At 42.7% G+C, this 72,089-nt stretch overlaps 1 long non-coding RNA gene across 1 annotated transcript; it reads right to left on the bottom strand.

The window, feature by feature from the left end:
• Window positions 1-39,019: 39,019 nt before the first annotated feature.
• LOC134925211 (uncharacterized) lies at window positions 39,020-40,542 on the bottom strand. The gene is made up of 3 exons (XR_010177523.1): window positions 40,492-40,542; window positions 40,161-40,182; window positions 39,020-39,143 (listed from the first exon to the last, which is right to left on the bottom strand). It is a non-coding gene; the product is annotated as an uncharacterized LOC134925211 (long non-coding RNA).
• Window positions 40,543-72,089: the final 31,547 nt, after the last annotated feature.

Genomic DNA, 72,089 nt, shown 5'->3' with positions numbered 1-72,089 from the left:
TATGATATTCTTTTCCATTTAATGATGTTTGTACGCTTTAGGCCTACGTACAGTAGTAACTATTTCTTTCTCTCTGCATTTCCTGTCCCTAGTGATGATTTGTCCTGCCAGCTTATTAGCAGCATTTTAAGTGTTTTTTTAGGAAAATCACAGAGCCAACATTTTATTTGGAAGTGATAACCTCCACAGTGATTTCAGCATCAAACCCCTGAAGTGCCACTTAAGTACTTGCTGCTTATAGGTCTACACTAAAGACTTAAAACATGTAATAAAGTAAAATGTTTCTCTAACACACAGTGAGATGTGTTTGATCACTATATCTAGTGCTAAAAATAAATATAGTACACTAATATCTCCATAGAGGGTACAGATGTATATCTGTTCTTGGATGTCAGAAATCTGTGAAAGTGTTGCTGGTAATGTAACTATTTCAGTATATTGTGATATTTTTCTGTTATTTTATACTGTATGCCTAAAGCTGACTGACAATATGACTTCAAAGCCTTTTCTAATCAACTTAAAATTGATAGTTGAAACACTATTGTAATAATAATCATCATCATCATCATCATCATCATCATCATAATAATAATAATAATAATAATAATATTTTATCTTTAGATAACAGTGGTGGGTTCAGGGACAGTCAAGAGAAGCAAGTACATTGTAGACAGAAAGCCTTGACTCATACGTTATGCTTTCACTTGACATTAATATGTCCTCATTTATTCCAGTAAAAGAAAAGTAGAAATACTAGCATTGCAGTAGTATTAGTAATTGATCTCCATTTGTACTAGCCTCCCTTATATCAAAGCGATTATAAAGAGACATTTTTCAGAGCATAAAGGAACACATTCCATAGTTTTTTTAGATCTTTTATCCTAGTATAACATGCCAAAGCATTACATTGTGCCATAAAAAAACAGTCTTTGTTCAGGAGAAAAGAAAATAATCAAGACGTGTTTCTGTAGTGTTCAGAGCAAATGTGAAAAGGTTTGAAACTATAGGCACAACAAATTATTTGCATTATTTCTACAGAATTAGCAGTTTTCATAATGTCTAAAGGGGTATTTATCAAAGCTTGTAGAGAGATAATACTGTGAGAAATAAAGTACAAACTAATCAGCTCATAATGGTCATTTTTCAAAAACCTATAAAAGGCAGAATCTCATTGGCTAGTACTTTATCTCTTACAATTTTATCTCTCTCCGAACTTTGATAAATAGAAATAGGGAGGTCCTTTCTATTCATGCTAATTTTATATAAACAAAATACTTAATGATTCTAGAACATACCAGGTGCATGCATGTGTTACATGGTGTATGGTTTTCATTTAACTTTGCTTGACTTTAAATGTTGTTCCCCTGCTCACTGAAGCATAGCACTGATTGACATTCTCAGACGATTAACTGCAATTAGCACTGAGACTCAATCAGTGCTATGATGCTGCAAAGGACATTCAGATTGCTGGCACAGTCTACAGTTGAGATCATGAACAGAGCAGTCACTTGTTAGGGTGACCCAATAGCTACACTCACAAAAATGGACAAATGTTAACTGTTTTAAGTGCAAACTTACAGGCATACTTTAAATTCAGGCACCATCATTGAAATCTAAACATATACATATTTGTATTATACCTCTATTTTCATTTGTGTTTTGTTCAAGAAGTGTGTTGTTATTTATTTATTTATTTATTAACAGTTTCTTATATAGCACAGCAAATTCCGTTGCGCTTTACAATTGGAAATTGTGTGTCCTTTATGTATTTTATTCCCTTTATATTTGTTGCAAAAATTTCAGTTTTTTTTTTATAGAAGTAGAAGAATGAAAGTCAATATAAGGTATAGAGGAAGGCAAATGGATAAAATGAGTTATATGTACAGATATTTACTATAAAATGTCAATAGTTAATGGCTAGTAAACATACATTTTTCAAACAGCTCCACCGTTTATGCTACAGTGGTATGAGCCTCATCAAATACATTTTGAAGTTCACATAATAGTTACAATAATATAATATGTACAGTTTGATACCAAGCTCATTGGCAAAAATTATTATGAGATTTAAAGCTGATTCATTTCAACTTTTAACAGAACAGTTTGCCAGTTATTCTATAAATATTATAATAAAATAATAAAAAAAAATATCAAAATGTTACTGGAATGAAGCGTAATTACAGTAATTCTTGGAAGCATGCCAAAAACTGCTATTAGTTTCTTGTAATAACTATCTATGGTTAAAGATTATAAAACAAGACAAGAATTAGATCGATCGATCGATCTATCTATCTATCTATCTATCTATCTATCTATCTATCTATCTAAATCCTCCTTTTCTGCCTTTCAATTGGTTGTGCAACATATACTGTAAATGAGGCTTAGTATAGACACTATTATTGCTTTAAATCTGTGCTAAAGAAAGCATTACTAATATTGTATATGCATTAATTTAGTTACACAATATACTAGTGCACTTTTACAGTAAATGGAAAAAACATTTAAATTTAAAATGTAATCTACGATCCAATAAAATGAGCAAGTTTTTTATTTTAAAAGGGTTGGATGGTAATGACCTGTGCATAATATATATATATGGAGTTCAAAAATATTAACTTCCGTACTGCTCGTGTGCAATAAAAATACATTGTCTTATGTCCATCTTATACTTACAACTAAATGTAGTTGAGGTTAGAAAGGTGGAATGGGGTTAAAAGAGGCATGCAATTTCAGAGAAAGCTCTGTAAAGACAGGTTAATGTAATTCAGAACTGGATTAACACTGGGACATCTAAGACAGGGGTACCGAAAGTCTACAATTAAAATCAGTGGCAGATTTCCCACTAGGCACTTGAGGCATGTGCCTAGGGGCGAAACTTTCTTGTGGGGGTGGCACAGCATGCTCACTTGCTTGAGAGCCCTGCTAGGCTGAAGTTGTTTTCTGTTATTATGACTTAATGTTTTACTATTTTGTAAATGGTGAGGAGGAAGGGGCAGTGGTCAGTAAATTATGGTGGTGGGGGGGGGGGGTGAGGATGGTGCTGCCTTTGCAACCGGGGAAGTGACATGATGGGGGGCGATAATGTTGTACGTAGCCCCTAAATTCACCCCTGTGCATAATCATTCATAAGAGAGGAAGTTAAAATACATGTGGAGGATGGTGATGCCAGGGTCGTCTTAACAGCAGTGTGGGCCCCTGGGCACAACAGTGCACTGGGGCCCCTACCCAACTTCCAGCTGTAGGGGTGGGGGGTGCTATCAGTGGTAGCTTTGATGTCCCGGGGGCGGTAGGGGGTGTTCTATCTTCCACTCAGCATGTAGGACCTGGAGCAGTAATTTCTGCTAATTACTCCTTTACTGAACAGATGGGCAGGAGGGAGACCACTAAACTGTAGAAGGGGGAATTGGGCTGAAAGAAGGGGCCCCGGTACATTACTTCCAGGGTGGTAGGGAATATTTAATACGCAGGGGAGGGGTGGATAGTGGAGTGGGTTTAATATTCACCATTTTCCAGTGAGAGGGCAGCTTACTTGACTGCAGATATCTACAGTTCCTGGAAATAGATTTTATAGCTTTGAATGGGATAAAAACACTAGAGAGTCTCACCTTTCAGGAGGTACTGGGGACTTGGGAATCAGAGTTCAGAAGCCAGAGTAATCCACCAACAAATATATAAAACTGTATACCAGGTGTGAAGAGCTGGAGCAGGGACCAGCTGCTGGAAGGCTGATATCTCTGGTTCTGGGCATAGTAGAGACAAGCTGCCAGTGTTCACCAAAAGGGGAGAGTCCCAGCTTTTGGAGTGTACCCTCAGTAAAAATATAATTTAGACAGAACCCGAGATATCTGGCTGGGAAGAGCAATTAACAGTCTTGGATGGGGACCACTGCTTTGAAGTCGGATATCGCTGGTTCCCCTTGCCCGATTTTCAAAAATCTGGTACCCCTGGAAAGAGGGGACCCTCAGCTATCAGCCTAGGGCCCTTATACTCCTGGGGCCCTTGGGCAAGTGCCCATTGAGCCCATACGGAAAGACGGCCCTGGGTGATGCATGTAAAGAAAGGGAGAGCACATGAGGGAATAAAGCTCTGCTTGCAAGAGTTTACAATTTATAAAGGAGGTGACATAGAATAGTGAGTCAGTGCGCTGAGGCAAAATGAGGTAGTTAGGAAGGTAATAAATTATACTTCATTGCTAATAAAATCAGATATGGTTTATGGCCTTCACCTCCTCCCGGTGCATCCTGGTAAGTATACAATTGTTAAACCAGAAATTTTGACAGTCCACACTTTGTGTTGAATATGCATAGTTGTGGTCACTCAAAGTGTATTTCCCCCAAAGTACAGTAAAATGTGTGGACTTATTACTGTACTTGTGACACCCCACCAGTGCTTGTAAAAACATTTCTTCAATTTCATTTATATGGCTGAGATGGACTGCTGTGAGCCAATAGCAGGTCACATGACTTTAAAGCTGCTGACTTAGACGGATAGGGCAGTTACAGTGAGCCTCCTGAGGGAGCATTTGGAAAGGGTCACTTTGAGTCCTGAGAGGGATGTGGAGGAAGATGGAGCTGCGCTGGCTTTCTCATCTATCAATGAGGGCAGACAGTGAGAGCTGGCACTGCTTGTTGGTAGGATGACAGTGACCAAGGCAGAGATCCAACAGCTTCCACACAGGCAGTTGTGCCAGAGTGAGTGGGATGCTGGAAAAAGGGAGGTAGATTTTTCTCGTGGGACACTCCCAAACTACTACAAGGAACAAGTAACAGTGTCCAGACAGGGGTGTAAATGCACACCATTCAGCCATAGAGTGCAGAACACACCCCTGCAGCTCTGTTCTAAATTAAGCTTCTGATTTTTTATGAGACGGTACAAGCTGCAGCCTGTTTCTCAACCCCATTCTACAGAAGTCAGCTGATGGTTTCATGTCAAATCTGCTAGTTTATTGCCATGCAGTGTGCAGGATAATAATAACTCATACCATCCTCCATCTTTACATACTGCATTAAATATGTACCTCCTACTGATAGCTGGGTACCCCTGCAGACAGAGCTAAGCTGTGATGGATATAGTGCACAGATGACCACATCTGCTAGCCTTTGGCCAAAGCTATATAAGCCTCTGGTTGCATCTGGATTTTAGTAAACTGACCACTGTGAGCTTCAGCAAGACCCAAATCTCTAGCCAAGGAGTACATAGCAATTTTTTATATTCTGCGCAGTGACAGAGACACAGTTGTTCTGGCTAGGAATTATAAAGCTCATATTTGCTTCCTCACCTTTATCGGATTCAGTTTATATAACAAAATATATATGCATATGTATATATATATATATATATATATATATATATATACCGCTCTATTTGGTCTGGCACTCCTCGTACCCGCAGGGAATCTGCTCCGGTGCCCTCCTTGAGCAGAATGGCTCTATGTATGGTGAGTAGAAGGCGGCACTCAGGAGACTTTCGTAAACGTAGAAAACGTGCTTTAATATATCAACGTTTTGGGAGACGCACTCCCTTCCTCAAGACACAGCAAGACAAGTGACAAACAGTGCAAAAACATACTTAAATACCTCACCTCCGTCACGGCCAGCGGCGTCCCGGTCCATGGAGCCCGCACTTCCGGATTCGGCTAAGCCCGCCATCTTCCGGATGACGTCATTCCGTTGCAGGGCGCCGCGGGGAGGGCCCACACGAGCAAGAGACCAGCGTTGTCATGGGATGTGTTGCTCTAGCAACAAAACAAAATGAGAAAAACATAAACAACAGTGCAGATATGACCACTTGCGTGGATATGTAATCAAATACTTAAAAACCCATGGTGCCTGATGACACACACTGCATTCGCAATGTGTGATATAGAGAATACTATGCCATATGAACAATTGTGTATGTAAAAAAATATACCATAAAAAATAATAAAAATAAAAAGTGAAGTGTTAAAAACATCCGGACACATGCTGCTAACTTTACTGTAAATAACATTATTGGGTAAACTTATAAAAATATATATATACCCTGCAGGTCCCCAAACCTTTGTCCTCAATATACGGCCTACAGAGGGGGGGGGGGAAGAGAGGGGAGAATCTCCCACAAATCCATGGGCCACAATGCGTGGACCTGCATGGAGCATTATAATGCCGGGAGAATGGATACTCTCTTTCAAGTACTTAACCCTAAGCCTACATCCTAGCTCAGAGAAAGCAACTCAAGCTTAAATATTCATTTAAGCCACGGGGGTGTATCGTATCTAGCTTATGGATCCATCTCGCCTCCAATTGCAACAATTTTTTTGCTCGGTTGCCGCCTCGTAATGAATCAGGAACCTGATCCACTATTTTGTAGCGAACGGAGGCAAGACTGTGGCTCATCTGGGCAAAATGACGTGCCACAGGTTGTTCGCTGCTCCCTTACACTAGTGCTGCCCTGATCGCCGACCTATGTTGGGCCATCCGTTCTTTAAATAGACACTGGGTCTTGCCCACATAATACAGACTGCAGGGACAAATCAGCACATAAATTACATACATGGAGCTACACGTCAATGGTTTTAGGATTCTCATCTTTTTCCCAGTATGTGGGTGTGAGATGGAATCCCCCGTCAGCATGTAGCTGCACGTAGTGCAGCCCAGGCATTTAAAGCAGCCTGCCTTACGTGTCAAGAAATGTGTTGTGGGCCGTGCCTTTGTAAAACCGAGACATCGTTCTTGACTACCAGGTCCTTGATGTTGGAGCTGCGAGTGTTACAGGGCATTATTCTGCTATTCTTTAAGCTTGATAGATTGGGATCTGAAGTGATCATGGGCCACAATTGCTTAACTTTTCTGTTGGTCCTTCTACTTGAGGTATTGAACTGGTTTACCCAGGCGATTTTAGGGACAGAGGGCACTGGATCTTTAACCTGTAGTAGTTCCTGTCTACTTAGGGATAGAGCCCTGGCGCGTGCTTTCTTCAAAAGACCTGGCGGGTAGCCCCTCTGTAGAAATCTGTTAGTCATGATTTCTAACTATGCCTCCAGTTCCTCAGGGGCGCTGGTGATTCTGCACACCCTGAGGAACTGGGAATATGGTAAGCCCTGAATTAAAGCTGGGGGGTGGAAACTGTCATATCTGAGGAGTGTGTTGCGGTCCGTGGGCTTGGAGTATGATGTAGTCTGCAACACACCTCCTCGCACCAGGATCTTCGTGTCCAAAAAACATATTTCAGACCTATGGGTGGTCAGGGTGAACTTAATCGGGCTAGATGTGTTGTTGTGGGCCTCTACTATTTCGACCAGGGATCCCTCGTCCCCAGTTCAAAACAGCAGGAGATCATCTATATACCTCGTATATAGGAAAATGGACCTGGCAATCTCAACATCCTCAAAGAAAGTTTGTCTCTCCACCTCCCACATGTATGTATTGGCTAGCGATGGGGCCACTGCTGACCCCATCGCACAGCCGGTCTTCTGTAGGAAGAAACTGCCATTAAACAAAAAGTAATTATGGCTGAGGGTGTACTCCAGTAGATCAACAAACAAATCCACATCCGGGCCCGTGTACCTGGGATTATTGGTAATAAGGTGTCTCACGGCTACTAACCTGGCCTGGTGTGGGATGCATGTGTAGAGGCTGGCCACGTCAAGCGTGGCCAGTACCGTGCCCGGTGAAATGGGCTCTAGCTGTGCAAACTGTCTTAACAACGTACTTGTGTCTTTCAAGTGTGTGGGGGTGGCTTGGATGCAAGGTTGCAAAAAAAAGTCTAAATATCTAGCAATCGGCTCACATAGTGAGCCTCTGGCTGAGATAATGGGGCGCCCCATTATCTCAGCCAGAGGCTCACTATGTGAGCCGATTGCTAGATATTTAGACTTTTTTTTGCAACCTTGCATCCAAGCCACCCCCACACACTTGAAAGACACAAGTACGTTGTTAAGACAGTTTGCACAGCTAGAGCCCATTTAACCGGGCACGGTACTGGCCACGCTTGACGTGGCCAGCCTCTACACATGCATCCCACACCAGGCCGGGTTAGTAGCCGTGAGACACCTTATTACCAATAATCCCAGGTACACGGGCCCGGATGTGGATTTGTTTGTTGATCTACTGGAGTACACCCTCAGCCAAAATTACTTTTTGTTTAATGGCAGTTTCTTCCTTCAGAAGACCGGCTGTGCGATGGGGTCAGCAGTGGCCCCATCGCTAGCCAATACATACATGTGGGAGGTGGAGAGACAAACTTTCTTTGAGGATGTTGAGATTGCCAGGTCCATTTTCCTATATACGAGGTATATAGATGATCTCCTGCTGTTTTGAACTGGGGACGAGGGATCCCTGGTCGAAATAGTAGAGGCCCACAACAACACATCTAGCCCGATTAAGTTCACCCTGACCACCCATAGGTCTGAAATATGTTTTTTGGACACGAAGATCCTGGTGCGAGGAGGTGTGTTGCAGACTACATTATACTCCAAGCCCACGGACCGCAACACACTCCTCAGATATGACAGTTTCCACCCCCCAGCTTTAATTCAGGGCTTACCATATTCCCAGTTCCTCAGGGTGTGCAGAATCACCAGCGCCCCTGAGGAACTGGAGGCACAGTTAGAAATCATGACTAACAGATTTCTACAGAGGGGCTACCCGCCAGGTCTTTTGAAGAAAGCGCGCACCTGGGCTCTATCCCTAAGTAGACAGGAACTACTACAGGTTAAAGATCCAGTGCCCTCTGTCCCTAAAATCGCCTGGGTAAACCAGTTCAATACCTCAAGTAGAAGGACCAACAGAAAAGTTAAGCAATTGTGGCCCATGATCACTTCAGATCCCAATCTATCAAGCTTAAAGAATAGCAGAATAATGCCCTGTTACACTCGCAGCTCCAACATCAAAGACCTGGTAGTCAAGAACGATGTCACGGGTTTTACAAAGGCACGGCCCACAACACATTTCTTGACATGTAAGGCAGGCTGCTTTAAATTCCTGGGCTGCACTATGTGCAGCTACATGCTGATGGGGGATTCCATCTCACACCCACATACTGGGAAAAAGATGAGAATCCTAAAACCATTGACGTGTAGCTCCATGTATGTAATTTATGTGCTGATTTGTCCCTGCAGTCTGTATTATGTGGGCAAGACCCAGTGTCTATTTAAAGAACGGATGGCCCAACATAGGTCGGCGATCAGGGCAGCACTAGTGTCAGGGAGCAGCAAACAACCTGTGGCACGCCATTTTGCCCAGATGCGCCACAGTCTTGCCTCAGTTCGCTACAAAATAGTGGATCAGGTTCCTGATTCATTACGAGGCGGCAACCGAGCAAAAAAATTAAGCTAGATACGATCCACCCCCGTGGCTTAAATGAATATTTAAGCTTGAGTTGCTTTCTCTGAGCTAAGATGTAGGCTTAGGGTTAAGTACTTGAAAGAGAGTATCCATTCTCCCGGCATTATAATGCTCCATGCAGGTCCACGCATTGTGGCCCATGGATTTGTGGGAGATTCTCCCCTCTCTCCCCCCCCCCCTCTGTAGGCCGTATATCGAGGACATAGGTTTGGGGACCTGCAGGGTATATATATTTTTTTATAAGTTTACCCAACAATGTTATTTACAGTAAAGTTAGCAGCATGTGTCCGGATGTTTTTAACACTTCACTTTTTATTTTTATTATTTTTTATGGTATATTTTTTTACATACACAATTGTTCATATGGCATAGTGTTCTCTATATCACACATTGCGAATGCAGTGTGTGTCATAAGGCACCATGGGTTTTTAAGTATTTGATTACATATCCACGCAAGTGGTCATATCTGCACTGTTGTTTATGTTTTTCTCATTTTGTTTTGTTGCTAGAGCAACACATCCCCATGACAACGCTGGTCTCTTGCTCGTGTGGGCCCTCCCCGCGGCCGCGTCGCCCGGCAACGGAATGACGTCCTCCGGAATGGGCGGGCTTAGCCGAATCCGGAAGTGTGGGCTCCGTGGACCGGGATGCCGCTGGCCGTGATGGAGGTGACCGAGCCAGGGGATGGTAGGTATTTAAGTACGTTTTTGCACTGTTTGTCACTAGAGATGAGCGGGTTCGGTTCCTCGGAATCCGAACCCGCCCGAACTTCAGGTTTTTTTACACGGGGCCGAGCAACTCGGATCTTCCCGCCTTGCTCGGTTAACCCGAGCGCGCCCGAACGTCATCATCCCGCTGTCGGATTCTCGCGAGGCTCGTATTCTATCGCGAGACTCGGATTCTATATAAGGAGCCGCGCGTCGCCGCCATTTTCACACGTGCATTGAGATTGATAGGGAGAGGACGTGACTGGCGTCCTCTCCGTTTAGACTAGAGTACTAGAGAGAGACACAAATTTTGGGGAGCATATTATTAGGAGGAGTACTACTTGCTGCTGATAGTGTGACCAGTGACCACCAGTTTAATTAATCCGTTCTCTGCCTGAAAAAAAACGATACACAGTGTGACACAGTCACATACCATATCTGTGCTCAGCCCAGTGTGCTGCATCATATGTAATACTGTATATCATTATCTGACTGTGCTGAGTGCTCACTGCTCACACAGCTTAATTGTGGGGGAGACTGGGGAGCAGTTATAGCAGGAGTACATATTTTAAGTACAGTGCACACTTTTGCTGCCAGAGTGCCACTGCCAGTGTGACTGACCAGTGACCACTGACCACCAGTATTGTGATTGTCTGCTGACCACCAGTATATTGTGATTGTCTGCCTGAAAAAGTTAAACACTCGTCGTGTGGTGTTTTTATAAACGCATTCTGCAGACAGTGTCCAGCAGGTCCGTCATTACATAATATATACCTGTCCGGCTGCAGTACTAGTGTGATATATATATATTTTAATTTTATCTCATTATCATCCAGTCTATATTAGCAGCAGACACAGTACGGTAGTCCACGGCTGTAGCTACCTCTGTGTCGGCAGTCGCTCGTCCATCCATAATTGTATACCACCTACCCGTGGTTTTTTTTTTTCTATCTTCTTGATACTAGTAGCTTACTTTAGGAGTCTGCAGTGCTGAGTCTGACAGACAGTGTCCAGCAGGTCCGTCATTACATAATATATACCTGTCCGGCTGCAGTACTAGTGTGATATATATATATATTTTAATTTTATCTCATTATCATCCAGTCTATATTAGCAGCAGACACAGTACGGTAGTCCACAGCTGTAGCTACCTCTGTGTCGGCAGTCGCTCGTCATCCATAAGTATACTAGTATCCATCCATCTCCATTGTTTACCTGAGGTGCCTTTTAGTTGTGCCTATTAAAATATGGAGAACAAAAATGTTGAGGTTCCAAAAATAGGGAAAGATCAAGATCGACTTCCACCTCGTGCTGAAGCTGCTGCCACTAGTCATGGCTGAGACAATTCCATCTTGCACCTCTTTTTTCTTTAATTTTTCTTTGCGTCATGTGCTGTTTGGGGAGTATTTTTTTGAAGGGCCATCCTGCGTGACACTGCAGTGCCACTCCTAGATGGGCCAGGTGTTTGTGTCGGCCACTAGGGTCGCTTATCTTACTCACACAGCTACCTCATTGCGCCTCTTTTTTTCTTTGCGTCATGTGCTGTTTGGAGAGTGTTTTTTGGAAGGGCCATCCTGCGTGACACTGCAGTGCCACTCCTAGATGGGCCAGGTGTTTGTGTCGGCCACTAGGGTCGCTTATCTTACTCACACAGCTACCTCATTGCGCCTCTTTTTTTCTTTGCGTCATGTGCTGTTTGGGGAGTGTTTTTTGGAAGGGCCATCCTGCGTGACACTGCAGTGCCACTCCTAGATGGGCCAGGTGTTTGTGTCGGCCACTAGGGTCGCTTAGCTTACTCACACAGCTACCTCATTGGGCCTCTTTTTTTCTTTGCGTCATGTGCTGTTTGGGGAGTGTTTTTTGGAAGGGCCATCCTGCATGACACTGCAGTGCCAGTCCTAGATGGGCCAGGTGTTTGTGTCGGCCACTAGGGTCGCTTAGCTTAGTCATCCAGCGACCTCGGTGCAAATTTTAGGACTAAAAATAATATTGTGAGGTGTTCAGAATAGACTGAAAATGAGTGGAAATTATGGTTTTTGAGGTTAATAATACTTTGGGATCAAAATGACCCCCAAATTCTATGATTTAAGCTGTTTTTTAGTGTTTTTTGAAAAAAACACCCGAATCCAAAACACACCCAAATCCGACAAAAAAAAATTCGGTGAGGTTTTGCCAAAACGCGGTCGAACCCAAAACACGGCCGCGGAACCGAACCCAAAACCAAAACACAAAACCCGAAAAATTTCAAGTGCACATCTCTATTTGTCACTTGTCTTGCTGTGTCTTGAGGAAGGGAGTGTGTCTCCCGAAACGTTGATATATTAAAGCACGTTTTCTACGTTTACGAAAGTCTCCTGAGTGCCGACTTCTACTCACCATATATATATATATATATATATATATATATATATATAGATGAACCATTAACTATTGCTCTAGGCATAAGAGAACACAGTAGCGAACATTTGCAGTTGTTATAAGGATTGGTAAAGCATGCAAAATGTTGTCATCTAACTGACTCTCAATCGTCATCCTTTAGCATATAGGACCTGTGCACCTGAACTGAGAAAAGTTATTAGCGTACTTGAATTTTGTAGTAATAAGGAGATTAAGCTAGTTGTTTAATGTTGTGATTGTTCTAGTAATAGTAATGCAATTAATGTTATGCTCTGAATGTTTTGTGTTCTACACAATGGCATTTTGTCTCCAGTAACCAATTCTGTGAAGTGTTACAGTGTTGTCATTAGTATTTTGAAAGTTGCATAACTAACTATACTTTACAAACAGCTCAAACTCCAGTATTCCTGTAAAATAAACTAATTTTTTCATTGTCATAAATGTATTATATACATGTTGATGAATGTTGCACAACTTAATGTAACCTTGGAACCTGATACTGCGAATGTAAGTTTTGGAGATTAAGGAAAAAGAATCTTCTTGAAAGACACAACACCAATTTACCAGTTTCCTTGGGGTGACGCACCATTTAACTTATTTCAAATATTTACCTGGGTTTCACATTTGGCATCGCACAAACAGGATACAAACATGTCATGATGTCTGACAAACAAGCTTCAGGAGTTTGGTCAAATACTTGTTTAACCATGGCCAGCAGCAACCCAATCACATTATATAGTGGAGATGCTCAAAGATCTGATGGGAACACTGACTGAATTTAAGAATAAAATTGAGTCTCTGTTCCGCCTGTACCCACTATCAGATATACAGCAGGTGGAGATTCTGATCAGGCAGATGAAAAGCATGGCCCTAAGAGAGGTGACTTCATGGCCAGTGGATCTTATTTAATTTTTCACTGTCATGCTGTACAGGCTAGCTCTGTTCCTGCAATGCTGCAAATTTTCTGCAAAGGCAATCATGACCCGGCTGCTCACTCTTACTTCATGTCTCAATGTGCCCATCACCCTTCTGTTGGAAATGGTGTGTAGGCACATACCAGATGATGGTGTTGTTTTATCGATAGATACTGTAGTAGGTACAGCTGTACTCTCTATTGCTGCTGAGTATATACAGCAAACGGGTTGTGGTATAGGGAACTGGTTTATTGTAGATATTAACCAGTTCTCTCATAGGAGGAAAGCACCATGCCATTCTACACAGTCTCACATAGTCCCAGGATAACTCCACACTTGCTCAGTAGAGATCTCAGTGGCCATCTTGGCATAGGATATGACGCCTCCCTTGAGAAAAGGAAGACTAGAGTATGTGGAGTTGCACACTTATCTTCAGACACCTCTTTCCCTACTGCCTGCAGTGTTTGTAGTACACTGAGCGTCCATGGGATTTTCCAGTGTGCCATATTGGATGGCCACTAGCAGCCAAGTACAGCTCATTGAGCAGTTCCAACATACTGTAGAGTGCAGCAATGTCTATGTGATAACTCTATGGATCAGTGTAATGATCTTATCCAGTGGCTCTTTGAAAGTGGGTCCCTTCCCCTCAGTCTGGCTCTTACATAGGGGGTAATTCCAAGTTGATAGCAGCAGGAATTTTATTAGCAGTTAGGCAAAACCATGTGCACTGCAGGGGAGGCAGATGTAACATGTGCAGAGAGAGTTAGATTTGGGTGGGTTATTTTGTTTCTGTGCAGGGTAAATACTGGCTGCTTTATTTTTACACTGCACATTAGATTGCAGATTGAACACACCACACCCAAATCTAACTCTCTCTGCACATGTTAAATCTGCCTCCCCTGCAGTGCACATGGTTTTGCCCAACTGCTAACAAAATTCCTGCTGCAATCAACTTGGAATTACCCCCATAGTTAGAAGCTTGGCTTAAAGTGGTCCTGGAGAGGTGGTGTAACTCATCTCCTCTGCTGCCCCCTGATCCCTCCAAACACACACATTACATACAGCTAGTCTGAGATGGTGCCCTGCCACCTGCCAGAATATCAACTAGGATTGATTCATACCCCCTGAGTCTCTCCAATACAACCTCCCATGTCTATTCAGCCTTGTCATCCTGCCTCTCCTGCCTCACCCAACCCCCACCTTCCCATATCTCCCCAGCGTGATCCCCCCCATATCTCTCCAACCTTTTCCCTCCTTTGTCTCTCTAGTGCCCTTATCATGCCCTCTGACTTACACTTGCTTTTATACCCTAGTCACTGCTACCCCTCCCCTTTATGACTATTTATTTTTTCAAGTTAGCAATCCCATGCCCAATTATCAGTTACCTGACCAAATACACCCACACCACATCACATCATTATTTTTATTCTTTTTCACTAACTTGATGTAATTGATGTCCCCTCCTCTGTGTAGTCTCTCTCTGCACATGTTATATCTGCCCCCCTGCAGTGCACATGGTTTTGCCCATTAGAGGAAAATATTGTTTTGCAATTAACCTTGATTTAGGCCTATCAGTAAGTAAACAATTGATGTGATGTGGACAGTCCATTCCCACAGTGCCCTACTTTCTTTGTCCTGAATTCTGTGAGTCAACTTGTCCGCCCTTTCCTTTATTTTTGTTGCATGCCTGGGGCATGCACTATCCATGTTGTGAATATGGGGGGACCAATTCTCTTTCTGGCATAGGGAACCAAAATATCTAGTTACGGCACTGGTAAGCAGGCTGCCGCAGTCTTACAGAAGAGCGGTTGTGGATGTGTCCATCTCGGAATCAGGCCTTATATACTGAGCTTTGGGTATCTTAAGCTACATGCAACTCAGGATTAACATATAATTGTCATTATTTTACAAACTTAAGTCTACAAATGCATTCAATACTATATGAGTCCTAAATGTTTATGATAATGAAAGCAGACTGGGGTAAGTTTCATACAGGGAACTCGGGTCAATTGACAGACAGCCACACTACTCCTACAGGAATCTGATTTTTCCTATGACTGTACGCATTTTGTGGGAAATACAGTTTACTACAGCATTTGCTTCCTGCATATACTGTAGCAAGGAAAATAGTGTAAAACCTTTTATTTTGTGTCTAACAAATATCCCACTTTCTTGTCATGCCAAGGTACTGTACAATGATGTCTGTCAATTACCCCAGTTGGTGCTCATATCAGCCCTTTAAATTACCCATGAAAACAGCTATCTGAAAATTACCCCAGACACAATTTAATTTTTTCTCTTGTATCTACTATGGGATAACAGTCTGAAAATTTTTCAGAATAATGACTGGGCATGTGAGGATTTCATGCAAAAATTATCAAATATTCTACAGCAAATGTTTTATTTTTGTCTGAAAATTACCCAAGTTAATCCTATTTGTTTAGCTGTAAAGAGATGACAAATACACGAACTGTAAAAGAAATTTTATTATGTTCAATATATGGTATAGGTAGGATTAGAATTAGGCAAGCAACCCATGTGAAAATCTGACAGCTTTTCCATTTGTTCCTTTCATTTTTTTTTCTGCACAGTTTCTGCATCACTGACAGCTTGTTGAGTAGTTCTGTCTCCAGATTTCCCAAGGTACAGTCAAGACGTTTGACACTGCTTCAGTCCAGCTATACTGACAGCAATCGATCTGTTTTGCTGCTCAGTTCATTCCAGCCTCCATTGGTCCCTTTCATTAAACAGTCTGTTTCTAGCCAAAGGACCTCAATTGGCTGAATGTTATGTGCTGCTGCATTCTCAATACACCTATAACAATGCTGTGCATGAAAACCCTAGCCGTGTTGATGTTCCTAAAATAACTGTGGTGACAAATCAGATGCCCACTACTGCAGTATGTTGTTCAAAGTAACTTACTGTAAATCTTTTGTCTTGCCCAGTATACCTCTAATTTGCACATGAAATCAGTTCTTGAAACCTAATTTAAGTATCTTTGGGGATAGTTAATGAACATAAATATGTAAAAAAATAAAAAAAAGGAATAAATATCTTTTTTCCAGTGGCAGTTGCAGTGCAGTCCAAAATTCAAATAGGTGAGCAACACCAACTGCAACCCTAAACAATTCCAAACATCAATGGCCAGGACTTACTGACAGTTGGTATGGTTCCTCTATTAGATTTTTGGAATGAGCTGCAATTGCCACTGAAAAATAGATATTTATATTTTTTTCTTCTTTTAAAGATAGTTATGTTTATTAAATATCCCTGTCTGCTATAAGTAGTAAATTAAATAGGAAGGTCAGGTATGTCTAATAATCTGTCCCTCTCCTGGCTCTATGATATAAGATTGCCCCAGAAAGCTAATGTATTGTAAATATGTATTAATCACCCTAGTATGCTAACCCCCTACCATCAGGGACAGATTAACAATGGGGGACTGCAGCTCCAGGCCGACCCATCAAAATAGGCCCACAGGATCTGCCGTGACCGTGCTGTTGTACACAGGAATCTTTTTTTTGTTACAGCCTGCCAGCAGCCACCTGACTAAGCATCCGCACACTGAACCCCCACCCCCAATCAAACACAGAGAGCACTGTGCTGCATCATACACACATACACATGGCCGTGTGAGTGCAGCCGGAGGCTTCACTTGCCCTCCCTGTACTCTGTATTGTCTCAGGCCAGCTGCTGCTCGATGTCATGGAGGTGCCACCCAGCCCAGTACAATCTCCTTGTCATGTGGCCATAGGAGCACCCATTGCATACATATGCCCAAATGCAAATGTTTATCACAGTTTATACCACAGCTATACATCTGGGGAGTGATGTGGGTCTTGAATCTGGGGTCTAATATTTAATGAGTGATGTGGGTCTCAAATCTGTGGTCTAATTTGAAACCAGGGGGAGGTTAGATGGGGGTTTGATAATTGAGTAAGGGAGGCAGATTTCGGTCACTAGAATGGTCTCTGTATTTCATATCGGTCACTAGAATGGTCTCTGCATTGCATATTGGTCACTAGAATAGTCTCTGCATTGCACATTGATCACTAGAATGGTCTCTGCATTGCATATTGGTTACTTGAATGGTCTCTATGTTGCATATTGACCACTACAATGGTCTCTGCATTGCAAGTTGGCCACTAGAGCAGTCTCCACATTGCATATCGATCACTAGAATGGTCTCTGTACTGCATGTTGGTCACTAGAATGGTCTCTGCATTGCATATAGGCAGGGGCGTAGTAAGGGTGGAGCGAGCGGAGCTTGAGCTCCAGGTGCCGCTGGGGGCAGAAGATGCCAGCTCTCTCTAACAGGGCAGAGAGCCGGGATCTCGGGGGTAGAAGGAGATGACTGGAAAAGAGGGAAGGGGTTGCCACCACACTGCCTGCATATTCCATGTCACTGATTGCAGTGCAGAGAGCCCAGAGCAGTGTAGTGTGGTGTGTTGTAAGGGAAGAGGGGAGGTTTGGAGACTTGTTATAAGAACCTTCCTGGTATCTGCATTCAGTGATATGAAACATGCAGGCAGTGTGGTGGCCACCCCTTCCCTTTCCTCAGTCCTTTTCTTCTACCCACGGTGGTCAATCACATAGAAGCTCCGCCCCTCCAGGCTAGAATGAGGAGCTGCTCTGCTGCTGCCCACTTGGTGAGAATTAATGTGTATATACTGTGTGTATATGTGTGTGTATGTGTTTATGTCTGTGTATACTGTGTGTTTCTGTGTGTATATGTATGTATGTATGTGTGTGTAAATGTGAGTGTGAGTATATGTCTGTGTGCATGTGTGTGTGTTTGTGTATACATGTATATTTCTGTGTATATATGTGTGTATATGTGTGTGCTTATGTATATCTGTGTATATGTGTGTAAATATCTTTGTCTACTGTATGTGTGAGTATATGTGTATGTCTATGTGTATATGTCTGTGTGTGTATGTGTGTGTGTTTATGTATGTCTGTGTGTATATGTCTGTGTATGTGTGTGTGTTTATGTATATGTGTATATGTCTGTGTATATGTGTGTGTTTATGTATATCTGTGTGTATATCTATGTCTATTTGTGTTTTTATGTGTGTATGTATATGTGCATATATCTGTGTATATGTATGTGTTTATGTATGTACTAGGGGGGTCATTCCGAGTTAATCACTAGCTGCCGTTGTTTGCTGTTGTTTTTCACTGTAGTGATCAGTGAAAAAAATGGCTAATCTGCGCATGCTTATGCTCCGCAATGCGCATGCGTGTCGTACAGGTACAAAGTTCATTGTGGTTTTGCACTGGTTATAGCGATGATTCTAATCGCACAGCCGGCCGCAAGGAGATTGACAGAAAGAGGGCGTTTCTGAGTGTCAACTAACCGTTTTCAGGGAGTGCTTAGAAAAATGCAGGCATGGCAGAAATAACGCAGGTGTGGCTGGGCGTTCGCTGGGCTGGTGTGTGATGTCAAAAGCCGTCCCTCCGTTGTTAGAATCAACGCACACGAAGAGTAAGTACAGGGCTACTCTTGTTTCGCACAAAATGATTCTGTAGGTGCTCTGCTGCGCAAGCTTTCGCACTACTGCAAAGCTAAAATACACTCCCCAGTGGGCGGCGACAATGCGTTTGCACGGCTGGTAAAAACTGCTAGCGAGTGATCAACTTGGAATGACCCCCTAGGTGATTCATGGCACTCTTCACACCCTTGGGGTGTGCAATATTTTTATTATATGGGCTATTACCTACAATCATAATTTTGTGAGCGGTTAAAGGGCGTGTTATGGTTAAGGGGCCGTAGCCCCTTGCGACAGTGTGAACATCGCATGCAGAGCACGATGAATCACCTAGTAGGTGCTGTGGTTGGTGGCGTGGCGGATGTGGTGGAGACGCGGATGGGGTAGGGGGTCCAGGGGTGTCTGGGGTGCTGCAGGTGGGGGAGGGAGTCCTGAGGTGCTTCAGGGGAAGGGGCGTGTGCAGGGGGGTGGCAATGGAGGAGGGGGTATGTAAATGCTGCTGTTGGGGGAGGGGCGCAGATGAAGGATGGGGTCTGGAGATGCTGTCTGTGAGGGAGGTTCAGGTGGTTTAGGTTCAGGGGTGGAGGTTGCATGTGCTGTGTTTTGTGGGTGTTGTTGGATTATGGAGGGTGGTGAAGGTACTGTGGTTGGTGGAGTGGTGGTTGCGAGGGGTAACTGGAATGGGGTTGGGGTCCCCAAGATGCTGTTGGTGGTGGATGACCGGGCGGTAGAAAGACCGTGGAGCGGGCCACTGACTGTATATGCTGCAGCCCAGTGGTGAGGGATGGGGGAGTGGTCTGGAGGTGTTGTGCTTTGGGGAGTTGTGGATGCTTGGGCCAGGGGGATGGGGGAGGGTTTTGTCAAAGTCAAAAAATATTGCAGTACACACATCACGTACAAACTACACACAGATGGCCTACGTGCGCGTACTTGCTCTGCTGTGCGTGCACATATTCGCAATTTGTGTATGGTCGCTCCCGTGGTCCTGCGTATTAGCGCGTGGTATGAGTATTTACGGTAGAGTTTGTGAACGCATGGAAGGCTATCAAAACACATTACATATTTAACCCAAATAGTGCACAATGTCCCTCATTCTGAGTTGTTCGCTCATTGCCGACTTTCTCTATTTTGCGATTAGTCGCTTACTGCGCATGCGCAATGTTCGCAGAACGCATGTGCTTAGTTATTTTACTCAACAGTTAGGCATTTTACTCACGGCATTACGAGGAATTTTCTTCGTTCTGGTGATCGGAGTGTGATTGACAGGAAGTGGGTGTTTCTGGGCGGAAACTGACCGTTTTATGGGTGTGTGTGAAAAAACGCTGCCGTTTCTGGGAAAAACGCGGGAGTGGCTGGAGAAACGGGGGAGTGTATGGGCGAACGCTGGGTGTGTTTGTGATGTCAAACCAGGAACGAAACTGACTGAATTGATCGCAGTGGCAGAGTAAGTGTCGAGCTACTCAGAAACTGCTAAGAAATTTCTATTCGCAATTTTGAGAATCTTTCGTTCGCAATTCTGCTAAGCTAAGATTCACTCCCAGTAGGCGGCGGCTTAGCGTGTGCAATGCTGCTAAAAGCAGCTTGCGAGCGAACAACTCGGAATGAGGGACAATGTACACATAGTCTCCCTGCACCACATCAGAAAGTAACAGCAGTTTAAATGGTATCAGAACAAAGGGATTCACCTTTACAGGATAGGAGGGGACAGAACAAGGTTATAAGGTGGTGTTTGGTATCCAGCTGAAGGGTATTTTAAGGGTAACATTCGGGTGTTGGTTTCAGAAAGATCGCATGTTCCTGCGGATAGTTATGTGCAGGAGCAGAATATAGATATAAACTGTATTTACTGTACATTATGTATGCGTCGGGAATCCAGAGGAGACCACCCACAAGAGCAGTTGGAAAAAGACATCGCCTACCTATTCAAACCGACCTATGACCTCACTTGTACTGTAAATGACCATCCCTGTGTCCAATGGACAAAGAGATTACAGTATCCATTGTGTTATGTTTTGGATGAATTGTATAAGAGAGCCTGCAGCAGGCCTGGTCAGACACAAGACTCACAACGTTATCTATCAGATGACGAAGGACCAGACTGGGTAGCGCGGCGAATCCACTCACGTATGTAACATTGACTGTAGCCATTTACTATGTTATATTGTATTGTATTGTTTGTATTGTAACCCCCTTTCAGCAATAATACGCTGTGGTGTCGGAACCCAGCGGTAAATTACAAACCGGTGTTGTGTCTTCCTTTCCCTGCTAAGGTTTAAAGGTGAATTGCTATCGCATTGCATTGCTGTATAAGGTTTAAAGTGTATTAGTAACGCATCACATTGCTGTATAAGGTTTAAAGCGTGTTCATAGGGTGTGTACGCGCTGTGTGTACTTTGTACCGTCAGCGCGGCGTTTGTACACTAAGTCCGTACACAGCACGGGACTTTGTACGCTAATAGCGTACAAAGTACGTAGAGACTGTATTAAGTACAGCGGCTGCATCGGCTCCATGGTAAAGTGTATTTAAGGTGTGTTTAAGGTATAGCTTTCATTCCTAAGGATAAATCAGCATTATCAGTGTGTAAAGGTACCATGGGTGGGGGAGGGGGGAGTGGGGGAGGCAGATGGGGAAGGTTGTCTGGAGGTGCAGGAGGTGGTGGAGGGGTGGTGTATTTGTGGAAGGTGGGTGCCAGGCATGGGGCTACCTTGGTTGGGGGATGGTCTTGTGAGGTGCGGCAAGTGTTGCATAGGTGGATGGGTTGTTGTGGCAGGTGGGGTTCATGGTCCGGTGGAGTTGTGGGTATGCGAGGCTTGTGTTAGTTGGTGTGATGTGAGGGTTAGGGGGTCATGAGGATTTGGGGTTGGGTGGGGGGTTTGCACAGATGGTTAAGTGGTTTTGTGTGTGCATGGTGCGGGGCAGGGAGCGTGCATATTGGGGGAGTGGTGGGAGGAGTTTTCCTGAGTGTGAAGGAGAAGAGGGTGCGGTGGTGGGGTGGTTAGTGGAGGCTCAGGTGTGCTGGTGTTGTAGATGTGGTACGTGCGATTCACATGTTTGTGACTGTGCGGGTACTGGTGTGCGCTTACTCCCAGGCTGCTGCTGTGAGCTAATGAGTCAGCTGCAGAGGGAGGGTGCTCCGGCCCTGCAGCAATGTGCCATGAGCATTGTCCCATCCCGTCCCTGTTCCGCCCACATGGTCCCTCCCTTGTGAAGGGCGGCATGCCTCCACACCGTTTGCCCGCATCAGGTGATGTTATAGCGGGTCAGGCGTTCGTGTCCCCAGCACTGCGGTCTGGCTGTCATCTGCCAGCCAGAGTGCTTTCCCAGGAGAGGAGCATGGTGTGACCTAAGGTTGCAGTCAGAGGGAGCTCCGTCAGAGCATCAATGGGGCTAGGTGGGTGTGGGGTCCGGCACTGTCCTGATGCACATGTTCTGCTCTGGCAGCAGGCCAGCATGACCCCCCTGTCTGTAATCTGCAGGTGGTGATATAGGGGTGTATGAGGGAGGGTTCGCTGGCATGGGGTGTGGGTGTAAGTTGCCCAGCATGGTGTGTACCAGTGAGAGGTGTGGCAGACGGCCATCTGCTGCTTCTCGGCACCCTCCGTATCGTGTGTGTTCCCCTCCCTGCTGATGCTGTCAGGGCCTGTGTCTGATGCTGGCCATGGCCACCTCCCTACTGTAGGTAGTGTCACAGGGCATCTTGTACCTGACTCTGCTGTTGGCACAGGGCATTGTGTGTCTCCCTGCAGATGCAGTTGACTGGGCTATTATATAGGAGATGTGTCTAAATGTGTGTAAATCTATATATGTATGTATGTATGTATGTATGTATGGTGGTGGGTGGGGGCTCCGTGACATGACCCTGCTCCGGGTATGTCTCCATGTTACGCCTCTGCATATGGCTCACTAAAATGGTCTCTGTGCTGCATATTGGTCACTAGAATGATCTCTGCATTGCATCTTGGTCACTAGAATGGTCTCTGCATTGCATATTGGTCACTAGAATGGTCTCTGCGTTGCATACTGTATTGGTAACTATTTTATAAGGTGAAAAACCACCCTATCTCCCGGAGCAATTTTGCTGAATGTTTACCAAGGTCAGATAATAATCAGCTGCATGTAATTGAGAGCTTTTGCAGAGCCCCAAAAGAAACAATTGCACAACAAGAGAATTATATGCGCTTGATGTTCTGACAATATTTAATAATGATTTACTTTACCACTATATGTATAGAATGTGTTTGGATTCATCAAATAAATGAGAACTTGCTATTAATAAAACGTTTTTACTATATTCTTGTTAAAACAACCTTATAACAGCAATTGTAATAACAACTGTACTAGTATAGTTTAAATAAAAAAATATACATATATAATATATAAATCAGAACAGAGCTGGATATCAATAGTCAATTCTGAACCAGAGCCAAGATTTTTATAAAGATTCTGTACATTAATTTGTAAATAGCAACAGCGTTGTTCCTTTCAATGAAAGTAGCCATGTATTGATAGTTCAAATAGTAGAATTGCTACAGTGAGCACACACAGTGGAATTCTGGAATCCTGCAGTGTAATTAATAACAGTGATGATTCACCTGCCACCGGCATCCTGGTGCAGGACACAACTCTGTAGGTAATTTACCCGATCCAGCGGGAATATAGGAAATACCAGAGATGATGATATGATTTGACCAGTGTATGCTCACCCTGTAAGTAGTTCCACAGAGCCGCTGGTAAGATTAAATGTCAGAGTCCAATTCTGACATGCGGGATGGATATCACACCTTTCTCCCGTTGGAGACACCCGCAATGATGATACTGACTGCAAGTAGCCGCCGCTTCCAGTATACTGACACCCACGTGTGTAGAATAGTGTGGAGCAGAATTTCTACCAACCGCTGCTGCTTGTATAACCCGTCTCAGTGTGCAGGTAATAGCCGCTCCTGTGGTCAGTTTGGAGTAGCCGTGACTGGCTCGGCACTGAAGCACTGTAGCAGTCCGTGGCTCGGAGATACCAGCTCAAACGGGGATGACGTCAATGCATATTGTCCCGTATAGACTCAGGACTTCCTCAAGACTCCTCTGTTCTGATTTATATATATATATATATATATATATATGTGCCAGTAGAGGAATGGGCGCACTTGGGTTGTTTTTCCACCCAATATTCAATGGGGAAAAACAGCAGTCTCCCTAAGATATTTACTCCTAATTCGTGAGCATAAAACCACATTTAACATGTTCCATGTAAAATTTATTACAACATAAAAGCAATGATACAAAATGGTATAGTATCTCTTCTTGCAGATAACACCATATAGTACAGAGGACCAGTTGAAATAACTTTGATAGATTCCTCCTTCTCCTTTGACAATTCGGAGATTTGATGTTTATGAACAAATAACCCGACGCGTTTCGTCTTACTCTAAGACTTCATCAGGGGTATGTCTCTAGTGCTTGATAAATACTGTTAGTGCATCAATGAAATGGCAATTACGTATTCTGGATACTTGAAAAAACCACGCACCGGTGGGGTACACAGGTGAAAGTTAGATTAAGCCTTATGGTTAAGTGCTTGAATAACAAGTTCAAACGCATAGGCCTGAACGCAAGTTCAAATAGGTATGTGACCTTATGATTCAGGGATTTGGATAACAAGTTCAAATACACAGGTCTACCACAATTTCATATGCGTGTGTCACCTTACCAGTAGCTACAATAGCTTCAAGTCACAACCAATTAATATATATATATTAATTTAAATTATACTAGTACAGTTGTTATTACAATTGCTATTATAAGGTTGTATTAACAAGAATATAGTAAAAACGTTTTATTAAAAGCAAGTTTCTCGTTTATTTGATGAATCCAAACATATTCTATACATATAGTGGTAAAGTAAATCATTATTAAATATTGTCAAAACATCAAGCGCATATCATTTTCTGGTTGTGTATTGGTAAATAGAATGGTCTCTGCGTTGCATATCAGCCACTAGACCAGTCTCTGCATTGCATATCGATCACTAGAATGGTCTCTGTACTGCATATTGGTCACTAGAATGGTCTCTGCATTGCATATAGGTCAATAGAATGGTCTCTGTACTGCACATTGGCCCTCATTCCGAGTTGATCGGTCGCAAGGCGAATTTAGCAGAGTTACACACGCTAAGCCGCCGCCTACTGGGAGTGAATCTTAGCTTCTTAAAATTGCGACCGATGTATTCGCAATATTGCGATTACTAACTACTTAGCAGTTTCAGAGTAGCTCCAGACTTACTCTGCCTGTGCGATCAGTTCAGTGCTTGTCGTTCCTGGTTGACGTCACAAACACACCCAGCGTTCGCCCAGGCACTCCCACCGTTTCTCCAGCCACTCCTGCGTTTTTTCCGGAAACGGTAGCGTTTTCAGCCACACGCCCCTGAAACGCCGTGTTTCCGCCCAGTAACACCCATTTCCTGTCAATCACATTACGATCGCCGAAGCGAAGAAAAAGCCGTGAGTAAAAATACTATCTCCATTGTAAAATTACTTGGCGCAGTCGCAGTGCGAATATTGCGCATGCGTACTAAGCAGAATTTCACTGCGATGCGATGAAAAATACCGAGCGATCAACTCGGAATGAGGGCCTTTGATCATTAGAATGGTCTCTGATTTGCAAACTGGTCACTAGAATGGTCTCTGCATTGCATGTCGGTCACTTGAATGGTCTCTGAATTGCATATTGGCTACTTGATCAGTCTCTGAATTGCATATCGATCACTAGAATGGTCTCTGCAATGCATATCGGTCACTAGAATGGTGGGAGTAACACCATTTTTTTGTGTGTATTTATACAGGTCCCTGTGGCCGTAGCATTACCAACTCAACTAGTCAGCCCTGGGCCCAATAAAGGGATCTCCCCTCCAGGCACCAAGGGCCACGGCTGAAGCTCAGGGCTATGCCTGCCATCCCTGGGCTGTGGGTGGTGAGTTCATAGCTTGTAAGTATACAAAATAGAATTAATATTGTCTTTTACCTGTGAAACTACAGGTCCCTGCAAGCCTTCCCTGCATGCTGGTACTTGGAGAACCACAAGTACCAGCATGTGGGGCATTAAAGGGCTCACTAGTACTGAATGGTTATTTACAGGATGGGGGACCCCACACAATTTTTCTTGTAATTTTTTACTATATAACACATTTTTACACAGAGAAGCATGCACGGATCTCACTGATCCATGCATGATTCTCCAAACACGCCAGCCAAAAGCAGTTCTAATTAAAAGTTCTATTTTATACGAATTATATCTTTTTGTTGCGGCCGTGTTTGGCGGAAAAGATTGAGAATACGAATTCTTGGTAAATTCCCGTGTTGTATGAGGTGCTTGTGAAAATTCAACCATGTTTGATCTATGGTCTATTGATTCGCATTTCTGTTGTTGGCTGTGAAAGTGAATACAAATTGACTAAACTCTGCAGTGATCGCTATTTAGTAAATTACCAAGTTGTATTTTTGGATGAAAACGCAAACTCGAATAACAGGAGCTTAGTTAATTTCCTCCATAGAGAGAGAGAGAGAGAGAGAGAGAGAGAGAGAGAGAGAGATTTGTGTATGTTCTTTGCTAAATACATTTTATTTAACAATAATATAACAGTAGGTGGGGCATTCTTCATATAAGTGTAAAGGGGAGAGAAACTGAGGAGATTGACGTTAAGTGGTAGCTATGCCCTCCATGGTGTTAGCCATACACCACCCCATGTGCAGCCCACACCTCCGCCATGCTAGTCTCATCCTCTGTGGCAGCATGCAATAGGTCCTTCATAAATTTCAGCTCTAAGCCTAAGTGACGTTAATCTAGAACTGCCTACCATGACAGGCTAAGGTACTATCCAAGCACTCATATAAAAAAATGTTACATTTAGTATCAAGACAAGTCATCTCTTGATAAAATACTGGTTACTGAATTTAGGCTAATTTAACAATGTGTCTGCCAGAGGAATGTTTGCAACTTTGCAAGTACATGAAAACAACGTAGACATACAACTTAAATACTTAATATTGAGTTTGCACAGATATAATTAAAAGTGCTTGACAGCTATTACGTGATATCAAAATATTAATGCACAGTAAAGTAAATATAATTGCACTTAACTAGGAAAAACTCTAGGCTCCAGGTGGTACTTCCAGTAAGAAATGCATATGATTAAGTCTGGCTGGTTGATAGTCTGATATGATTGAAAATTTTTTAAATAAAAACAGAACACAACAAACAAAGGGAACTACAAGACACCAGAACTGTCTCAGGGAAAAATAACCCACGTCAGAAGTCACTATGCTGTGGCCTAAATGAGGAAGTGGATTTTTAAATTCATTTAAATTCAGGTATTTTTAATTTGGTGGCCAGTCCAGATTTGCCCAATATTAGCCCATTGGGGAATCAGGCTAATCACAGTGCACAGAACATAGAGGAGTAAACAAATGTTACCTGTGTAAGACTTATATTCAAAATCTCCTCTGTCATTCATTCTTCCTTAATTGTTGATAAAATGTTTGTTTCTGAAACTTGTAATTTGAAAATGTGACTTTTTAGTGGCTAAAGAACACATATACTAAGCTTTGGAGAGTTATAAAGCGGAGAGCGATAAATTACCAGCCAATCAGCTCATAACTGTCATTTTTCAAACACAGCTTGTAACATGACAGTTAGGAGCTGGTTGGCTGGTACTTTATCTCCCCCATTTATATTTTCATCTTGCTAAATACACAGTAGCCCTTGCTTAATCTGGCAATTAGTGTTTCTAATTTCCCATCCTACTTAGGTAGCCATATTGGGTAATGGTACTGTTACAAAGTAAAAATAATTTTTACCTACTAGTTAGCAGCCCGTCAAAATGATGGAACAACATAACAGTAATGTCAGTGCCAGCAGCTGTGCATGCCGAATGGAACAACACTTGAATTGCTCCATCGGATGCCATCTAGTGGTCACCTGAGCACAAAACACTTGAATCCCCCCACAGAGGTGAGGAGCAGCATTAGCCTTTTATTAAATAGGATATAGGCAATCACATAGCCAGACATCATGTTTCTTGTTATCTTGTGAAGTGTTTATTTTTTTTTCTTGATGAGCAATCAGAATGGTACATGTTGAACAAAGCTTATAGTTAAATCAGATGATGGAGATATATATTTGTAGTCATGCTCATCGCCTGTAATAAAACAGTCTCAATGTACAATGCCCAGTGTAAAATAAAATAAAAATCAAGCAGAGTGCTCCCTCAAAATCTTCCTTTAAGCTAGTCTATTTTGACTTCCACTATAATAGGAAGACCATAAAATTAGTGAAAAACAACTGGTGGTTTGCAAGACTGAAATCAGGACCCGCAGAGATAGATGTAATGTGCATGTATTAATATTAGAGATGAGCTGGTTCAGTTCCCTGAGAACTGAACCCCCCGAACTTCAGTCTCCGAGTCCGGCTCAAGTTTTCCCACCAGACTCGGAAACCAGAATGAGGCAAAACGTCATCATCCCGCTGTCGGATTCTTGCAGGTTTTGGATTCTATATAAACAGCTGCGCATCGCTGCCATTTTCAGTCCAGTCCTGGAGAGTGTAGCGAGAGGACGTGTCTCCTCAGTGTCTGTGCGGGAAAGTGGCATTGCGACATGCTCTTTTGTATCATTCCAGTGGTGCTGTCTTGTGCTGCATCAGTCCAGTCACAGTGGTGGTGTCCTGTGCTGCCATAAGTCCAGTGCTGCTGTATAAGTCCAGTTTAGTGGTGGTGTCTTGTGCTGCATCAGTCCAGTAGTGATGTCTTGTGTTGCATCAGTCCAGTCACTCCAGTGGTTGTCTCCTGTGCTGCCATAAGTCCAATGGTGCTACTTTATAAGTCCAGTCCATTGGTGTTGCCTTTTGCTGCATCAGTCCAGTGGTTGTGTCCTGTGCTGCCATAAGTCCAGTGGTGCTGCTGTATAAGTCCAGTCCAGTGGTGCTGCCGTATAAGTCCAGTCCAGCGGTGCTGCCGTATAAGTCCAGATGTGCTGTCATATTAGTCCAGTCCAGTGGTGCTGCTGTATAAGTCCAGCAGTACTGCCATATAAGTCCAGTCCAGCGGTACTGCCATATAAGTACAGCGGTACTGCTGTATAAGTCCAGCGGTACTGCCGTACAAGTCCAGTCCAGTGGTACTGCCGTATAAGTCCAGGGGTACTGCCGTATAAGTCGAGCGGTACTGCCGTATAAGTCCAGTGGTGCTGTCCTGTGCTGTAAATTATTTACTCCAAATAAAGGGGTTATTAATATTTAATCCAAATAATTTTTACAGGGTTTGCCCTGTGTGCTGTAGGGGTATGCTCTCCTGTGCTGCATATTAATATAATAACTAAAAATAAAAGGGTTATTATCAGTGGTGCAAGTAGAAAAATTTTCTTAGTGGTACTGAGTGCCAAAAAATAGGCCTGGCCATGTGTGTGATAGCCCCTTTTTTTGGGAATCTGAAGGTAAGGCTAAAAATATATAGTAATGCCTCCAGTATAATAGAAATATATAGTAATGCCCTCAATTTAATAACAATATATAGTAATGCCTCTATTATATCAGGAATATACATCCACCGTCGCACTCCCAGTAACCCTGACAAAGTGGAAGGAGCCGTCATGTTTCAAAGCACCATGGTCTTGTTGCTTTGTGGCACATTATAATTGTGGTAATAGCAAAGTGTGTGGCAGGTGGTACTGCGTACCCACTGCCAAATTCTTAAGGGTTCTTAAGCATATCCACATACTTGCACTGCTGTTTATTATCCAATTAATTTTTACAGGCTTTGCCATTTGTGTGTGGTTTAGGGGTACGCTCTCCTGTGCTGCATATTATTATAATAACTCCAAATAAAATGGTTATTATCCAAATAATTTTTACAGGCTTTGCCGTGTGTGTATGGTTTAGGGGTACGCTCTCCTGAGCTGCATATTATTATAATAACGCTAAATAAAAGGGTTATTATCCAAATAATTTTTACATGGTTTGCCCTGTGTGGTGTAGGGGTACGCTCTCCTGTGACACATATTGTTATATAACTCCAGAAAAATAATGGAGAACAAAAATTTGGAGGATAAAATAGAGAAAGATCAAGAACCTCTTCCTCCTAGTGTTGACGCTGCTGCAACTAGTCATGACATAGACAATAAACCACTAAACAAATCCCCTCTTGCGCTATAAATAATATGGTATGGCTCGAAAGTTCAAAATAAAAACGAATAGATAATTTCATATAATCTATATTTTTTATTTAGTGAAAAATAGACATATGTATATATATATATACTCTCAAATAAACTATTAGACCGGTCAATAAAATCACTAACAATATCTTTGCATATCTAAAGGAGGTGGATCTAGGTAAACTCTGTGCACAGAGAATAAAAATTTTTATCAAAAAATGTATAAAACTCAGTCCATAAATTAAAATAAAAAACAAATAAAAAACAAATTGCCAGCTGTGATTTGCACCCTTGCTGTGTAATGAATTTCCTCTATAAGCTGCCACTCGTTATAAGGAAATGTTATTGTGCAGAAATGATCGCTCCACACTGGAGCCTTACGTGTAGCTCACACCGGTTGTTGTACCACGGGAGAATCTAATGCCAGACGAGGCGGTCTCGGGCTGCGGGAATTCTTTGAGGAAGCCCCTGTGAGAGGAGCGAAACGCGTCAGAAGCAGAGCATTGGACCCTTGTACCAGCCTTCATTGCACCCCCAAATTACCACATCAGCTAGCGGTAACATCTGTGGACAAACCGGAGATCGGGAGATTACGACCGCGACTGTGGTGTCTGCATACGGCACATAGAGGTGTGGGCTCACAGAGCTTGGAAGTCGGGTAAAACACTCAACACAGCAGGCGCCAGTGCAGCACCATTCCCGCAGCCCGAGACCGCCTCGTCTGGCATTGGATTCTCCCGTGGTACAACAACCGGTGTGAGCTACACGTAAGGCTCCAGTGTGGAGCGATCATTTCTGCACAATAACATTTCCTTATAACGAGTGGCAGCTTATAGAGGAAATTCATTACACAGCAAGGGTGCAAATCACAGCTGGCAATTTGTTTTTTATTTGTTTTTTATTTTAATTTATGGACTGAGTTTTATACATTTTTTGATAAAAAAATTTATTCTCTGTGCACAGAGTTTACCTAGATCCACCTCCTTTAGATATGCAAAGATATTGTTAGTGATTTTATTGACCGGTCTAATAGTTTATTTGAGAGTATATATATATATATACATATGTCTATTTTTCACTAAATAAAAAATATAGATTATATGAAATTATCTATTCGTTTTTATTTTGAACTTTCGAGCCATACCATATTATTTATAGCGCAAGAGGGGATTTGTTTAGTGGTTTAGTGTTACCGGAGATTTCTAAGTGCCGGGTTTTTTTTGACTTGATTTACCCCAAGTCGAGCTCTCTCCTGCAGCTTAGGTATTTATTAATCATAGTATTATTTGTATACAAATTTTAATATTATTAATTTGATCACCAGGTTGTGGTGATGATCTATTAGCGCCTGGTTATATTTTCTTATGACATAGACAATGAAATACCATCAACGTCATCTGCCAAGGCCGATGCCAAATGTCATAGTAGAGGGCATGTAAAATCCAAAAAGCCAAAGTTCAGTAAAATGACCCCAAAAAATAAATTGAAATCGTCTGAGGAGAAACATAAACTTGCCAATATGCCATTTACGACACAGAGTGGAAAGGAACGGCTAAGGCCCTGGCCTATGTTCATGACTAGTGGCTCAGCTTCACATGACAATGGAAGTCCTCATCCTCCCGCTTGAAAAAATTATAAGAGTTTAGCTGGCAAAAGCACAGCAAAGAACTGTGCATTCTAAGATGGTAACAAAAATCCCCAAGTGTGTCGGCGGTTGCGATGCCTGAACTTTCCAACACTAGATGGGAAGAGGTGGCTCTTTCCACCAGTTGCACTCCCACTGCAAGTGCTGGAAGGAGCACCCACAGTCTAGTTTCTGATATTCAAATTGAAGGTGTCACTGTTGAAGTACACCAGGATGAGGATATGGGAGTTGCTGGTGTTGAGGAAGAAGTTGACGAGGATTCTGATGGTGATGTGGTTTGTTTAAATCAGGCACTGGGGGAGACAGTTGTTGTCCGTGGAATAAATAAGCCCATTGTCATGGCTGGGCAAAATACCAAAAAAGCCACCTCTTCGGTGTGGATTTATTTCTCCACAAATCTGGACAACAGGTGTCAAGCCATCTGTTGCCTTTGTCAATCCAGTAAAAGTTGTTAAATTTGGTACCGCACATGACTATTTTAGTAATCTTTGTAATGGGCTCTTATAAAATATGTCCATTGTAAACCACAGTACATATACACGAGAGATGCCTGAAATAGGTATCCAAGGAATTAGTGTTGTTGGTGGTGCACCCAGAGTCAATGTTACATATCGATATGTCAAAAGATGAAAGAAAGACTCTGTGTTGGGGCACTCTTTTTAAATAAAACTTAACTTTTAATTAATTTGTGATAAAAGTATAGTACACAAACAAACACACACATGATACACTAAGGAAGGTTTCAGGGTTTACCCTTCCACATCTAATTGCGTAAATTTAAAAAAAACTGGAAGTAGAAAATCCTCCAAGAATTTTATGTTTTAGGTGACAGTAGCACCTGAGATGAAAATATCAGAAATAGAAATTTCAGATAACAGAAAATTCAAGCATATAATACAGTGGCATATTTGAAATAATTATTACTATAGAGATAGTCCAATATTATATACCAGCTGTAATGATTTCTCCTGGTATAGGCTAATTTGCTATTTGTAAATCTATATTCAAAATGTGTGCTCTATAAGCTAATTTGTTATATATAGATCTGTTGTCAGATAATCTATGGTCAAGATAGATAGATGGATGAAATAGGTAAGGGTCAAATGTTGCTCCAACACTTCTGCTTTTCACATTGAATACGGAGTGTTTATTTACTGCACCCGATATTCCCTAGAGGTCTCCCATCTAGGTACTAATTGGGCTTCTCACTGCTTTGCTTATAAGATCAGGCAAGATTGGGCGTAGCCAGTGAAGTATGGCAGTAATATCTCAGGGGTTGTAAATGAGAGAGTGTTTGATTATTGGTGCATACCAAGGAAAGAAGTACTTATGCTGTCCAATATTTATGCACAGATTCTCTGTTACCATAGCATTGCAGAGAGATACAGTAGTTAACTGGCATTTGGATGAGAGAGTACTGAAAAGATTTGATACAAAGAAATGTATAGGTTCAGGGTCGGTCTTCTGCTGTCCACTGTCATATAATAATATAGTGGACAGTGGATGAGAGAGGCGGGTTGCCTAAGCCTATTGAAAATAGATAAGTTGGAAAATAAGAAAATAATGGGTAAGACTGGCACTTTTACAATATTCCAAGTATTAGTAAAACAATTAGTACCCAGAGCCGTAAATTAAATTCAAATATAACGTATCCACTAAAAAAGTAGATATGAAGTGGAACAGTAAATAGAGACAAAGTTAAATTGAGAAAAAGTAAATAATTAATCAATAGCCCAACTGATAAACAAATTTATAGCCTTGCTATTTGGACGAGTGAGTATACATGATATAACTTAAGAGCAAGAATTAGATGCTAATAATATTCAGCAAATATCAGTAGTTCAGAGAATTCTGATAATGTACATGAATAATGCATGGTTGCTTCCAAAAAAAGGGTATTTATGAGAAAAACAACAATATGAGCAGAAGTACATATACTTTGGATAAGAAATTAGACCTTTGAATTTATAGATAGATCATAGCAATAGGAAATTAGGAAGATAGTAAATAATTCTGCAGCCCAAATGGGCATATATACGATACCAGGTGATGAGTGGGCTAAACTGTGCACGGTTCAGCACCACTATTCACAGACGGCTGTTTCACCTGGAGGTGGTTTGTTCACTGTGTAAAGATAGTGGAAAAAGCTGCCTTACTTAAGGTGGAGATAGGGTAGTGGTCTTTTACCAATAGCCACTCATGGAAGAGAAATAGAACATGAGGTGCGGAGGCCGCGTCTAGTGCGTCACTTCCGGTTCCGGTAAGACGTGGAACCAGAAGTTGTGTCAAATCGTGTCACCTCCGCTGCCTGAGTAGGGCTGATCATGGCTTTGCATTTGCTATAGTAAATTGCCTTGTTAGAGGTGGAGGTGGGAGAGTGGTCTCCTAAGTAATCGCTCATAAGGGAGAACTGAGACATGGAGTATGGAAGCCGCGTCGGACGAGTCACTTCCGGCTCTGGAAAGTACGTGGAACAGGAAGTCGCCTTTGTCAATCCATAATAAGTAGGGGTAAGGACGTTAACCACCTTCGAACATCCTCCCTTATATGTCACCAGCAGCGCATTCATCATAAGTCATTGTCAGGTTCAGAAACTTTAGATAATAGCGTAAGCAATCTACTAACACCTAAATGGAGTGGTTTTGTTTGTTTGAATATTATTTCTCTGTGAGGATGTAAACACTGAAGGGGGGGGATCTGAGGATGAGGATGACATCTTGCCACTTTAGAGCCAGTTTGTGCAAGGAGAGATTAATTTCTTCTTTTTTGGTGGGGGCCCAAGCAAACTAATCATTTCAGTTGTGTCGCTGAAATGGTTGGTTTGTTTAAGTGTGCATGTCCTGTTTATAAAACACAAGGGTGGGTTGGAGGTTCCAAAGACAATTCCATCTTGCACCTCTGTTTCTTCTTTGCATTATGTGCTCTTTGGGGCCTAGTTTTTAAAGTGCCATCCTGTCTGCCACTGCAGTGCCACTCCTAGATGTGCCAGGTGTTTGTGCTGCCCACTTGGGTCGCTTAGCTTAGTCATCCAGCTACCTCATTGCACCTCTTTTTCTTCTTTACATTATGTGCTCTTTGGGGCCTAGTTTTTGAAAGTACCATCCTGTTTGACACTGCAGTGCCACTTCTAGATGGGCCAGGTGTTGATGCCACCCACTTGAGTCGTTTATCTTAGTCATCCTGCGACCTCGGTGCAACCTTTTGGCCTAAAAACAATATTGTGAGGTGTTCAGAATAGACTGGAATTGAGTGGAAATTAATGTTACTGTGGTTAATAATACCGTAGGATCAAAATTACCCCCAAGTTTTTATGTTTTTTTTTCAAAAATCATCCGGATTTAAAACCAAAAACAAAACCCGAAAAGGTGGTTTTGGCAAAACCAATCCAGATCCAAAACACGAGCGGGGATCCAGATCCAAAACCAAAACACAAAACACGAAAAGTGCCCACCGCACATCTCTAATTAATATGATAGAACAAACAAAAGTGAGAAGTTTGAAAGATGGGGTGAATTAGTTAAATACTGCACAACAAAAACTTTTTTTACATCACTAGAATGTAGAACATTTAGACAGAATATGGCAATTATAGATATATCTGCAGATATATCTATCTACAGGTGGATCAGGCAGTGTGTCGAGCACTGTCAATCTCTGCTGGCTTGTGCAGCAAGTGTACGGGGCGTTGGCTGAACACCCGTACACACAGCACAAAGCACCAATATATCTGTAGATACAGTATGTTGGTCATTGTCTGTGCTACACAGTTGACAGGATATGTCTGTGAATGAAGTCATTCACATACATATTGCTGGTACACACTAGCCGATGGACCAGCAATATATCAGTCATTCAATTGAACAGCTGATATATATCGGCCAGTGTGTACACAGCATTAGTTCTTTCTCTTCTATACTCTGTATAAATAGTGTAAGCTCACCTTGTTATAAAGGGGTTAAGGGTGGACTTATGACCTTTAATTTAGACATTGGCTGTGGGATATGTAGGCCACTGTGGAAACGTATAATTAGTGTCTTCTATATAAGCAATACTGGGAACTAGTAACATACTTTTGAAAGAGTGCCGTGGGCCATGGCAAGGACAATACCAGTACGGATGGTGCAATGGTTAGCATTACTGCCTCACAGCACAGATGTTATGGGTTCGATTCCCACCATGGCTCTACCTGTGCGGAGTTTGTATATTCTCCCCGTACTTGCGTGGGATTCCTCCGGGTACTCCGGTTTCCTCCCACAATCCAAAAATATACTGGTAGGTTAATTGGATCCCAACAAAAATTAACCCTAGTATGAATGTGTGCATGTGTACATGTGGTAGGGAATATAGAATGTAAGCTCCACTGGGGCAGGGACTGATGTGAATGGGCAAATATTCTCTGTGAAGCGCTGCAGAATATGTGTGCGCTATATAAATATCTGGTAATAAATAAAATAAATAAATAAGACCAAATAGAGGATCACAGCTGGGAAAAAATCATGTATGACGGAGTGGCTCAGGACATATTTATGCAGAACATAATTTCTAGAAACTATACTTTGTAATGAGCACTGGGCTCAACACAAGATTTGGAGATGACTCTTCATCTGCTGTGTTGTTAAGGTGATCCACAAACATTCAGGAAATCAAATCAGTGCAATCACAGACAATTAAAGCAAGTAATAATTAATGAAAGTGGTTCGGCTCAACATGGGCCATCTGGTTATCTCCTTGCTACTGTACTTATAGTTCAGGTAGTTCTGTCTCTCAAGCCAATGAAAGTTGAAGCCATGCTGTGAGTTATGAGCCTGTGTTTCTGTTCTGTTTGATTCTCAGGGGCGAGCTTGCCTGCAAACGGACTGTAGCCCTCATTCCGAGTTGATCGCTAAGTTTTTCGGTCGCACAACATATTCGCAAAGTTGCGTTAATGTAGTAAATATGCGAACCTCCGCCCCCAACGTATTTTTGCACATTCGTACGCAGTATTACACAAAGTGGGCGTACGTCAAATGACATCGCAGTAATGCGAAACCATCGCAGCATTGCGAATCCATCGCAATAACACATACTTAATCGTAAAAATACTAAGTTTTAGTAGATTTACACATTTTACCGTAAAAGTGCACACTTTTAAGGAAAAACGCACAAAAATGTTTTTTTTGGCTATTAAGTGAAATTACACCATTCCTTTTAAAGTCAACAAGCCCTTTTCAATTACGAATCCAATTAGTGTAATGATTGATAATGTTCCTAAACAATTAAGTCTGCAAAAAAAAACAGATTAACACTTTGTTGCCATAATTGCCCATCAACATGTAAAAGTGTAGAATTTTTTTTTTTCCCTTTGTTTTTAAAGGTGTTGTTTGTGAATGAAGGTGTTTACATGTTTCTTAACACAATAATCTACTGTTTTTTTTGTTAATAATCTAACGTTAGATGTGTGTAATGTTTTTTGCAAACAATTTCTGCCTGCCAATCAGCTGATCCTTTTTTGCATTAATAAACACAACACCCGGTTAACTTTAATCAACTTTTTTTATTTTATTTTTTAAAATAAATCAGTTTTTTTTTTCATAAAATAAACAAAATCATGCAAATTTTTGCAAATGATCAACACAATGCATTAATCCTTGCAGGTGTTGGTGCATGGTGTAAAGAATGCCTCCAAAACTTGTAGGATCTCCAACTGCAACATCTGAAATTAAGATGCAACACAAACATTAATAACTTAATTACATTACTTATTATCCAAGCAAGGCGCAAAGCACACTTAAATGCAGGCATGTCCAAACTGCTGGACTCCAGCTGTTGTGAAACTACATATACCAGCATGCCTTGACACAGTTTTGTGGTCAGGGAATGCCAAAGCTGTGTCAGGGCATGCTGGGATGTGTAGTTTCTCAACAGTTGGAGGGCCGCAGTTTGGACAGGCCTGCTTTAATGGCAAAGTTACTACATCCTGGCTGTTTTATGGTACAATCATTAGCTGAACAACACACAAGCCTGCTCAGCCTTTTTTTAAGATTTTAAAGTGTTCCAGACCATGGGTTACATTTACTACTATGTGAGTTATATTTAAGATGGAACGTTGCCCATAGCAAACAAGCAAAAATATGAATATTATATTGTAGAAGTGGTTCCCAATTTTTAAAGTATAATCTTATTGGTTGCTATGGCCGACATCCCATGTTAAAGATAACTACCATCTTCGTCAATGTTACACCATGTTGGCATTCATTCCCATTTAGTTATTTTTTTGTTTATTTTTTTTAGGGTGTTGGTCCTGCATCATCACACTGCATATCAACATCTTCAGAAGGACAACATATCCTAGCATGCCCACACTCCATGAAAGCTGCCCTTACTAAATAAGGTCAAACAGGTTTGACTTTATCCAATAATCATTTTGTGAGTGTAACTTTCACACCACAAATCATTGGGTCGTTAGGCTGCCTAACAAAGTGAAGCATGTGATTTGTAAGTGTAAATATTAAGAATACACAGGCACAAGTGTAAAAGAACAACAACATACTAAACTCCACTCAGGTCTAACTGTTTCCCAGAAAACCTAACACATATAAACCCTGTTGTCCTGCCAACCCTGTTGACCTAATGAGTGTCGACCTAGAGTGGACACACAAAACATGGCACACATAAACACTGGACATATAATGACACTCAAATAAATGTAAATGCAACATGTACACCATGAAGAAAAACACAAATAATTTTCCTTGGTACAAGAATTCCAACAGTACAACACTGCATGTTTTGTCATTATAAGTGTAAGTAGGTAATCATTTTTAACAAAATGTTAAAACACTTACTTTCCTCGGCAACATGAAGACTCCCTGAACTGTCTTCAGGGGCTTCCTCTGCCCATTCACTGGGTGGGGATGGCGGCTGGATGGGGGAAGGCGGCTGGATGGGGGAAGGAGGAGGGATTGGGGAAGGAGGCTGGATGGGGGAAGGAGGCTGTATGGGGGAAGGAGGCTTGATGGGGGAAGGAGGCTGGATGGGGGAAGGAGGTTGGATTGGGGATGTAATTTCAGAGGGTGGGTCTGATTGAGAGGGCGAGGGGGGCGGTGAAAATGTTAGGCCAATAGAGGGTGAGGGGGGCTGAGAAGGTGAGTTGGAAGTAGAAGGAGAAGGGGTATGGGAAGGAGGAGAAGGGGTCACAGAAAGAGAAGGAGAGGTTGGCTGAGAAGGGGAGTGGAAAGTGGAGTGGGCCTGGGAAGCTGAGGGGGCCTGGGAAGCTGAGGGGGCCTGGGAAGCTGAGGGTGACTGGGAAGCTGAGGTGGATTGTGAAGCTGAGGGTGATTTGGAAGCTGAGGGGGATTGGGAAGCTGAGGGGGAGTGAGAAGGGGAGGGGGAGTGAGAAGGGGAGGGGGACTGGGAAGTGGAGGGGGAGTGAGAAGGGGAAGGGTGCTGAGCTGGTGCATCATGTGGTGCTTGCCGTTGTGGTCGTCCTAGAATGATTGTTAAAATATAATTAAATTTGCATGTTAAATTACATACTAATCAATTGTAATTTTCACTGTTCGGTTCCATGTAAAAGAAAGTTTTTTTTAGAATTTTAAATAAAAAATTATTCAAACCTCTTCATGTTGCCCACTGCAAACAAAATTATGAAAAAATTAATTTTGTCGGTCATTCCTGTATCTATTCCATTGAGACATATTGATTTGTCTAGCCAACATCACCAGATCACTATTCAAGCTACCTTATTATATAGACAGCACTGATCAAGTTTTTTGGTACAGTTTCCTGCCTGGTTACTAATTATGTAAAACATGCACTTGTTTAGGGACACTTTGCTACAGTCAGTAATGTTTGCCCTAACCACACACACTGTCCTATTTTTTCAAAATGTTCACTCAGTGTTGCAATTAGCCTACCACTTAGTGAAAATTTGCACTATTTATGCTAATAATCTTATGTAATGTTACTTACTGCGTGCATGCATAGTGCGGATTTGCTGGCGGATCTCCGCCAACAGCTCTGGAGTCCTCCTTCGGAGATCACTCCATCTCCGCTCTAACTGGATGATGGTCCGCCTGCTGCGGACGCGAGACCGCAGCAGGCGACGGACCTCCGCGTAGGCCTCGCGCTTAACACGATTGGGGATGAATCGCCCAACGCGGCCTACGCGGCGGTCCATCACCGCAACCAGGACGCGGAGCTCCCGCCTGGTGAAAGGTGCCGCACGCATCATGGCAATGGCGTTTTCCTTATTTGGGCATATATTTATAGTGTCTGTTAGCATGTGATTGGTCCACAATCTATGCTGTCATATGTCATTTATAATAACTTTATTGATCTTTGCAATGCTGTGAAGAGCAGAGTGTTATTTCGCACGAGCGGAACTACGCATTCGCATAAGCAAATTTTAAGCAAAACACAACCAAAAAATTAAAAAAAAAAAAACACAGACACAGACACACACACAGTTTTAGATCAATTTATAAACATATCTGAGTACTCACCTCAGTTTGTGTGGTCTTTCAGCTGGACATTCACAAAGTGGGCAACATTCAGTTTCATTTGTTTGTGTTTTTGTTTAAATAATCATGATGTTAGAATAGTAAAAAAATAAGGACACTATTTAGCAACATCACAGTATTGTTTTACACAAAATTAAATTGTCAGCTTAACGTGTTATTGTTTTTTGAAGATTAAAAAAAAAACAGATTCAAACACACAAAAAGCATTACACAATGACCTTACAATAGCAAACACAATTTCTACATTTAAATAAAAAATGATGCATACTGTGCTTTTATTTTGGTAACAATAGAGTAAAAAAAAACACTATACCTGAAAAATTCAGCAACAATGCTTGCCCTGACTTGGCTCCCCCTCCTTGTAGCACTCCCCCCACCGAAGTGTCGGACAACCCCTGGCTCCTCATCAGGCAATTCCTCTGTCTGAGGAAGCTCTACGCTACTCCTTACCGCGATATTGTGGAGTATAGCGCACAGGACCACTAGTTTACTTGCCATCTCCGGCGAATACATGATGTCGCCACCAGTGCGGTGGAGCACACGAAACCGCCCTTTAAGGACCCCAATTGTGCGCTCCACCAGCTGCCTAGTGGCAGTAAGCGCGGAGTTAAATGCCGTCTGTGGTCCTGGCCTGGGATTACGGTAAGGAGTCATGAGCCAGGGGGTGCAAGGATATCCACGGTCTCCTGTTTGAGGAAAAAAAAAATTAGAAATAGTCAATTTGGAAAAATATACAAAATTTTGATCAAAATATGTGCAACAACTCACCCAATAACCACATGTCTGCTCGTTGACTTGATCTTAATCTGTGCCATATCCCTGATTGTCTAATGACATACGCATCATGGGAACTTCCAGTAAACTTTGCGTTCAGGGAAAGGATCTGGAGGGATGGCCCACAAACAACCATTACATTCAGAGAATGAAACAGTTTCCTGTTTCTATAAATTTCTTCATTATGTTTTGGTGGCTGAATAGCTACATGTGTGCCATCCACAACCCCAATAACATGTGGGAAGCGACTACCACCTTCCGCAAATTGCCGCTTCACCACATCTAGGGCACCAACATCCAAAGGCATAGCAATAAATTGCTTCACACGCTTGAGGAAAGCCTGGCAGACACGCCGCTGGACCTTACTGAACTGGCCCTGCGACATGCCAACCAGGTCTCCAACCACATGCTGGTAAGACCCTGTTGCCAAAAAATGTAACACAGCAAGGAATTGTGTCAATGGTGGTATTGCTGTAGGATACCGAATTTCAGACTCCAGATCACTCTCTATTATGGAGAGAGTGTCTAGGATTAGATGTGGTGGCAGCCTGTATCTACGTACAACCACATCATCTGGCATCCCAAAAAGTAGGACACGGGGTCGGAAAATTGGTGGCCTAGCACGCCTCCGTTGCCTTGGTTGATGAGGAGCCGGTTGTGGTTGTGGGGCTGGCGGTTGGGGTGGGAGTGCTGGCGTGGGTTGGGGAGGTAGGGCTTCTGCTGCGATAAATATAGACATCACACACTTTTATAAAAACAAAAAAAAAATGTTGAATAAGACAAAAACAAAGTCCAAAAAATATGCAAACAAAAAATTTAAAAAAAAGGGGGTGTCAACTTACTGCAGGAGCGTAAGACATTTTTTCTGGGTTCAATTCAGGACCAAAAAGAATATTATAAAAAAAAAAAAAAAAAACATTATTTTTATAATGAAAGCTACATATGTTAAATTGTAATTGTTAAAAATACTATTATTTTAAAAAACAGAACATCAAACACATCACAAACAACTACTACAAAATTAAGAATAATTGGTTAAAAACATTTAAATTAAAAAAAAAAAAAAGTTAGCCCTTTAGTAGCTAGCCCAGCCAAGAACAACACTACTTTGCTGATCAATCCCGGTAAAAAACATAACATGTCAAGATGGAAAACAAACATAATCAAAACACTTTGAACAAACACAAACAGGCACCAACACAGGCCCAGGGAACTTACCTGATCCAAAATAAAGAAAGGAACTCTTTGTGTTATATAGCACACAAAATAAACAAAATAGACTAGGGTTACGTCACCCAAAACAAATCTCCTACAAGAGAGCAAATATGACAGTCAAAAACAACATACAGACCAATAAACCAAACAGGCACCAACACAGGCCCAGGGAACTTACCTGATCCAAAATAAAGAAAGGAACTCTTTGTGTTATATAGCACACAAAATAAACAAAATAGACTAGGGTTACGTCACCCAAAACAAATCTCCTACAAGAGAGCAAATATGACAGTCAAAAACAACATACAGACCAATAAACCAAACAGGCACCAACACAGGCCCAGGGAACTTACCTGATCCAAAATAAAGAAAGGAACTCTTTGTGTTATATAGCACACAAAATAAACAAAATAGACTAGGGTTACGTCACCCAAAACAATTCTCCTACAAGAGAACAAAAATGTCAGTAAAAGCAATGAAGCACAGGTTTATTTGCAAAAATGGACTAGCTAAATATATATGTGTAAAAAAGAATAACAAACAATCAACATAAAATAAACACTTTTAAATCAAAAAATGAACAACAAGACGAATTCCAGAATACTCACAAACGAAAATTCGCAGACAAAATGCTACACTGACTATATTCTAAACGCAAACGAAAGGACAAATGTATGCTTGACAATTACTCACTCTGAAAATTCCTATAGCACCTTCACGCACAAGCCAACAAACTCAAGTGAAAGAAACTCCAAACTACCTACACTCACAGCGTGCAAAGTAGGCCCTTAAATAAGCAGTGCAATCATTAACCAGATTAACAGTGTACACCTGTGTGAATTAACGCTACGCACGTAGGTATATAAGCACACACCTCGGCGTACACACGTCATCACAAACATGGCTTCTCGTGAGCAAATCGCAGCAGAGATGGACCGCATTGCAGAGCAGGAGATGGCATTGCGGAAAAGACGCCTAGATTGCCAAAGGCGCATGTTGGAATACGCCTCTGCGGATGTTGAAGAGCCAGGACCTAGTACTCTGCAAATGTCTGCTTCTGAACCACAACAATTGACTGGGGATACCCTGCCACACACACAAAGTGACCAAACTGAGGGAGAATTGGCTTTAGCCACACAAACACAACAGACAGAAGCTGCTAGTGAGGAGGAAGATGGTGATGACCAACAAGAAGAAACCTCACAGGCTACCTCCAGACGGAAGAAAAGACAGCCTGCATTCACTAAGAGGGAGTTGCGTGTCTTGGTCACGCAGGCCATGTCCAAAATCCATAGAGGGCCAAAAAACATGGGGCTGCTTCAAAAGAACGCATCTGGAGAGACATCACAAAATCTGTGAATGAAGTTGGCTCTGTCGTCAGAACATCACAGGAAGTGAGACGACGGTAAGTGCATATTGACAGTCCTTTTTCTGTGCTAAGTTGACTAAAAAATGTAGTTACATGTGATGTTATGTCTAGCAAACACAAGCAGAACACGTGTCCTATATATTAGCTTAGACAAATAATAAGACTCTACTTTGTCCCTCTTTCACAATACATATGTAGGTGGGCCGACTTCAAATCCCGCCTGAAGGCAAAGAGGGCTGCGGAGTGGAATGCCTCAAGGGCTACAGGTGGAGGAGCACCTGTCGCTGTGGAGTATACTGACTTGGAGGAGATGGCGATGCCCTGTGTCAGTTATGAGGAGGGCCAAGGGGTGTCTCATATGGACACGGACCTGCCTGAGATCCTGACGGGACATGACTTGGAAGGTAAGTTTACACATTTAGTTGTCTGTAATTTTGACAGTATTTATAATAATAAACTAATTTTGTATCCTACTTTTTCCCCACACATTCTTCTATTTGCTTGCCACAAAACACAGCACAGGGGGGTGATCCGTTTGAGTCACAGGACGGTTATGTGGTTGAGGCTGAGGTGGAGGGACCTAGTGAGTCTGGCAGTGTGGGCCAACAAATCCCACCTCTGCAGGTTCCTACTGGACCCCCACCCAACCCTCTGCTATCCCGGAGATCCTGCTTGAAATCGCTAGGTATGGTGAGAGCCTAAATCGGTTTCAAGACGGGGTCATCCGGGAGGTAAGCCAGATAGCTGTCCGGCTCACTGAGCACCGAACCTGTGTTGAGCAAGGTGTTGCTCAACTCTGCCAAGGTCTGGCAGAGATCAGGCAGGGCCAAGAACAACTTGCCTCCTCATTCCAAACCCTTGTAAATAACATCTTGCAAGGGCTCCAGGCCATCGCTGTCTCCCTTGCCCACAGTGGCAGAGAGCCACCCACATCGGCTCCCTCCCCTGCCCCTGCCCAGGAAGAACAGCCCACTGGGCAGGCCCAACGAAGGTCGCTCCGCAGACCTTCCAAAGAAGAACAGCCTCAGGCGGGGAGAAAAAGAAGAAAATGATGTCTCTCCAGATGGGCAGCACCCATGTTTTTGATGTTGCCTCTATGTATTTTTGGAGTTGGCTTGTGTGACCAGAATGGATAACTCCCTCTTAGTGAAATGTATTCTTTCTGTTTGGATGTATTGTAGCCTGTGAGTTTATGTGTATAAACACCAGAGCCATCTTCCTCTTACTAGTGTGCTATGTATTGTTGTGTTTGTGTGGTGGATCCTAATTCTTTCTCATTTGGTTTAAAATTTGTGTGTGGCAGGGTGTGTCATGTTTTATTTATGCTTTAAAAATATACTTTTGTCAGAAGCAGAATTTTGCAGAGTACTGAGTTCTGCTATCTAATGATTGTCAGTGCCATCTGCTTGCTGCTTGGTCCATCTCTGCCTGTGCGACTCACGTGGAGCCATGTTGTTTAAATGTTGTGAAATATTATTATAGTAATAAAAAATATATTTAAATAATTTGAGCAGTTTCTTCAAGGTAATGCAGTTCCAGAAAGATTAGGTCAGCATATAGACACTTGTAGACCAATCTGCTAATTCTCCTTAAAAATTGAAAAAAAAAAAAAAAAAGGTATGCTTTGCACCACACTTTAATGTCCATATTAAGTAAACAGACACGACGCTTTTAATAAATATCTATGGTCAACAGGACATCATTTCAAACATTGTCAGATATTATAATCAAATATTATTGTGACTTTTAAGACTAAATTAAAGTGTATGCTGCATTATGTGGGTGTTGGTTTATTTGTAAAAAATGTTGCAGATTTCAAACACTTTCACAAATATTTTCACTTGCTTGTATTTGGGAGTCTTACACACATTAAAACAAGTTTTAAAAATGCTTACACAACAAATTCAACAAAAATCACACCCTTATTTGGCAGTGTGTGAGATTTATATGTGAGTAGAATAAACATATAATGTGTGTTCAGACAATTGCTGGTTGGTAACTTTCATCTGCTCATTAATTAACAAGTAATTGGACATCAGATGAATGTGATATCCAATTAGCAGCTAATTACTGCATACACACTTGTACCAGTACTTCGCAAATGTAGAGTAACTGCAGACCTACTCGGCTGCTGCGTGAATGTTGCTACGGTTTCCTATGTTAGTTTTAACAGCGACAATGTTTATTTGCGAAAAACATGCCCATTGCGAGTTGCATACTCCCACACTGTACGCCCACTTTCACGCCCATGTCGGAGCATTGCGAAGTGTCGCCTCCGCCACGCCCACGCCACTCCTCGTTTTCGTTTGCCAGTTACGCCTTTTTTTTTTTCTGAGTAATTTTGCCCAGTTGTCGTACGTATGTACTCGCGCATGTGTAATCACGCATTTGCGCATGCGCAGATACTTACATTTCGTACATTTGCGTTGCGAAGACTCTTAGCGATCAACTCGGAATGAGGGCCAGTGTCTGTTGATGAAGACCTGACTATTGTCTGGATTCTGATTATGTCTGTCATTACTTTTCCTGACCTCAGGCTTGTTGTTGTACCTTGTGGTTTGAGTACTGGCTCTTGCTTCTGCTATCAATCCCTGGATGAGGTATAATGTATGCTACTGTATTAGTTGTTTCTTCAGCATCTCTCACTACTGTGATTTACTTCAGTAATCAGTGTATTATCTACCAATGTTAGAACTTGCGTAAACCCCTACTACCATGTGTTACAGGCCACATGTGAGGATGGTTACTAGAAATTGGAGAATTAAGCATCTGCTGTTGTGGGCAAAATCGAAGGCCAAATCAGGGACACAGGAGAAAATTATGTACAGTTTGTAACTCTGAATGCAAGCTGAAGGGAGCACAGGTCATTTTATCAGGAACACATAGTACATACAAAATGTATGATCTGATAACCAGAAAAACAGAAACCAGGGGCAATATTTACTAATATTCGTGTTTGAGTCGGTTTGTGTAGTGTTTAAACTCGTTTTGTATCGGGTGCATTTTCATGCAACTTTTTGAATCCATATACGCAAAGTTACGAAGCAGTCGTCTTTATGTTTGTCGTGTTTTCCGATGTCGATGGCAGTCGTTTTTTTTGGCACATTTACTAGAGATGTGCACTTGAAATTTTTCGGGTTTTGTGTTTTGGTTTTGGTTTCGGTTCCGCGGCCGTGTTTTGGGTTCGACCGCGTTTTGGCAAAACCTCACCGAATTTTTTTTGTCGGATTCGGGTGTGTTTTGGATTCGGGTGTTTTTTTTAAAAAACACTAAAAAACAGCTTAAATCATAGAATTTGGGGGTCATTTTGATCCCAAAGTATTATTAACCTCAAAAACCATAATTTCCACTAATTTTCAGTCTATTCTGAATACCTCACACCTCACAATATTATTTTTAGTCCTAAAATTTGCACCTAGGTCGCTGGATGACTAAGCTAAGCGACCCTAGTGGCCGACACAAACACCGTGCCCATCTAGGAGTGGCACTGCAGTGTCACGCAGGATGGCCCTTCCAAAAAACACTCCCCAAACAGCACATGACGCAAAGAAAAAAAGAGGCGCAATGAGGTAGCTGTGTGAGTAAGATAAGCGACCCTAGTGGCCGACACAAACACCGTGCCCATCTAGGAGTGGCACTGCAGTGTCACGCAGGATGGCCCTTCCAAAAAACCCTCCCCAAACAGCACATGACGCAAAGAAAAAAAGAGGCGCAATGAGGTAGCTGTGTGAGTAAGATAAGCGACCCTAGTGGCCGACACAAACACCGGGCCCATCTAGGAGTGGCACTGCAGTGTCACGCAGGATGGCCCTTCCAAAAAACCCTCCCCAAACAGCACATGACGCAAAGAAAAAAAGAGGCGCAATGAGGTAGCTGTGTGAGTAAGATAAGCGACCCTAGTGGCCGACACAAACACCGTGCCCATCTAGGAGTGGCACTGCAGTGTCACGCAGGATGGCCCTTCCAAAAAACCCTCCCCAAACAGCACATGACGCAAAGAAAAAAAGAGGCGCAATGAGGTAGCTGTGTGAGTAAGATAAGCGACCCTAGTGGCCGACACAAACACCGGGCCCATCTAGGAGTGTCACTGCAGTGTCACGCAGGATGGCCCTTCCAAAAAACCCTCCCCAAACAGCACATGATGCAAAGAAAAAAAGAGGCGCAATGAGGTAGCTGTGTGAGTAAGATAAGCGACCCTAGTGGCCGACACAAACACCGTGCCCATCTAGGAGTGGCACTGCAGTGTCACGCAAGATGGCCCTTCCAAAAAACCCTCCCCAAACAGCACATGACGCAAAGAAAAAAAGAGGCGCAATGAGGTAGCTGTGTGAGTAAGATAAGCGACCCTAGTGGCCGACACAAACACCGGGCCCATCTAGGAGTGGCACTGCAGTGTCACGCAGGATGGCCCTTCCAAAAAACCCTCCCCAAACAGCACATGACGCAAAGAAAAAAAGGCGCAATGAGGTAGCTGTGTGAGTAAGATAAGCGACCCTAGTGGCCGACACAAACACCGTGCCCATCTAGGAGTGGCACTGCAGTGTCACGCAGGATGGCCCTTCCAAAAAACCCTCCCCAAACAGCACATGACGCAAAGAAAAAAAAAGGCGCAATGAGGTAGCTGTGTGAGTAAGATAAGCGATTCTAGTGGCCGACACAAACACCGTGCCCATCTAGGAGTGGCACTGCAGTGTCACGCAGGATGGCCCTTCCAAAAAACCCTCCCCAAACAGCACATGACGCAAAGAAAAAAAGAGGCGCAATGAGGTAGCTGTGTGAGTAAGATAAGCGACCCTAGTGGCCGACACAAACACCGGGCCCATCTAGGAGTGGCACTGCAGTGTCACGCAGGATGGCCCTTCCAAAAAACCCTCCCCAAACAGCACATGACGCAAAGAAAAAAAGAGGCGCAATGAGGTAGCTGTGTGAGTAAGATAAGCGACCCTAGTGGCCGACACAAACACCGGGCCCATCTAGGAGTGGCACTGCAGTGTCACGCAGGATGGCCCTTCCAAAAAACATTCCACAAACAGCACATGACGCAAAGAAAAATTAAAGAAAAAAGAGGTGCAAGATGGAATTGTCCTTGGGCCCTCCCACCCACCCTTATGTTGTATAAACAGGACATGCACACTTTAACCAACCCATCATTTCAGTGACAGGGTCTGCCACACGACTGTGACTGAAATGACGGGTTGGTTTGGACCCCCACCAAAAAAGAAGCAATTAATCTCTCCTTGCACAAACTGGCTCTACAGAGGCAAGATGTCCACCTCATCATCATCCTCCGATATATCACCGTGTACATCCCCCTCCTCACAGATTATCAATTCGTCCCCACTGGAATCCACCATCTCAGCTCCCTGTGTACTTTGTGGAGGCAATTGCTGCTGGTCAATGTCTCCACGGAGGAATTGATTATAATTCATTTTAATGAACATCATCTTCTCCACATTTTCTGGATGTAACCTCGTACGCCGATTGCTGACAAGGTGAGCGGCGGCACTAAACACTCTTTCGGAGTACACACTTGTGGGAGGGCAACTTAGGTAGAATAAAGCCAGTTTGTGCAAGGGCCTCCAAATTGCCTCTTTTTCCTGCCAGTAAAAGTACGGACTGTGTGACGTGCCTACTTGGATGCGGTCACTCATATAATCCTCCACCATTCTTTCAATGGTTGGTCCATCTCTGCCTGTGCGACTCACGTGGAGCCATGTTGTTTAAATGTTGTGAAATATTATTATAGTAATAAAAAATATATTTAAATAATTTGAGCAGTTTCTTCAAGGTAATGCAGTTCCAGAAAGATTAGGTCAGCATATAGACACTTGTAGACCAATCTGCTAATTCTCCTTAAAAATTGAAAAAAAAAAAAAAAAGGTATGCTTTGCACCACACTTTAATGTCCATATTAAGTAAACAGACACGACGCTTTTAATAAATATCTATGGTCAACAGGACATCATTTCAAACATTGTCAGATATTATAATCAAATATTATTGTGACTTTTAAGACTAAATTAAAGTGTATGCTGCATTATGTGGGTGTTGGTTTATTTGTAAAAAATGTTGCAGATTTCAAACACTTTCACAAATATTTTCACTTGCTTGTATTTGGGAGTCTTACACACATTAAAACAAGTTTTAAAAATGCTTACACAACATATTCAACAAAAATCACACCCTTATTTGGCAGTGTGTGAGATTTATATGTGAGTAGAATAAACATGTAATGTGTGTTCAGACAATTGCTGGTTGGTAACTTTCATCTGCTCATTAATTAACAAGTAATTGGACATCAGATGAATGTGATATCCAATTAACTGCTAATTACTGCATACACACTTGTACCAGTACTTCGCAAATGTAGAGTAACTGCAGACCTACTCGGCTGCTGCGTGAATGTTGCTACGGTTTCCTATGTTAGTTTTAACAGCGACAATGTTTATTTGCGAAAAACATGCCCATTGCGAGTTGCATACTCCCACACTGTACGCCCACTTTCACGCCCATGTCGGAGCATTGCGAAGTGTCGCCTCTGCCACGCCCACGCCACTCCTCGTTTTCGTTTGCCAGTTACGGCTTTTTTTTTTTCTGAGTAATTTTGCCCAGTTGTCGTACGTATGTACTCGTGCATGTGTAATCACGCATTTGCGCATGCGCAGATACTTACATTTCGTACATTTGCGTTGCGAAGACTCTTAGCGATCAACTCGGAATGAGGGCCAGTGTCTGTTGATGAAGACCTGACTATTGTCTGGATTCTGATTATGTCTGTCATTACTTTTCCTGACCTCAGGCTTGTTGTTGTACCTTGTGGTTTGAGTACTGGCTCTTGCTTCTGCTATCAATCCCTGGATGAGGTATAATGTATGCTACTGTATTAGTTGTTTCTTCAGCATCTCTCACTACTGTGATTTACTTCAGTAATCAGTGTATTATCTACCAATGTTAGAACTTGCGTAAACCCCTACTACCATGTGTTACAGGCCACATGTGAGGATGGTTACTAGAAATTGGAGAATTAAGCATCTGCTGTTGTGGGCAAAATCGAAGGCCAAATCAGGGACACAGGAGAAAATTATGTACAGTTTGTAACTCTGAATGCAAGCTGAAGGGAGCACAGGTCATTTTATCAGGAACACATAGTACATACAAAATGTATGATCTGATAACCAGAAAAACAGAAACCAGGGGCAATATTTACTAATATTCGTGTTTGAGTCGGTTTGTGTAGTGTTTAAACTCGTTTTGTATCGGGTGCATTTTCATGCAACTTTTTGAATCCATATACGCAAAGTTACGAAGCAGTCGTCTTTATGTTTGTCGTGTTTTCCGATGTCGATGGCAGTCGTTTTTTTTGGCACATTTACTAGAGATGTGCACTTGAAATTTTTCGGGTTTTGTGTTTTGGTTTTGGTTTCGGTTCCGCGGCCGTGTTTTGGGTTCGACCGCGTTTTGGCAAAACCTCACCGAATTTTTTTTGTCGGATTCGGGTGTGTTTTGGATTCGGGTGTTTTTTTTAAAAAACACTAAAAAACAGCTTAAATCATAGAATTTGGGGGTCATTTTGATCCCAAAGTATTATTAACCTCAAAAACCATAATTTCCACTAATTTTCAGTCTATTCTGAATACCTCACACCTCACAATATTATTTTTAGTCCTAAAATTTGCACCTAGGTCGCTGGATGACTAAGCTAAGCGACCCTAGTGGCCGACACAAACACCGTGCCCATCTAGGAGTGGCACTGCAGTGTCACGCAGGATGGCCCTTCCAAAAAACACTCCCCAAACAGCACATGACGCAAAGAAAAAAAGAGGCGCAATGAGGCAGCTGTGTGAGTAAGATAAGCGACCCTAGTGGTTGACACAAACACCGTGCCCATCTAGGAGTGGCACTGCAGTGTCACGCAGGATGGCCCTTCCAAAAAACCCTCCCCAAACAGCACATGACGCAAAGAAAAAAAGAGGCGCAATGAGGTAGCTGTGTGAGTAAGATAAGCGACCCTAGTGGCCGACACAAACACCGGGCCCATCTAGGAGTGGCACTGCAGTGTCACGCAGGATGGCCCTTCCAAAAAACCCTCCCCAAACAGCACATGACGCAAAGAAAAAAAGAGGCGCAATGAGGTAGCTGTGTGAGTAAGATAAGCGACCCTAGTGGCCGACACAAACACCGTGCCCATCTAGGAGTGGCACTGCAGTGTCACGCAGGATGGCCCTTCCAAAAAACCCTCCCCAAACAGCACATGACGCAAAGAAAAAAAGAGGCGCAGTGAGGTAGCTGTGTGAGTAAGATAAGCGACCCTAGTGGCCGACACAAACACCGGGCCCATCTAGGAGTGTCACTGCAGTGTCACGCAGGATGGCCCTTCCAAAAAACCCTCCCCAAACAGCACATGACGCAAAGAAAAAAAGAGGCGCAATGAGGTAGCTGTGTGAGTAAGATAAGCGACCCTAGTGGCCGACACAAACACCGTGCCCATCTAGGAGTGGCACTGTAGTGTCACGCAAGATGGCCCTTCCAAAAAACCCTCCCCAAACAGCACATGACGCAAAGAAAAAAAGAGGCGCAATGAGGTAGCTGTGTGAGTAAGATAAGCGACCCTAGTGGCCGACACAAACACCGGGCCCATCTAGGAGTGGCACTGCAGTGTCACGCAGGATGGCCCTTCCAAAAAACCCTCCCCAAACAGCACATGACGCAAAGAAAAAAAGGCGCAATGAGGTAGCTGTGTGAGTAAGATAAGCGACCCTAGTGGCCGACACAAACACCGTGCCCATCTAGGAGTGGCACTGCAGTGTCACGCAGGATGGCCCTTCCAAAAAACCCTCCCCAAACAGCACATGACGCAAAGAAAAAAAAAGGCGCAATGAGGTAGCTGTGTGAGTAAGATAAGCGATTCTAGTGGCCGACACAAACACCGTGCCCATCTAGGAGTGGCACTGCAGTGTCACGCAGGATGGCCCTTCCAAAAAACCCTCCCCAAACAGCACATGACGCAAAGAAAAAAAGAGGCGCAATGAGGTAGCTGTGTGAGTAAGATAAGCGACCCTAGTGGCCGACACAAACACCGGGCCCATCTAGGAGTGGCACTGCAGTGTCACGCAGGATGGCCCTTCCAAAAAACCCTCCCCAAACAGCACATGACGCAAAGAAAAAAAGAGGCGCAATGAGGTAGCTGTGTGAGTAAGATAAGCGACCCTAGTGGCCGACACAAACACCGGGCCCATCTAGGAGTGGCACTGCAGTGTCACGCAGGATGGCCCTTCCAAAAAACATTCCACAAACAGCACATGACGCAAAGAAAAATTAAAGAAAAAAGAGGTGCAAGATGGAATTGTCCTTGGGCCCTCCCACCCACCCTTATGTTGTATAAACAGGACATGCACACTTTAACCAACCCATCATTTCAGTGACAGGGTCTGCCACACGACTGTGACTGAAATGACGGGTTGGTTTGGACCCCCACCAAAAAAGAAGCAATTAATCTCTCCTTGCACAAACTGGCTCTACAGAGGCAAGATGTCCACCTCATCATCATCCTCCGATATATCACCGTGTACATCCCCCTCCTCACAGATTATCAATTCGTCCCCACTGGAATCCACCATCTCAGCTCCCTGTGTACTTTGTGGAGGCAATTGCTGCTGGTCAATGTCTCCACGGAGGAATTGATTATAATTCATTTTAATGAACATCATCTTCTCCACATTTTCTGGATGTAACCTCGTACGCCGATTGCTGACAAGGTGAGCGGCGGCACTAAACACTCTTTCGGAGTACACACTTGTGGGAGGGCAACTTAGGTAGAATAAAGCCAGTTTGTGCAAGGGCCTCCAAATTGCCTCTTTTTCCTGCCAGTAAAAGTACGGACTGTGTGACGTGCCTACTTGGATGCGGTCACTCATATAATCCTCCACCATTCTTTCAATGGTTGGTCCATCTCTGCCTGTGCGACTCACGTGGAGCCATGTTGTTTAAATGTTGTGAAATATTATTATAGTAATAAAAAATATATTTAAATAATTTGAGCAGTTTCTTCAAGGTAATGCAGTTCCAGAAAGATTAGGTCAGCATATAGACACTTGTAGACCAATCTGCTAATTCTCCTTAAAAATTGAAAAAAAAAAAAAAAAAAAGGTATGCTTTGCACCACACTTTAATGTCCATATTAAGTAAACAGACACGACGCTTTTAATAAATATCTATGGTCAACAGGACATCATTTCAAACATTGTCAGATATTATAATCAAATATTATTGTGACTTTTAAGACTAAATTAAAGTGTATGCTGCATTATGTGGGTGTTGGTTTATTTGTAAAAAATGTTGCAGATTTCAAACACTTTCACAAATATTTTCACTTGCTTGTATTTGGGAGTCTTACACACATTAAAACAAGTTTTAAAAATGCTTACACAACAAATTCAACAAAAATCACACCCTTATTTGGCAGTGTGTGAGATTTATATGTGAGTAGAATAAACATGTAATGTGTGTTCAGACAATTGCTGGTTGGTAACTTTCATCTGCTCATTAATTAACAAGTAATTGGACATCAGATGAATGTGATATCCAATTAACTGCTAATTACTGCATACACACTTGTACCAGTACTTCGCAAATGTAGAGTAACTGCAGACCTACTCGGCTGCTGCGTGAATGTTGCTACGGTTTCCTATGTTAGTTTTAACAGCGACAATGTTTATTTGCGAAAAACATGCCCATTGCGAGTTGCATACTCCCACACTGTACGCCCACTTTCACGCCCATGTCGGAGCATTGCGAAGTGTCGCCTCTGCCACGCCCACGCCACTCCTCGTTTTCGTTTGCCAGTTACGGCTTTTTTTTTTTCTGAGTAATTTTGCCCAGTTGTCGTACGTATGTACTCGCGCATGTGTAATCACGCATTTGCGCATGCGCAGATACTTACATTTCGTACATTTGCGTTGCGAAGACTCTTAGCGATCAACTCGGAATGAGGGCCAGTGTCTGTTGATGAAGACCTGACTATTGTCTGGATTCTGATTATGTCTGTCATTACTTTTCCTGACCTCAGGCTTGTTGTTGTACCTTGTGGTTTGAGTACTGGCTCTTGCTTCTGCTATCAATCCCTGGATGAGGTATAATGTATGCTACTGTATTAGTTGTTTCTTCAGCATCTCTCACTACTGTGATTTACTTCAGTAATCAGTGTATTATCTACCAATGTTAGAACTTGCGTAAACCCCTACTACCATGTGTTACAGGCCACATGTGAGGATGGTTACTAGAAATTGGAGAATTAAGCATCTGCTGTTGTGGGCAAAATCGAAGGCCAAATCAGGGACACAGGAGAAAATTATGTACAGTTTGTAACTCTGAATGCAAGCTGAAGGGAGCACAGGTCATTTTATCAGGAACACATAGTACATACAAAATGTATGATCTGATAACCAGAAAAACAGAAACCAGGGGCAATATTTACTAATATTCGTGTTTGAGTCGGTTTGTGTAGTGTTTAAACTCGTTTTGTATCGGGTGCATTTTCATGCAACTTTTTGAATCCATATACGCAAAGTTACGAAGCAGTCGTCTTTATGTTTGTCGTGTTTTCCGATGTCGATGGCAGTCGTTTTTTTTGGCACATTTACTAGAGATGTGCACTTGAAATTTTTCGGGTTTTGTGTTTTGGTTTTGGTTTCGGTTCCGCGGCCGTGTTTTGGGTTCGACCGCGTTTTGGCAAAACCTCACCGAATTTTTTTTGTCGGATTCGGGTGTGTTTTGGATTCGGGTGTTTTTTTTAAAAAACACTAAAAAACAGCTTAAATCATAGAATTTGGGGGTCATTTTGATCCCAAAGTATTATTAACCTCAAAAACCATAATTTCCACTAATTTTCAGTCTATTCTGAATACCTCACACCTCACAATATTATTTTTAGTCCTAAAATTTGCACCTAGGTCGCTGGATGACTAAGCTAAGCGACCCTAGTGGCCGACACAAACACCGTGCCCATCTAGGAGTGGCACTGCAGTGTCACGCAGGATGGCCCTTCCAAAAAACACTCCCCAAACAGCACATGACGCAAAGAAAAAAAGAGGCGCAATGAGGTAGCTGTGTGAGTAAGATAAGCGACCCTAGTGGCCGACACAAACACCGTGCCCATCTAGGAGTGGCACTGCAGTGTCACGCAGGATGGCCCTTCCAAAAAACCCTCCCCAAACAGCACATGACGCAAAGAAAAAAAGAGGCGCAATGAGGTAGCTGTGTGAGTAAGATAAGCGACCCTAGTGGCCGACACAAACACCGGGCCCATCTAGGAGTGGCACTGCAGTGTCACGCAGGATGGCCCTTCCAAAAAACCCTCCCCAAACAGCACATGACGCAAAGAAAAAAAGAGGCGCAATGAGGTAGCTGTGTGAGTAAGATAAGCGACCCTAGTGGCCGACACAAACACCGTGCCCATCTAGGAGTGGCACAGCAGTGTCACGCAGGATGGCCCTTCCAAAAAACCCTCCCCAAACAGCACATGACGCAAAGAAAAAAAGAGGCGCAATGAGGTAGCTGTGTGAGTAAGATAAGCGACCCTAGTGGCCGACACAAACACCGGGCCCATCTAGGAGTGTCACTGCAGTGTCACGCAGGATGGCCCTTCCAAAAAACCCTCCCCAAACAGCACATGACGCAAAGAAAAAAAGAGGCGCAATGAGGTAGCTGTGTGAGTAAGATAAGCGACCCTAGTGGCCGACACAAACACCGTGCCCATCTAGGAGTGGCACTGCAGTGTCACGCAAGATGGCCCTTCCAAAAAACCCTCCCCAAACAGCACATGACGCAAAGAAAAAAAGAGGCGCAATGAGGTAGCTGTGTGAGTAAGATAAGCGACCCTAGTGGCCGACACAAACACCGGGCCCATCTAGGAGTGGCACTGCAGTGTCACGCAGGATGGCCCTTCCAAAAAACCCTCCCCAAACAGCACATGACGCAAAGAAAAAAAGGCGCAATGAGGTAGCTGTGTGAGTAAGATAAGCGACCCTAGTGGCCGACACAAACACCGGGCCCATCTAGGAGTGGCACTGCAGTGTCACGCAGGATGGCCCTTCCAAAAAACCCTCCCCAAACAGCACATGACGCAAAGAAAAAAAGAGGCGCAATGAGGTAGCTGTGTGAGTAAGATAAGCGACCCTAGTGGCCGACACAAACACCGGGCCCATCTAGGAGTGGCACTGCAGTGTCACGCAGGATGGCCCTTCCAAAAAACATTCCACAAACAGCACATGACGCAAAGAAAAATTAAAGAAAAAAGAGGTGCAAGATGGAATTGTCCTTGGGCCCTCCCACCCACCCTTATGTTGTATAAACAGGACATGCACACTTTAACCAACCCATCATTTCAGTGACAGGGTCTGCCACACGACTGTGACTGAAATGACGGGTTGGTTTGGACCCCCACCAAAAAAGAAGCAATTAATCTCTGCTTGCACAAACTGGCTCTACAGAGGCAAGATGTCCACCTCATCATCATCCTCCGATATATCACCGTGTACATCCCCCTCCTCACAGATTATCAATTCGTCCCCACTGGAATCCACCATCTCAGCTCCCTGTGTACTTTGTGGAGGCAATTGCTGCTGGTCAATGTCTCCACGGAGGAATTGATTATAATTCTTTTTAATGAACATCATCTTCTCCACATTTTCTGGATGTAACCTCGTACGCCGATTGCTGACAAGGTGAGCGGCGGCACTAAACACTCTTTCGGAGTACACACTTGTGGGAGGGCAACTTAGGTAGAATAAAGCCAGTTTGTGCAAGGGCCTCCAAATTGCCTCTTTTTCCTGCCAGTAAAAGTACGGACTGTGTGACGTGCCTACTTGGATGCGGTCACTCATATAATCCTCCACCATTCTTTCAATGGTGAGAGAATCATATGCAGTGACAGTAGACGACATGTCCGTAATCGTTGTCAGGTCCTTCAGTCCGGACCAGATGTCAGCATCAGCAGTCGCTCCAGACTGCCCTGCATCACCGCCAGCGGGTGGGCTCGGAATTCTGAGCCTTTTCCTCGCACCCCCCGTTGCGGGAGAATGTGAAGGAGGAGATGTTGACAGGTCGCGTTCCGCTTGACTTGACAATTTTCTCACCAGCAGGTCTTTCAACCCCAGCAGACTTGTGTCTGCCGGAAAGAGAGATCCAAGGTAGGCTTTAAATCTAGGATCGAGCACGGTGGCCAAAATGTAGTGCTCTGATTTCAACAGATTTACCACCCGTGAATCCTTGTTAAGCGAATTAAGGGCTCCATCCACAAGTCCCACATGCCTAGCGGAATCGCTCCGTGTTAGCTCCTCCTTCAATGTCTCCAGCTTCTTCTGCAAAAGCCTGATGAGGGGAATGACCTGACTCAGGCTGGCAGTGTCTGAACTGACTTCACGTGTGGCAAGTTCAAAGGGCATCAGAACCTTGCACAATGTTGAAATCATTCTCCACTGCGCTTGAGACAGGTGCATTCCACCTCCTATATCGTGCTCAATTGTATAGGCTTGAATGGCCTTTTGCTGCTCCTCCAACCTCTGAAGCATATAGAGGGTTGAATTCCACCTCGTTACCACTTCTTGCTTCAGATGATGGCAGGGCAGGTTCAGTAGTTTTTGGTGGTGCTCCAGTCTTCTGTACGTGGTGCCTGTACGCCGAAAGTGTCCCGCAATTCTTCTGGCCACCGACAGCATCTCTTGCACGCCCCTGTCGTTTTTTTAAAAATTCTGCACCACCAAATTCAAGGTATGTGCAAAACATGGGACGTGCTGGAATTTGCCCATATTTAATGCACACACAATATTGCTGGCGTTGTCCGATGCCACAAATCCACAGGAGAGTCCAATTGGGGTAAGCCATTCCGCGATGATCTTCCTCAGTTGCCGTAAGAGGTTTTCAGCTGTGTGCGTATTCTGGAAAGCGGTGATACAAAGCGTAGCCTGCCTAGGAAAGAGTTGGCGTTTGCGAGATGCTGCTACTGGTGCCGCCGCTGCTGTTCTTGCGGCGGGAGTCCATACATCTACCCAGTGGGCTGTCACAGTCATATGGTCCTGACCCTGCCCTGCTCCACTTGTCCACATGTCCGTGGTTAAGTGGACATTGGGTACAGCTGCATTTTTTAGGACACTGGTGAGTCTTTTTCTGAGGTCTGTGTACATTTTCGGTATCGCCTGCCTAGAGAAGTGGAACCTAGATGGTATTTGGTAACGGGGGCACACTACCTCAAGAAATTGTGTAGTTCCCTGTGAACTAACGGCGGATACCGGACGCACGTCTAACACCAACATAGTTGTCAAGGCCTCAGTTATCCGCTTTGCAGCAGGATGACTGCTGTGATATTTCATCTTCCTCGCAAAGGACTGTTGGACAGTCAATTGCTTACTGGAAGTAGTACAAGTGGTCTTCCGACTTCCCCTCTGGGATGACTATCGACTCCCAGCAGCAACAACAGCAGCGCCAGCAGCAGTAGGCGTTACACGCAAGGATGCATCGGAGGAATCCCAGGCAGGAGAGGAATCATCAGAATTGCCAGTGACATGGCCTGCAGGACTATTGGCATTCCTGGGGAAGGAGGAAATTGACACTGAGGGAGTTGGTGGGGTGGTTTGCATGAGCTTGGTTACAAGAGGAAGGGATTTACTGGTCAGTGGACTGCTTCCGCTGTCACCCAAAGTTTTTGAACTTGTCACTGACTTATTATGAATGCGCTGCAGGTGACGTATAAGGGAGGATGTTCCGAGGTGGTTAACGTCCTTACCCCTACTTATTACAGCTTGACAAAGGCAACACACGGCTTGACACCTGTTGTCCGCTTTTCTGTTGAAATACCTCCACACTGAAGAGCTGATTTTTTTGGTATTTTCACCAGGCATGTCAGTGGCCATATTCCTCCCACGGACAACAGGTGTCTCCCCGGGTGCCTGACTTAAACAAACCACCTCACCATCAGAATCCTCCTGGTCAATTTCCTCCCCAGCGCCAGCAACACCCATATCCTCCTCATCCTGGTGTACTTCAACACTGACATCTTCAATCTGACTATCAGGAACTGGACTGCGGGTGCTCCTTCCAGCACTTGCAGGGGGCGTGCAAATGGTGGAAGGCGCATGCTCTTCACGTCCAGTGTTGGGAAGGTCAGGCATCGCAACCGACACAATTGGACTCTCCTTGTGGATTTGGGATTTCGAAGAACGCACAGTTTTTGCGGTGCTTTTGCCAGCTTGAGTCTTTTCAGTTTTCTAGCGAGAGGCTGAGTGCTTCCATCCTCATGTGAAGCTGAACCACTAGCCATGAACATAGGCCAGGGCCTCAGCCGTTCCTTGCCACTCCGTGTGGTAAATGGCATATTGGCAAGTTTACGCTTCTCCTCCGACAATTTTATTTTAGGTTTTGGAGTCCTTTTTTTACTGATATTTGGTGTTTTGGATTTGACATGCTCTGCACTATGACATTGGGCATCGGCCTTGGCAGACGACGTTGCTGGCATTTCATCATCTCGGCCATGACTAGTGGCAGCAGCTTCAGCACGAGGTGGAAGTGGATCTTGATCTTTCCCTAATTTTGGAACCTCAACATTTTTGTTCTCCATATTTTAATAGGCACAACTAAAAGGCACCTCAGGTAAACAATGGAGATGGATGGATACTAGTATACTTATGGATGGACTGCCGAGTGCCGACACAGAGTTAGCTACAGCCGTGGACTACCGTACTGTGTCTGCTGCTAATATAGACTGGATGATAATGAGATGAAATCAATATATATATATGTATGTATATATAATATCACTAGTACTGCAGCCGGAGAGGTAGATAATATATTTATTAGGTAATGATGACTGATGACGGACCTGCTGGACACTGTCAGCTCAGCAGCACCGCAGACTGTTACAGTAAGCTACTATACTATAGTAGTATGTACAAAGAAGAAAGAAAAGAAAAAAACCACGGGTAGGTGGTATACAATTATGGATGGACTGCCGAGTGCCGACACAGAGGTAGCTATAGCCGTGGACTAACGTACTGTGTCTGCTGCTAATATAGACTGGATGATTGATAATGAGATGAAATCAATATATATATGTATGTATATATAATATCACTAGTACTGCAGCCGGACAGGTAGATAATATATTTATTAGGTAATGATGACTGATGACGGACCTGCTGGACACTGTCAGCTCAGCAGCACCGCAGACTGCTACAGTAAGCTACTATACTATAGTAGTATGTACAAAGAAGAAAAAAAAAAAAAAAACACGGGTAGGTGGTATACAATTATGGATGGACTGAAGAGTGCCGACACAGAGGTAGCTACAGCCGTGGACTAACGTACTGTGTCTGCTGCTAATATAGACTGGATGATTGATAATGAGATGAAATCAATATATATATGTATGTATGTATATATAATATCACTAGTACTGCAGCCGGACAGGTAGATAATATATTTATTAGGTAATGATGACTGATGACGGACCTGCTGGACACTGTCAGCTCAGCAGCACCGCAGACTGCTACAGTAAGCTACTATACTATAGTAGTATGTACAAAGAAGAAAGAAAAAAAAAAACCACGGGTAGGTGGTATACAATTATGGATGGACTGCCGAGTGCCGACACAGAGGTAGCTACAGCCGTGGACTACCGTACTGTGTCTGCTGCTAATATAGACTGGATGATAATGAGATGAAATCAATATATATATATATGTATGTATATATAATATCACTAGTACTGCAGCCGGACAGGTAGATAATATATTTATTAGGTAATGATGACTGATGACGGACCTGCTGGACACTGTCAGCTCAGCAGCACCGCAGACTGCTACAGTAAGCTACTATACTATAGTAGTATGTACAAAGAAGAAAGAAAAAAAAAAAACCACGGGTAGGTGGTATACAATTATGGATGGACTGCCGAGTGCCGACACAGAGGTAGCTACAGCCGTGGACTAACGTACTGTGTCTGCTGCTAATATAGACTGGATGATTGATAATGAGATGAAATCAATATATATATATGTATGTATATATAATATCACTAGTACTGCAGCCGGACAGGTAGATAATATATTTATTAGGTAATGATGACTGATGACGGACCTGCTGGACACTGTCAGCTCAGCAGCACCGCAGACTGCTACAGTAAGCTACTATACTATAGTAGTATGTACAAAGAAGAAAGAAAAAAAAAACCACGGGTAGGTGGTATACAATTATGGATGGACTGCCGAGTGCCGACACAGAGGTAGCTACAGCCGTGGACTAACGTACTGTGTCTGCTGCTAATATAGACTGGATGATTGATAATGAGATGAAATCAATATATATATGTATGTATATATAATATCACTAGTACTGCAGCCGGACAGGTAGATAATATATTTTTTAGGTAATGATGACTGATGACGGACCTGCTGGACACTGTCAGCTCAGCAGCACCGCAGACTGCTACAGTAAGCTACTATACTATAGAAGTATGTACAAAGAAGAAAGAAAAAAAAAAAACACGGGTAGGTGGTATACAATTATGGATGGACTGCCGAGTGCCGACACAGAGGTAGCTACAGCCGTGGACTAACGTACTGTGTCTGCTGCTAATATAGAGTCTAGACTGGATGATAAATTATTGATAATGAGATGAAATCAATATAATATCACTAGTACTGCAGCCGGACAGGTACTATATATTTTTATTATGTAATGACTGATGACGGACCTGCTGGACACTGTCAGGTCAGCACAGCACCGCAGACTGCTACAGTAAGCTACTATAGTAGTATGTATAAAGAAGAATGAAAAAAAAAAAAACCACGGGTAGGTGGTATACAATATTATATATATATATATATATATATATATATTATATACAATTATATATATATATATATATATATATATTAAACTGGTGGTGATTGATTATTAAACTGGTGGTCACTTCAGGTCACGTTGCAACTTGCAACTAGTACTCCGAGGCCTAAGCAGACAATCACAAAATATATTATTATACTGGTGGTCAGTGTGGTCACAACAATGGCAGTGTGGCACTGACTCTGGCAGCAAAAGTGTGCACTGTACGTTATATGTACTCCTGAGTCCTGCTCTCAGACTCTAACTGCTCCCCACTGTCAGTGTCTCCCCCACAAGTCAGATAATACACTTACAGTCACACTATCTAATCTATAAATATCACTTCAGCAAGTAGTATAGTAGTATACAGTATAGTAGTACTCCTCCTAATAATGCTCCCCAAAATACTGTGTCTCTCTCTTCTCTAAACGGAGAGGACGCCAGCCACGTCCTCTCCCTATGACTCTCAATGCACGTGTGAAAATGGCGGCGACGCGCGGCTCCTTATATAGAATCCGAGTCTCGCGATAGAATCCGAGCCTCGCGAGAATCCGACAGCGTGATGATGACGTTCGGGCGCGCTCGGGTTAGCCGAGCAAGGCGGGAAGATCCGAGCCTGCTCGGACCCGTGTAAAAAAACCTGAAGTTCGGGCGGGTTCGGATTCAGAGGAACCGAACCCGCTCATCTCTAACATTTACGGCCGTCATTGTTGTTTGCGTACGTGTTTTTGTTGTATTTGCTGTTTTTTTTCCTAAGTTAAACGCGGCAGGGTTTTTTTTTTTCGCGGCCGCATTTTCACTTTCAGTTTCGATTTTCATCCCCGTTCATGATTGGTTGTGTTTCAGATGGTAGGAGTGTCTGTGCGCAACCATATAAATACGCCCCAAACCGTCCTTACCTCGTGGGTTTAGTTAGTGGTGAGGAGGAGGGAGGTTGTGCTGTGGAGGTAGGTGAATTTGTGGTTTGGTGAGGAGTGTTGGTAGCGATTTCTGAGTGTGGTATTGTGTTTGAAAGTCATCTTGTCATTGTTGTTGTCTTGTATTTTGTGGTTTTGTCTCATTTTTAGTCCAAGTTATTTTTCTTTATAGTCCCTTGTCAGTGTTTGTGTGTGTGTGGGTGTGTGTGTGTGAGTTGTGTAGTGGTAGTGGAGGAGTGTGTTGTTTGTCATTTTTTCCCCCTGTGTTAACTGTTTAGACACACAATTATGTGTGACTCAGAGGTGGGTGAGGTGGAGGGTGTGAGTGAGGGGGAGGAGGTCAGTCAGGTGGAGGAGGTGAGTGTTAGTGAGGTTAGTGAGGTGGAGAAGGTGGGTGAGGTTTCTGCAGCAGCCTCAAGTGATAGTGACAGTCAGAGTGCTCCGCAGCCACGCACCACTACTAAGACTGGGCGGAATGTAAAGTTTAGTTTTGCTGAAAATGTGGCATTGGTGCGTGAGCTGATGAAGTATCAGAGGCAGCTATTTGGCCCTGAGTCGGCCAAGGTGCCAACACGGAGGAATACGGTGTTGTGGGCGAAAGTTGTTGCTGCTGTCAATAGTGAGGGGGTGGTCAAGCGGACAGAGGACACGTGCCGCAAACGGTACTATGACATAAAGCGACGTGTCAAGTCCAAAATGGCCAAGGAGGCCAAGTCGGCTCGGAAAACCGGTGGTGGGCAGCCCTATATTGCAAGATATCTGGAGTATGAGGAGCCCATGCGGAGTGTAATACTTCCAGAAGTTGTCTCTGCAACCCATGTCCGGGATTCAGATAGGCCCAGGAAGAATGGTGAGCATGTGTATTAGCATTTACATTCTATGGGTTTTTTTTTAATGTGTGTCATGTGACGTTGCATATTACTCCCATCTTCAAGTGTGTGTCAGCAAATACATTGTTTTGGTTAATGTTTTATACAAAAGCCAATGTAACATCTTACTTTATTGTATGTCATGTGTTTTTCTTGCAGATATTTTGCATGTGTAGTTTGGACTTGGTGTGTCTCTGAATTGTCCTGCAATAATGTTTTCATTTTGTGTTTTTTTTTTTTTTTAAATTGTGACTATGTTTTATATTTAAGTGATCCATGTGTAATGTTTAAATAACAGTGGTTGTCATGTTAGAGGCTGGAGTAGTGGAAAGTGGTTTGGAAACCACTTACATGTGTAATGTCATTATTAGATAATGTTCATTATTTAATTAAAATAACACTATTTCTTTGATAATTTTTTGCTTGTATTTGTACCGTGACACCACACTGCAGTGTAATTTTTTTTTAAGTTGCTACATTTTGTTTTGGCTCATATAGTGGTAATGTGTCTTTGGAGTGCCACATCACAGAGCAATTTATATATTGCATCTGTAATATTTATCCTTTCGATACAAAATGAAGATGTGTGTGTTTTTGTGTTTTTTTCTTTAACTTGTGGCCTATGTCAGTGTCCTGTACATGTTTTCCTGTGTTGATGTTGCCATAGTGCATATGTGTATTGGACAATGTTTTTTTATTTTTGTTTTTTATTTTTGTATTTCCGGTCCTTATGTTTTTTATAATTAAAAACCAAGCATTTCTAAAAGAATAAATGTTTATAAGCATAATGGGTGGATGTATACACAAAAGCATGTAAAACATTTTTTTTTTTACATTTTATACAGTGTTAGAAAAAAGCAGTACTACTCGTCGGCCAGTAACTCGTATCACATCTGATGATGATGATGACGCTGCGGAAGCTGGTAAAGTGTCCATTGTAGTATACGGTATGCTTGTAAAGGAATGGCCATAACAAAATTGCACTTTCATTAAAAGGTCCATCAAAAGAAGTATGGAGCAGCAGAAGTGGCACTTCTGTAAGACATCACCACAAAAAACCTGTGGCCGAAAAGAAAGCAAGGTCGTATGTCCCAGGCCAAACACAGCAGGCTACCCCGCCACGAAGATTATCGTCCGTATGTTCTGTCCCCCCACTCCAAATTTTGGACACACCTCCAAGACGTCATCCACACTCCCCTCATCTTGATTGTGAGTATCAAACTGAAATTAATGAGAAAATTTTAGAACGTAATCAAAATATTTCATAACCGCATTAAGTCAAAATACATCAAAAACTTAAATACTTACCGCAGTAAGTAAAAGCTGAAATGGAATCCAAGCTAAATGGCCTTGTCCACATCCAGTAAAGATATGTATGTCCACTTGAGCCATACAGTATGACATTGTGTGAAAGATGCTGCAACAAAAAAGCATGTTGTTTTTATTGCAAAAAGTAAGGTTGTTTTTCCAAATTTCATGTGTGTTTGAGGTAACATTGCAAAATACATATAAAAACATTACTATGTTTGTTTAAACAAAGCTATAAGGTAACACATTATGGATTACAATGTGTTTTTATGGTGGAGTATGTGTGAGCTACAATAAAACTAAAGTGTTTGCTTTCACAATTAAGTAACCAGACACATTTGCCACAAACAGGCATATGTATGTATTTAAGCTATGAGTGATGATGTTGCTAGGCAGAATAGTTGAAAGCAACAGTGAATGACATGTGTTCAATGTGTAGTGATTTGTTTACATTTCTCAAACATATGGATAGCTAACGAAGATTTGTTTAACATTTCAGCTTCTAGTTCTGGGAACAGCATCCCTCCGCAACAACAGCAACACAGTGACATGGAGGAGACAAACATCTTAGAAATGCAGCCATTAAGGCAAGAAATGAGCCCCCCAGCACCTGTGAGTACACCACCACAGCAAAGCACATCACCACCACAACACAGCCCAACAACACCAGGAACACAAGGCCCTGATCAGGTGTTTTGGTCCATTTGGGCTAGACAGCAGGCCACTAATGAAGATTGCCTGCGTAAGCAGACACAAATGTTTGCAAGCCTACCATCTCACCTCAGAAGAATATCAAGAAATCTGAGTAGACAAAATGAACAAACAACCAGAATAGGCAATACCATGGAACTCATGTGTACAGACATTACACAGGTCATGGGCAACTTACAGCGCATAATGGAAGAACAGCACAGACTAATGGAAGAACAGCACAGACAACAGCAAAGTTATATGAACATTTTTCAAAACAATCAAAAGATTAATGAAAGTTTATTCCGAATAGTAGACAATCAAAATGCTGCTACACGTGAACTCAATGCCACCCTCACTAACCTGAATGAAACACTCAGATGCATGCACCAACAGCAAACAAGCAGCAGTTCTGGTACGACTACTCCAAATATCACGCCAGTCTCATCACCACCAAGACGCTCCACCAGAGCACGACAACATGACAGTGCTAAAGGCAAAGGGCAGGACAAGCAGCCACCACATAAAATGTGAAAAAAATACAAGTTAGACATTTGTGATAAGTAACTTAAAATAGGTAGTAAGTGTATTTTTGGCAAAAAATATATAACACTTAGCTCCTTGACAATTTTTACAACATCATTAATTATAAGTGGTACAAACAACAACACAAAATTTGTACGCACATTTATTCTTTACCATTTTTTGGGGGGTATTGGAGGAGGGAAATGTTGATGGAGCCACACATACATGTTAGCAGGAAGTAAACTGACCACTTGATTTTTTTCTAATCATTACTCTTTCTAGATTCCAATCATTCTCTTTTCCTGCAGACACAATAATTGCCAGCCAGGCAGAATGTCTTTAGCAGGAAGTAAACTGACCACTTGATTTTTTTTCTAATCATTACTCTTTCTAGATTCCAATCATTCTCTTTTCCCGCAGACACAATAATTGCCAGCCAGGCAGAATATCTTTCGCAGGAAGTAAACTGACCACTTGATTTTTTTCTAATCATTACTCTTTCTAGATTCCAATCATTCTCTTTTCCTGCAGACACAATATTTGCCAGCCAGGCAGAATGTCTTTAGCAGGAAGTAAACTGACCACTTGATTTTTTTCTAATCATTACTCTTTCTAGATTCAAATCATTCTCTTTTCCTGCAGACAATCCAAATTACAATGTTATTGATACATATTTTAGCTTTCTTCTCTATACAACATTACAAGAAGAACACAATTGAGTTGCGTAAAAAGCTTGTAATAGGTTGGCTTTGTTTTGTTTAAAAAACATTGACAAAATGAATTGCAGTATTGTTGGGACATGTTTGTGTGTGTTAAAAATTAGTAAGAATATTTTTACACATGATGTTGAAACAAATAAATATGTACTTTTACAACAAAAATCAAAGAATGTGTATAATAATGTATATATGTGGCAAACTGTGTATTTACTTACACATCATCAAGTTTACAGCATCAACAATAAATTATTCCTGATTACAGTAAGTTTGTGTGTCTTAAATATGATGGTGCATCACACATAGGGACACATGTATTCCTCAAGGCTAACATAATATATGTTGAGGAGTGTTTTTTGGGAACACAGGTTCTCAAACTCGGCCCTCAGGAACCCACACAGTGCATGTTTTGCAGGTCTCCTCACAGAATCACAAGTGACATAATTAGCTCCACCTGTGAACCTTTTAACATATGTCTGTGAGTAATTCATACACCTGTGCTTCTACTGGGTTAGGTGAAAAACATGCACTGTGTGTGGTCCTGAGGGCCGAGTTTGTGAACCTGTGCACTAGGACGTTACACACAATGATAAAGTGAAATACTAAATGGATTATGTGGGCTTGTAATAAATTAGCACTGCAAGTTTACGATCACTTATCCAGACTTAATGCATGTCACTCATAATCTGTTGTTTTGAGTATAAAAATACACACAATACACATGCGACATTTGTTTTTCAAAAAGCGAGGGTATGTTTGTATGTGTCAAGGAGACAGACACATTCTGAGTAATGGTTTTGGGAAAAAAAGGCAAAACATCTATTTATGATTACACAACAAATGAAATAAGCAAACCAAACTTACCTTAGAAATAGCGATTGATGATCTCTTGCCTAACCTGCCTCCCTACATCTGTACTCCAAGTATCACCAGATGTCTCTAATTCCTCTGCTTGCTGGTTGCTTTCTTCCTCCTCCTCCTCCTCCTCCTCCTCTATATGTGGCAGATGTTGTTGCAAACACATGTTATGAAGAAAGCAGCAGCAGAACACAATTTGAGTCATCTTGGAGAGACTATACAACAAAAGGCCACCAGACTTATCCAGACACCGAAACCTAGATTTCAGCACACCAAAACATCTTTCTATCACATTCCGCGTGGACTTATGTGCATTATTGTAATTGTGTTCAGCAGGGGTATCAGGTCGGGACAATGGAGTTAGAAGCCAAGAGAAACAGCCATATCCTCCATCACCTAAAAGACAGATATAGTAGCGTGATTCATGTTAAGATACAACAACACATAAGTAACACACTGTGGGGCAGATGTATTAACCTGTAGAAGGCATAAGGAAGTGAAAAACCAGTGATATGTGCAAGGTAATAAAGGCAGCAGACAATCTGTTCCTAAATGTTCATTTACATATTGGCCCTGATTGGCTGGTGCCTTTATCACCTTGCACAGATCACTGGTTTCTCACTTCCTTATGCCTTCTACAGGTTAATACATCTGCACCTGTATTTGGACAAAGTATACGCAGGCCTACACATATCAAATTACATACCCAGCAGCCATCCATCTGGCATTTGTCCGTCCTCAAACTTATCAAAGAGGAATGACTGACTGAGGATGAAGGAGTCATGGCAGCCCCCAGGGTAACCAGCAACAACACTCATTATTTTGATATTTGCATCACAAACCACCTGCACATTTGTGGAGTGTTCGAAATGGCGATTTGTATATATGTGCTGCCTGCCCCTAGGTGGTCTCAGCTGAATGTGTGTGCAATCTATGGCTCCAAGCACATTGGGCATGCCAGCCAGCTCATAGAAATCTACCCTGACGGCATGCCACTGAGACTCCTGGGTAGTGAAGCAGATTGAGGCCTCGATGTGGGGCTGCAAAACAGCCAACACCTGTGTGTATATTTTAAAGAACAATAAACATGAGATTTTAGGACAGAACTGGCCACCGAGAAATTAAAACAAACACAAAACAGAAGAGGTAGTTAGGTATACATCACCTGTGTTAAGATTCTGGAAAATGAGGGCTGTGAGATTCCTATGACATGCCCAGACACAGCCTGAAAGCTGCCAGTAGCCAGATAGTGCAACACAGCCTGGAGTTTGTGCTGGCCTGAGACAGAGCGAGAGCGTGCTGTCTCATGGTCTAGGCCCAGTTTGACAAGGTCATACAGACGGAAAATGTTGTTACGATTTAAACGGAACATCTGTATGACCTTATCATCGGACAATGCGTTCAAGTTTAAACGCCCCTTAAAAAACCGTGGCCTGCGCAGCCTCCGCGGAACCTGTACAACCTGCTGACCATGTTCAGTTTCTTGGCCCTGGGTACTTACAGGCTGATGTCTGAGTCTGAGGAATCCCACAGCACACAAAAGATCACTGGCCCACAGTCCTGCTGCCATTTCTGAGTGTAGGTGTATTGAAATGGGCCTAACATCCTTTTATAGGCATCCTAATTCAGGTGTGATTGATTTTTGAGTTGCAACACATGTAAACACGACTGAAAAAAACAGGTCTATTTTTTTGCCGCTTTTTTTAACGAATCGCAAAAATATATGACCGCATTTGAGCACTCAGAGACTAACACCCATATACGAATGAATAGTGAATTCCCGTATTCTATGTAATAACAGCCGCGTTTGACCGATGGTCTATTCATTCGTATTTGTGAACGTTGTCATTCAAACCATTACGAATAGTCCAAACACTGCCGAGATTTGTGCTTAGTGAATTCCCGGATTGGGACTTAGAAAAAAACCCCCACAAATCGGACAAACTCGGATTCTTAGTAAATACTGGCCCAGCTTGGCAAGATAATATATATATATATATATATAATCAGGAAGAAAGACTGCGGCACTCAGGGTCTTGTTTTAGTATAAAGATGTATTAAAAATACATTACAAAGACCATCAACGTTTCGGGGTGTCTAGCCCCTTTGTCAAGATCTTGACAAAGGGGCTAGACACCCCGAAACGTTGATGGTCTCTGTAATGCATTTTTAATACATCTTTATACTAAAACAAGACCCTGAGTGCCGCAGTCTTTCTTCCTGATTATCCACCATTGTTGCTGGGGGCACCGGGGCGCTATATTCAGAGGAGGAGTGCCGGGCCATACATGATCTATATATATATATATATATATATATAAACAACCATACTACCGGCACTCAGCTTGCAAGTCCAACCGCCCCGGTGCCTTCCGTGGCTGTATGCCGGAATATGTATGCAAATCGGTGGCACTAGGAGTCCCACTAGGAGTTCAGAAATCTGAAGGATTATTTAGTACATAACGATATTTCTACCTTTAAAACTAGCCAGAAGCCTACTTTCCTTACCAAAAAACCAGGGTGCTATAGATGCATTGGCTGCACTACGTGCAATTATATGGAGACAGGCCTGGGGTTTGCGCACCCCCATACAGGAAGGATTATTAAAATTGATAAGGTTTTAACCTGCACTAGTACGCACGTTATATATTTCATCAGATGCCCTTGTGGGCTCCTCTGTATAGGCAAGACTACACGCCAGTTCCGGGAGCGGATGGCGATGCATCGGTCGGCCATTCGGGCCACCTTAGGTGGGGATAGTCAAGCACAACCAGTGGCTAGACATTTTGCTAAACTCAAACACAATTTAGCAACCCTTAAATATAAGATCATAGACCAGCAACCTGATAATATCAGGGGGGGAGATAGAAATAAATTACTATTACAGAGGGAAACCAGGTGGATACACTGTTTAAATACTATCGCCCCTAGAGGTCTTAATGAGCAGTTTAATTTAAATTGCTTTCTTGAATGAGATATGTACTGTATAGATTTACATTGTGTTCATGTTAGCAGCTAGCTCTGGTATGATAGTGGATAATTGATCAACTGCATGGCCACGGACTCTTTGGCATCCACAGGGTTATATCACATGTTTTTTCATTGTTTAGACTATGTCTCCATGGTAACCGGAGCGACGACGGGGAGGAGCGGTTTGGTAGTGGTGCGGGCTGATGACGTCATCCATTCCCCGCCGGCGTGACCGAGCCTGGGACGTACACATGGGTGTTTGGTGCAGGTATAAAGGTATATGTTTTTCATTATGTATGTTGTTCTGACGAAATTTGCATAAACTGAAACGTTAACTGCAGACTTGAGCTGTGTCTCTTCTTCTTATGCTGAGAAAGTCCCCAGCGAGTGCCACCGATATTTTGCATATTTACACGTCTCAGTGACGGAGGGCACCGGGGCATACCAGAATGGGAGGCATTGAGTGCCGGTAACTGCATTGAATTATATATATATATATATATATATATATATATATATATATATAAATGTCTAGCATCATAAACAGAATGAAGCTTAAAAATTTATTGGAATTGATTGCAGAACAAAAATACTCTCAAATGCCAACAACAAATGTACCTTGTTAATGAATAGATAAAGAAGCAGAAATTATTGCCTACTGCAGGAAACAGCAGCACATCTTGTAAATAAAATAGCAATCTATAAAATCAGCAAACCCCAAGTTGTTGTGAGACTTTGGTAAAAAGGTTATGACGGACATCATGTAGTCTGTATAGATACCTAAGGTTTGCTAATACTGTATTGTTCTGTAATTGATAGAGATGAGC

The sequence above is a fragment of the Pseudophryne corroboree genome, chromosome 1, assembly GCF_028390025.1.
Source record: "Pseudophryne corroboree isolate aPseCor3 chromosome 1, aPseCor3.hap2, whole genome shotgun sequence".
NCBI classification, from domain to species: Eukaryota; Metazoa; Chordata; class Amphibia; order Anura; family Myobatrachidae; genus Pseudophryne; species Pseudophryne corroboree.
This window is presented reverse-complemented; position numbering and strand designations above follow the sequence as displayed.